General features: G+C 43.4%; 1 protein-coding gene across 1 annotated transcript; it reads right to left on the bottom strand.

Moving 5' to 3' along the window:
- Nucleotides 1-14,163: 14,163 nt before the first annotated feature.
- On the bottom strand, nucleotides 14,164-45,335 carry LOC129694762 (NXPE family member 3-like). Its single transcript, XM_055631515.1, has 5 exons — nucleotides 45,167-45,335; nucleotides 39,697-40,484; nucleotides 21,908-21,981; nucleotides 18,127-18,336; nucleotides 14,164-14,840 (listed from the first exon to the last, which is right to left on the bottom strand). Exons 1-5 carry the CDS (start codon nucleotides 45,314-45,316, stop codon nucleotides 14,287-14,289), a joined length of 1,776 nt encoding a protein of 591 aa, XP_055487490.1. The 5' UTR covers nucleotides 45,317-45,335; the 3' UTR covers nucleotides 14,164-14,286.
- Between the last annotated feature and the right edge of the window lie 22,412 nt (nucleotides 45,336-67,747).

Genomic DNA, 67,747 nt, shown 5'->3' with positions numbered 1-67,747 from the left:
TGAACTGGCCTCAACTACCTTCCATGGCACAGAATTCCAGGGATTCACCATTCTCTGTGTGAAAAATGTTTTCCTCATCTCGGTCCTAAAAGATTTTCCCCTTATCCTTAAACTGTGATCCCTTGTTATGGACTTCCCCAACATCGGGAACAATCTTCCTGCATCTAGCCTGTCCAACCCCTTAAGAATTTTCTATAAGATCCCCCCTCAATCTTCTAATTTCTAGTGTGTACAAGCCGAGTCTATCCAGATGAAAGATCTTCATATGAAAGTCCTGAAATCCCAGGAATCAGTCTGGAGAACCTTCTCTGTACTCCCGACATTTTTCTGGTTTTCTCTAATTTAATAAAAATGTGCAAGTCTTCTTCATATCGAGTTTCAGGGGTGATTTATATAAATATTTTTAAACAATATGTGACAATTTCATGTAGTTTGGTGACTCGGGTCACGAAACTGCTGAATAAAGCTCCTCGGCCCACAGCCTATTCTCTGTACTCCCAATATGGCAACAATGTATTTGAACATTGGGCATTGTGACATCACACGATGGAACGTTCACCGGGGCTGTGGCTCCTGCAAAGGCATATGTAAATGATCCATTCCGATTGGCTGCGGCTGGTGCTGCCACTGTGGGTGAGAAGCCGGTTTCTTTTTGAAATATTGAGGTGGTGGGGGGGGGGGGGGGGGTGAAGGATTTGATTAAAAAAGTGTACCTAAACACGACGAAATGTAATGAGGAGCGGATACTTAGAAAGAAAAGCGAAATCTCTACCGAAATGGAAAAGACGTCGGCGATTCTGCGTCCGGTTTCGGAGTTGCGGAGAATCAAAGGAAGAAACGCAGCCGGAAAGCCGTACGTGCAAATGGATCCATTCCGATTGGACGTCCGCGAGCATCGGGCATTGTGACATCGCACGGCGGGAACGAATCGAAAGGCAGGAAGGGATCCGTACTGCAAGCAGGCGGACGGATTTGACTTTTATATAATAGATAGATAGATAGATAGATAGATAGATAGATAGATAGATAGATAGATGGCAAATATCTGGCATATATATAGTCGATTTGGCAAATGTGATGTGTAAAATACGGTAATTATGGGAGACTTTAACCTTTACATGGACTGGACAGAACAAATTTGCTGCAACATGGCGGAAGATTAATTAATGGAATGTACACAAAGTGCATTTCTAGATCGAAATGGTGAGAATCAACTAAGGAAACTGGTGGAAAAGACAAAATGCAGTAGTAACTCAGTCGGTGACTAAGAAATGGGTGACGTTTCAGTTTGAGACCCTTCTTCAGACCATTCTTCGAGTCTGAAGAAGGGTCTCGACCTGAAACATTACCCATCCCTTCTATCTGGAGATGCTACCTGTCCAGTTGAGTTACTCCAGCATTTTGAGTCTATCCTCAATCTAAACCAGCATCTGCAGGTCCTTCTGACAGTATTTCACTGTCATTCCCTCTTTAACCATATAACCATATAACAATTACAGCATGGAAACAGGCCATCTCGGCCCTACAAGTCCGTGCCGAACAAATGTTTTTTCCCCTTAGTCCCACCTGCCTGCACTCATACCATAACCCTCCATTCCCTTCTCATCCATATGCCTATCCAATTTATTTTTAAATGATACCAATGAACCTGCCTCCACCACTTCCACTGGAAGCTCATTCCACACCGCTACCACTCTCTGAGTAAAGAAGTTCCCCCTCATATTACCCCTAAACTTCTGTCCCTTAATTCTGAAGTCAGTCCTCTTGTTTGAATCTTCCCTATTCTCAAGGGGAAAAGCTTGTCCACATCAACTCTGTCTATCCCTCTCATCATTTTAAAGACCTCTATCAGGTCCCCCCTTAACCTTCTGCGCTCCAGAGAATAAAGACCTAACTTATTCAACCTATCTCTGCAACTTAGTTGTTGAAACCCAGGCAACATTCTAGTAAATCTCCTCTGTACTCTCTCTATTTTGTTGACATCCTTCCTATAATTGGGCGACCAAAATTGTACACCATACTCCAGATTTGGTCTCACCAATGCCTTGTATAATTTTAACATTACATCCCAGCTTCTATACTCAATGCTCTGATTTATAAAGGCTAGCATACCAAAATCTTTCTTTACCACCCTATCTATATGAGATTCCACCTTCAAGGAACTATGCACGGTTATACCCAGATCCCTCTGTTCAACTGTATTCTTCAATTCCCTACCATTTACCATGTACGTCCTATTTTGATTAGTCCTGCCAAGGTGTAGCACCTCACATTTATCAGCATTAAACTCCATCTGCCATCTTTCAGCCCATTTTTCCAAATGGCCTAAATCACTCTGTAGACTTTGGAAATCCTCTTCATTATCCACAACACCCCCTATCTTGGTATCATCTGCATACTTACTAATCCAATTTACAACACCTTCATCCAGATCATTGATGTACATGACAAACAACAAAGGACCCAACACAGATCCCTGAGGCACCCCACTAGTCACCTGCCTCCAATCCGATAAACAGCCATCCACCATTACCCTCTGGCTTCTCCCATTCAGCCACTGTTGAATCCATCTTGCTATTCCTGCATTTATACCCCAACAGTTGAACCTTCTTAACCAACCTTCCATGAGGAACCTTGTCAAAGGCCTTACGGATATTGTCTATATGGCTGTTGTACATATAGACAACATCCACTGCTTTACCCTCGTCAATTTCCCTAGTAACCTCTTCAAAAAATTCAAGAAGATTAGTCAAACCTGACCTTCCAGGCACAAATCCATGTTGACTGTTCCTAATCAGACCCTGTTTATCTAGATGCTAAAAGATTATCTTTGTTTTCTCCATCAATTTGAAGTCAATCCAGGCACACCTGTGTTGATCATGACTTTATAGGTAGTTTGGGTAGACCATTAAGGATGACTGTGTTCCTCATTCACAACCTTCCAGCTATCTGGTACATTTTACATGAGAGGAGGACGAACAAGAATGGTACAAAAGTGATTCCCAGTTAGATGACTGCAAATCTGGAAAATACATCACAATGTATCCCTGTGAGCTGGAAACCCACCACCGCAACTGCAACCACAGACCATTATTAGTAACAGTTTTTGGATGACTGGAAGATTTCACTGAATAAAATGGTGTTTTCATAGCAACTGGGAGTGATTTCACCACAGAACTTTGTTAATGCCAGTTTAATAAAGATGGAAAATTTACACTGAAGAATCCTTTGGCAATTGAACAGTACATTGACTGGAACATTAGGAAATGTTTAGATATTTCCAAAAAAAAGCAGTGAAATCCCCAATAGCCAAATAGTTCCTCGAACAGTCTTGGATAGCATTCATTTTTATCACTATGAGAAGAAACAGCTCCATTCAGATTAGAAAGAGGGGAAAAAGTCGGGAGGGAGAGTGGAGGGGAAGGGGGAGAGAATTGGAAGAGTGGGGAGGGAGGTGGAGAGGGGTAGCGGGAGTGATGGAAGAGGGACAGAGGGATAGGGGAAGGGGGCGGGGGGGAGAGGGAAGGGGGGTGGGGTAGAGAGTGAAGGGGGTGGGGAGAGAGGGATGGGTGGGAGAGGGAGAGGGGTGAGGAGAGGGAAACATAGAAACATAAGATTCTATAAGATCACCCCTCAATCTTCTAAATTCTAGCTAGTACAAGCCGAGTTTATCCAGTCTTTCTTCATATGAAAGTCCTGCCATCCCAGGAGTCAGTCTGGTGAACCGTCTCTGTACTCCCTCTATGGCAATAATGTCTTTGGGCATTGTGACATCACACGATGACACGGTCACCAGGGGCTGGGGCTGGTGCAAAGGCATATGTAAATGCATCCATCCCGATTGGACATCTGCGAGCATTGGGCATTGTGACATCACACGACGGGAACGAATCAAAAGGCAGGAAGGGATCCGTACTGCAGGCGGACGGACGGCGGACTGATTTGAGTTTTATATATTACTAGACCAAGTGCAGACCCGTTGGGTCTGCTCCCCCAATGGTGTGATCCCCCAACCCAATATTCCACCATGCACCCGTCTCCTCCATTGGAACTGAGCCCGTTCCCAAATGTAAGATTGCAGCCCTCCCCTGCCTGCTGCAGCAGTGAAAAGTTCAGTGTTCCTCTCTTGCAACTTTGTTTCGAAGTATGTTGGAAGCTGACATGTAAATGGAGAAGCCTGTTTATTTTTGAAATACTTGGGGGTGGGTGGGGGGTGGGGGGGGAGAAGGATTTGATTAAAAACATGTACTTCAACACGACAAAATGAAATGAGGAGTGGATACTTAGAAAGAAAAGCGAAATCTCTACCGAAATGGAAAATATCTCGGAGATTGAGCGTCTGGATTGAGCGTGGCAATGAATCAAAGGAAGAAATGCAGCCGGACGGCAGCCGGACGGCAGGCGGACTGATTTGAGTTTTATATATATATAGACTAGACCAAGTGCAGACCCGTTGGGTCTGCTCCCCCAATGGTGTGATCCCCCAACCCAATATTCCACCATGCACCCGTCTCCTCCATTGGAACTGAGCCCGTTCCCAAATGTAAGATTGCAGACCTCCCCTGCCTGCTGCAGCAGTGAAAAGTTCAGTGTTCCTCTCTTGCAACTTTGTTTCGAAGTGTGTTGGAAGCTGACATGTAAATGGAGAAGCCTGTTTATTTTTGAAATACTTGGGGGGGGGGGGGGGGGGGGGGGGGGGGGAGAAGGATTTGATTAAAAACAAGTACTTCAACACGACAAAATGAAATGAGGAGCGGATACTTAGAAAGAAAAGCGAAATCTCTACCGAAATGGAAAATATCTCGGAGATTGAGCGTCTGGATTGAGCGTGGCAATGAATCAAAGGAGGGAAATGCAGCCGGACGGCAGCCGTACGGCAGGCGGACTGATTTGAGTTTTATATATATATATATAGATAGATAGATAGATAGATAGATAGATAGATAGATAGATAGATAGAAGATAGATATGATATATATATATATTTAACTTTAGTAATCTTTTTCTAATGATTTGTTTTAATTGAAAATGTAGTTTTCAACGTTTTAGGGGGACATTATATCACCACATACCATCACAAAAAAAACAGTGTAAAATAAATGTTTTTACACTAATCTGCTTCAATAATAACATATAAATAACATAATCCTCCATATAACATGACCCTCCAAAGCTAACACTCCACATAAATAAACACAAACAATAGTCCAGATACCTATATCCCATTCTAAATGTTTATTCAGGCATTGTCAAAGGTAATTCCAAACTGCTGGAATGGAGAAACAAGGAACTGCAGACGCTGGAATCATAAGCAAAACACAAATTGCTAGAATAACTTAGCGGGTCAGACAGCATCTCTGGAGGGAACGGATAGTCGACGTTTCAATTCGGGACAATTGTTCAGAACTGTTGGAATCGCTGAAACACTGACATTAATTTTGGATCAATTACTGGAAATATGAGCTAGGAGTTTCCTTCCACTTTGTTTCTGGGATTTTCAATTTGCTTTGCTGTTAGAACTATGAATGAATATAAAATGGTGCAAACCGATCCAATCCCAGTTTCCACACAGAAGAGCAACTGGATGAAATATTTGGCACTGCTCATTCTAACAAATTAAATAACTTCTGAGAAATTAATGCACTTTACAGCCCGTTCAATCAATGCAATTATCGCAGATTTATACAGCTCTTGCAGCATTGGAGACCCAGGTTCGATCCAGACTACGGGTGCTGTCTGTACAGCCTTTTGCACGTTCTCCCTGTGGGTTTTCTCCGGGATCTTCAGTTTCCTCCTGCACTCCAAAGACGTACAGATATACAGGTTAATTGGCTTGGTAAAATAATAAATTGTGCCGATTATGTGTAGGATAGTGTTTATTTTGGGGGGATCGGTCGGTGCGGTCTCAGTGGGCCAAAGGGCCTGTTTCCGTGCTATATCTCTAAACTAAACATTAATACTATAATGTTCCAGAATGGATGATTTGAGTCTGATAATAACTACAGGCAGTTTCTGAACAAAGTGAACACCTCGCATTTTTCTGTATTAAATTCCATCAACTATTCCTCAGCCCATCAGCTGAACTGATCAAGATCCTGTGGCAATTTTTGCCATTCTTCTTCATTATCCACAATACCACACACTTTTGTGTCATCCGGAAACTTGCTAACCATGTACGTTCTCATCCAAATCACTGCTATAGATGACAAACAGTAATGGGCCTAGCACCAAACCCTGAGGTACACCACTAGTCACAGGCCTCCTGTCCATGAAGCAACTTCCGTGAAGAGAGGCCCGGGACCGTTGGAGAGCAGTGGAGGAGGGTCAGGGCGGTGAGTATATAAATCGGGCGCGGGGCTTGTTTTCACAGAGGCCCGGGACCGTTGGAGAGCAGTGGAGGAGGGTCAGGGCGGTGAGTACTTAAATCGGGCGCGGGGCTTGTTTTCACAGAGGCCCAGGACCGTTGGAGACAGTGGAGGAGGGTCAGGGCTTTTTTTTACCAAAATCTGTAACGTTCCACACTCCATAGGGAGGGTTCTGGTGGAAGCCGCTGATTGGTGGAAGCAGACTAGAGGAAGCAGCTGATTGGGTGCAACCTCAGGTTAGCATTTGTGCTTTCTGGTTAAAGGTGCAGTGCTTTAGTAAAGGTACAGTGGGCCAAGGGTACAGTGGGCTAAAGGTACAGTGCTTTAGTAAAGGTACAGTGAGCCAAGGGTACAGTGGGCTAAAGGTACAGTGCTTTTTGTTTATATAATAAAGGTACAGTTTAAAGGTCACGAGGGAGCAGCTGTTGTGAGTCAGATACCTGCTGATTTCTCCCAGCAGTTTCTATTGTATTATACTGGTATCGGATCCAGGGTAAGGCGGGAGAATGACAGTCAGAGCAGTGTACTGTTCTGGATGTCAGATGTGGGAGGTCATGGTGTCGGATGGCCCTCCAGACTTCCACATCTGCACCAGGTGCAGCGAGATGGGGCTCCTAAGGGACCGTATTAGGATCCTGGAGCAGCAGCTCGATGACCTCTGTCTGATCAGGGAGAGTGAGGAGGTCATAGAGGGGAGTTATAGGGAGGTGGTCACTCCAAAACCACGGGAGAGAGACATGTGGGTCACGTTAAGGAAGGGCAAGGGGCAGAGGCAGGGACGAGTGAGTACTCCAATGTCGGTACACCTCGCAAATACGTACTCCTGTTTGAGTACGGATGGGGGTTACAGCCTACCCGGGGGTAGTGACAGCGGATGGGCCTCCAGCACAGAGACCAGCTCTGTTGCTCCAAAAGGTAGGGAAAAAAAGAGGGCAATAGTAATTGGGGACTCTATTGTTAGGGGGTCGGATAGGCGATTCTGTGGACGCAATCGGGAGACCAGGATGGTGGTCTGCCTCCCTGGTGCCAAGGTCTCGGACGTGTCTCAACGCATTCAAGATATCCTTAAATCAGAGGGAGAGGAGCCTGAGGTCGTGGTACATATAGGTACAAATGACATAGGTAAAAATAGGGAAGAGGTCCTGAAGGGAGGATTTAGGGAGTTGGGAGGGAGAGTTATGAAAAAGGACCAAAAAGGTAACAATCTCAGGATTACTGCCTGTGCCACGCGACAGTGAGAGTAGGAATGGAGCGAGGTGGAGGATAAATGCGTGGCTGAAAGATTGGTGCAGAGGGCAGGGATTCAAGTTCCTGGATCATTGTGACTTATTTTGGGGAAGGTGGGACCTGTACAGAAAGGACGGGTTGCACTTGAACCGGAGGGGGGACCAATATCCTAGCGGGGGAAATTTGCAAAGGCTGCTGGGGAGACTTTAGACTAGAATGGTTGGGGCGAGGGACTCAAATTGCGAAATAGTAGACAGAATGGGAGGCAGGAAGCAGAAAAGGGAAGCACTCGGACACAAGAGGAGAAAGAAAAAAAAGGAAATAAACAGAGAATAAGAGACGGGGGGTTTCTTAAATGTGCATATTTTAATGCTAGGAGCATTGTAAGAAAAGTGGATGAGCTTAGAGTCTGGATTGACACCTGGAAGTATGATGTTGTGGCGATCAGTGAAACGTGGTTGCAGGAGGGCTGTGATTGGAAACTAAATATTCCAGGATTTCGTTGCTTCAGGTGTGATAGAATTGGAGGGGCAAGAGGTGGAGGTGTTGCATTGCTAGTCAGGGAAGATACTACAGCAGTGCTTTGGCAGGATAGATTGGAGGGCTCATCTAGGGAGGCTATTTGGGTGGAATTGAGAAGTGGGAAAGGTGTAGCAACACTTATAGGGTTGTATTATAGACCGCCAAACGGGGAACGAGAATTGAAAGAGCAAATATTAGCAGGAGATAGCAGATATTAGTAGTAAGCACAAGGTAGTGATTGTGGGAGATTTCAACTTTCCACACATAGACTGGAAAAAACAATACCATTAGTTTCAATATAATTATGGAGAGGGTCAGAACTGGACCTAGGGTTGAGATTTTTCATTGGAGAAAGGCTAACTTTGATGAGATGCGAGATGATTTAAAAGGAGTGAACTGGGACATTTTGTTTTATGGGAAAGATGTAGAAGAGAAATGGAGGACATTTAAAGGGGACATTTTAAGAGTACAGAATCTTTATGTTCCTGTTCGGTTGAAAGGAAACAGTAAAAATTGGAAAGAGCCCTGGTTTTCAAGGGAAATTGGACATCTTGTTCGGAAAAAGAGGGAGATCTACAATAATTATAGGCAGCATGAAGTAAATGAGGTGCTTGAGGAGTATAAGGAATGTAAAAAGAATCTTAAGAAAGAAATTAGAAAAGCTAAAAGAAGATATGAGGTTGCTTTGGCAAGTAAGGTGAAAGTAAATCCAAAGGGTTTCTACAGCGATATTAATAGCAAAAGGATAACGAGGGATAAAATTGGTCCATTGGAGAGACAGAGTGGACAGTTATCTGCAGAGCCAAAAGAGATGGGGGAGATATTGAACAATTTTTTTTCTTCGGTATTCACCAAGGAGAAGGATATTGAATTATGTGAGGTAAGGGAAACTAGTAGAGTAGCTATGGATACTATGAGGTTCAAAGTAAGAGAAGTACTGACACTTTTGAAAAATATAAAAGTGGATAAGTCTCCAGGTCCTGACAGGATATTCCCTAGGACATTGAGGGAAGTTAGTGTAGAAATAGCCGGGGATATGACAGAAATATTTCAAATGTCATTAGAAACGGGAATAGTCCCCGAGGATTGGCGTACTGCGCATGCTGTTCCATTGTTTAAAAAGGGTTCTAAGAGTAAACCTAGCAATTATAGACCTGTCAGTTTGACTTCAGTGGTGGGCAAATTAATGGAAAAGATACTTAGAGATAATATATATAAGCATCTAGATAAACAGGGTCTGATTAGGAACAGTCAACATGGATTTGTGCCTGGAAGGTCATGTTTGACTAATCTTCTTGAATTTTTTGAAGAGGTTACTAGGGAAATTGACGAGGGTAAAGCAGTGGATGTTGTCTATATGGACTTTAGTAAGGCCTTTGACAAGGTTCCTCATGGAAGGTTGGTTAAGAAGGTTCAACTGTTGGGTATAAATGCAGGAATAGCAAGATGGATTCAACAGTGGCTGAATGGGAGAAGCCAGAGGGTAATGGTGGGTGGCTGTTTATCGGGTTGGAGGCAGGTGACTAGTGGGGTGCCTCAGGGATCTGTGTTGGGTCCTTTGTTGTTTGTCATGTACATTAATGATCTGGATGAAGGTGTGGTAAATTGGATTAGTAAGTATGCAGATGATACCAAGATAGGGGGTGTTGTGGATAATGAAGAGGATTTCCAAAGTCTACAGAGTGATTTAGGCCATTTGGAAAAATGGGCTGAAAGATGGCAGATGGAGTTTAATGCTGATAAATGTGAGGTGCTACACCTTGGCAGGATAAATCAAAATAGGACATACATGGTAACTGGTAGGGAATTGAAGAATACAGTTGAACAGAGGGATCTGGGTATAACCGTGCATAGTTCCTTGAAGGTGGAATCTCATATAGATAGGGTGGTAAAGAAAGATTTTGGTATGCTAGCCTTTATAAATCAGAGCATTGAGTATAGAAGCTGGGATGTAATGTTAAAATTGTACAAGGCATTGGTGAGACCAAATCTGGAGTATGGTGTACAATTTTGGTTGCCCAATTATAGGAAGGATGTCAACAAAATAGAGAGAGTACAGAGGAGATTTACTAGAATGGTGCCTGGGTTTCAACAACTAAGTTACACAGATAGGTTGAATAAGTTAGGTCTTTATTCTCTGGAGCGCAGATGGTTAAGGGGGGACTTGATAGAGGTCTTTAAAATGATGAGAGGGATAGACAGAGTTGATGTGGACAAGCTTTTCCCTTTGAGAATAGGGAAGATTCAGAGAAGAGGACATGACTTCAGAATTAAGGGACAGAAGTTTAGGGGTAATATGAGGGGGAACGTCTTTACTCAGAGAGTGGTAGCGGTGTGGAATGAGCTTCCAGTGGAAGTGGTGGAGGCAGGTTCATTGGTATCATTTAAAAATAAATTGGATAGGCATATGGATGAGAAGGGAATGGAGGGTTATGGTATGAGTGCAGGCAGGTGGGACTAAGGGGAAAAAAAGTTGTTCGGCACGGACTTGTAGGGCCGAGATGGCCTGTTTCCGTGCTGTAATTGTTATATGGTTATATGGTTATATGGAAGATTCAAACAAGGGGACATGGACTTGAGAATTAAGGGACTGAAGTTTAGGGGTAACATGAGGGGGAACTTCTTTACTCAGAGAGTGGTGGCTGTGTGGAATGAGCTTCCAGTGAAGGTGGTGGAGGCAGGTTTGTTTTTATCATTGAAAAATAAATTGGATAGTTATATGGACGGGAAAGGAATGAAGGGTTATGGTCTGAACGCAGGTATATGGGACTAGGGGAGAATATGTGTTCGGCACGGACTAGAAGGGTCGAGATGGCCTGTTTCCGTGCTGTAATTGTTATATTGTTATATGAAGCTGGGCAGAGGTGGACAGTAGGCTTGAGCCTGTTCTGAATCCCCCCCCCCCCCCCCCCCGCTTGCCTCGATGGTTGTTCCGACGTTTTCCCAGAGCCGTGCTCCCATTTTTGTTGCCGTGACGTGCTCTTGTGACCTCTGTTGGTCACACTGGATCGGTGAGTAAAGTGTCTAAAATGCTTGAGTTATGCTAAAGTTTAAGTTTAAGAGTGTTTTACGATCGTAGAGTGTTAGTGCTAATGCGTTAGTAGTAAGAAAGATATTTAAAATAAACATAATAGTTTAAAAAATGCACAATCTCCGCAGAGCTACCATGACGGCGACTGGAGCCGATCGAGTAATCAACATTCCGGTCAATGGAAGTCTCTTCCTGTCTGTTTCAATTTTAGTTTAGCATAGTTTAGAGATACAGCGCAGAATTCAATTCAATTGAACTTTATTGTCATTGCACAAATACGAGTACAGGTGCAACGAAATGCAGTTTAGCATCTGGTCATAGTGCAAGATAGTAGAAATAAAAATAAAAATACAAAATAACAATAACAGGATAGCCAGGGTTCAGGGGAAAGAGTGTGGGTAGTGTGGGGAGGGGGGAAATGGGGAAGGGGAAGGGGGCTTTGTGGGTCAGTTACCTCAAATTGGTGAATTTAATATTCATACCATTGGTTTTCGACCTGCCCAGGCAGAATATGAGGTGTTGTTTCTCCAGTTTGAATGTGGCCTCTCTCTAGCAGTGGAAGAGGTCTGGAAAGAAAGGTCAGTTTGGGAATGGGAAAGAGAGTTGAAATGTAGAGCAACCGGGAGATCCATTAAACCTTGGAGGCGTAAATATTCGGTAAAGAGGTTGTCAAGACCATGCTATGAATCTATGAATCTATTCTGTTAAGAATGATCTTCTGTTCTCAGCATAATTGCTTTTAAAACATTATTGTATTGGAGGTAGGCGCGGACTAAGTGGGCTGAAGGGCCTGTTTCCACACTGTATCTCTAAACTCTAAAAAACTAACTGATTCCTCAGTGCCCAATGAAAAGAAAACAACATGAAGTAGCTCCCTTTAACCAGAGTTTTCAGCATGACCTTCCAGTCACTAACCATTTCTTTAAGTTCTGCTAGTGAATGTCAGATGTGAAACTCATGAACATCTCTGAGGGTATTGAATTAAATCTCACTTCAAAGGTTTTGCAAGATTCTTATAAAAATGCCTTGCCCTTAGTCTGTGGTATTAATAGACTCACCAGCACGATACACATCTCCAGTCTTACTGATTGTGATAGTCTTGTTTTTCACTGATCACATTTGGCCATATAGCTCTAGCTTGCGTCTCCTCCCAGGATCCCAGTGACATTTTTGTTTCCAAGAACATCTGCACACGTTGCGCGTACAAACCAAAAGTTTGTGACCTCCCATGTATCTCCAGCTCACCAAGCTAGCCAGCTGGTGGAATAGCTGCCAACTACCAAGATAATGCAGTTGTCACTGTTCCAGGAATCCAGACCTCATCTCTGGTTAGAGTTTGAACATACTCTACACGACCATATGGATTTATTTCAAGTACTCTAAGACCACCTGCTTTAGTGTCATCTGCAAACGTACTAACCATGCCATCTCCCCTGCACATTTTTCCCTCTAATTCCTGTTGACTATTCGGGTGTCAAACGTACAACTCCCAGCAAGGTGATCATTCTCTTCTAATTTCTCATATCCACCCAGAAAGCCTCACGGTAATATCGCTTTGGACAACTGCCTTGATGTTCTTCTCAATCAATAAAACAACTTCCCCTCCTCTTTTACTCCCACTTGAATCCTGCCTGCCAGGGATGCAGCTGCCACTTATAACCACCCTGTTAAATGTTTATTGGTTGGCATCGTGCCGTCCCGCTCCTTATGAGCTACAATTTAATTCTACATCTGAAATAAATGGGATGAAAGAGTCATCAGGGTTACGTCTGGGTATGACTGGAGATTACACATTAAAAGGTGATTTCAATGAGACGTGTGTCATTTTGAGGAAATACAGAAGAAATACTCAGAGGCCTGGAGAAACTCTTTATGGCCCTGGGATAGAGTGCAGTCATTAAGCAGTACACCATAGTAGGAACAACATTCAACACTACCCAGTGACCAAGAACTTGACCGTTACTAAATGGCCATCATCCATGTGACTTCACATACTGTACCATTACAGACTTGCAAAGTATGCCATCAGGTCAGGTGAGGTTCATTATTGTCACATGTACTAAGGTACAGTGCAAAGATTTATTTTGCATGCTGTCCAATTAAATCAGATAATATTACATATCAATACCATCAAACCAAACTCATGTACAATAGGTAAAGTGAAGGGAGAAATCCAGAGTGTAGAATATATAGTTTTCAGCATTGTAGTGCACCCGTTCCAGAGACAAGGGGCAATGTTTGCAATGGGGTAGAGGGGAAGTAGACAGTTCCCCAGCCTATGGAAGGGTTTTCCTGATACCGAAGGAGCTGTTCCTGAGAGTGGCGGTGGGCGCGTTCAAGCTTCTGTGTCATCTGCCCGAGCGAGGACAAGAATGAATGGCTTGGGTGGGAAAGGTCTTAGATCATGTTGACTGCTTCCCCCCTCCTACCCCACCCCCCCTTCCCCCACACACCCCACACATACACCCATAAACCCCCCTCTCCCCCACACACACTACCTACCCCCATACCGCCCCTCCTCCCACACCCTCTCCCCCGCACACACCCCCTACCCCACATGCCCCTAACCCACATCCCCCCTCCCCCACAGCACCTCCAATAGCCCCCTCCCCCACACCCCGTCTGCACAGCCCGCCTTCCCCACACTACTCTCACCCACATGCCCCACCCCCACACCCCTCTCCCCACACGCCCCTTCCCCCACACACACCCCTCCCCCACAACCTCATTTTCTCCCCCATATCCCCTCTCCCACACACATCCCTTCCCCCACTCCTCTCCTCCCCTGCACCCCCACACACCCCCGCCCCCCATTGGGGAACGGTTTGCATTGGGGGACCAGGCCCCCGTGTGACTGGGACCCAACGGGTCCCACTTAGTCTGCTTTTCCTTTAATTTCCCTCCAAATTAATTTATTCCACACAAACAAAGATTTTATATCAAAGCTAACATTATTAATGTCAGGTAATAGTTAAGCATTATAACTAATTAAAATAATATAATTAAATCAAACAATATAGTGACAAAGATGAATTCAAAAATTAGAAATCAAAATTTTGAAAATATTTAAAATTACATTCAGTTTTAGATAGATCTATGATTTGCAATGTAATTGTGGTGATGCATGGTAAGCAGATGTTGTTACCTCTTTTTGGAAGGGCACACGTGTGAAAGAAATACATCTATTTGATTCTTTACTATGATTTGTTGAGGGTGTAGGTTATGGGGCAGGTAGTGGGCTATGGTCATTTCCCATGCATCCACAAATGCTACGTTGATGCCGGCAAACATCTTTCTCATCAGTGAATTAAGTTGAAAAGTGAACCAGTCACTGTAGTTAAGAATTACAGCTTGTGTCAGGGCCCGTACATTCATAGACCTTATAACAACCACCGTATCTGGATTCCTGCTGAGCAGCTGTAGAACCGATCTTCGAATATGCTGCAGCCTTCTGATGTACCATTCTGCTGGGAAAGGGCCGAAATGGGCACATATAGCAATGCTAATAACTGTGTCTTTCCCTCCTACAATTTCATTCAGTTTATTTGAAATATAGTACAGATGCTGGCTTGAAATGGTGGCGAATTGAATTGGCGGGCCATGAATAAAATATTTCAGCATGATGTTGTTTTGCACGTCGAAGGCACACTGAGGGCCAATTATTTCTGTATTTCCAAGGTCAAATCTTCTAATACCTAAACAGAAAAATACCTGAACACTTAAATTGATGTCACAATATTGGCAATGTTAATATTGAGGAAACTGGGATAGGCACTTCAATCCAAACAATATCACAACAAAGGGAGCTGTCAATTTACCTGCCACCCAAGGTAAAGGTTGAACAAAGGGAGATAATTTTCAAAGTGAGGATGGTGGGGAGGACAGTATCTGTAATGTCCACCACTTACTGCACCCTCCTTCGTTCTTGAGCGTTTGAAGTACCAAACTCAAAGTGATGAGACCATCTTTATGTTCCCCATCTAACACTGCCATTACACCAGAGGCATCTATATTCCACCTAGGCTCCATAGAGGACGTACTTGGTCAGGCTATTGGGAATTATCCACCTTCGAGGACTTTAAAACCATCAGTACCTTCTCTTTGATAAATCATATATGGTCCAAGACATCAACATCTATGTCCCAATTCCTTAGCTTCCACGACCATTTCCTCAGTAAAAAAGCTGATTAGACATTTTCATTTAATACCTACCTCAACTCTCGTGGCACTACACAAAAATGGCTGTGCTAATACCTATTGTAATATTTTCTCTATAGCCTCCCTTTTCCTCTTAATAGACCTGTAGAATTTATTGGATTTGCCTTTATCTTGACGGCCAGATCATGTCCTCTTTATGCCTTTCGGATTGATTTCAGTAAACTCCTGCGCTTCTTATACTCAGTGAGGGATTTGCTTGATCCCGACTGCCTATAGCCGATATAGATCTCCTCAAATGTCCATGCATCTCCAAACTTGGCTTTGTCCAGGGACCCCGACAGTCCTTTCATCTGAGACGGAGGTTCACATGTACTTCTTCTAACCCCACCTACTACATCTGGTGTTCCCAATGTGGGCTCCAATGTACATCAGTGAAAACAAATGTAGACTTGGCGACTTAACATATTTGTACTTGACGAAACGTAGACTTATTTTGCTGAATACTTACACTCGATGCACAGAGACGACAGGATATCCTGATTGCCAACTATTTCAACACCCCTCCCATTCCCACACTAACCTTTCTGTCCTGGGCCTCCTCCATTGCCAGAGTGAGGCCACTCGCAAATTGGATGTCCGGCACCTCATATTTCACTTGGGTAGCTTACATCCCAGCGGTATGAATGATGATTCGATAATTTTAAGTAACATACTTATACTTCACTCCACTCTCACCTGCTTCCTCAACCTAGTCATTTAACCAGTTCCCCAGTCTCCACATTGCTTCCCTCTTGAGATCACACCTTCCCTAGCCAACAATGGGCCTACCAGGGTACCGCCCTGTCTGAGGGCATTTGTGACATCCTTCCTATAATTGGGCGACCAAAATTGTACACCATACTCCAGATTTGGTCTCACCAATGCCTTGTACAATTTTAACATTACATCCCAGCTTCTATACTCAATGCTCTGATTTATAAAGGCTAGCATACCAAAAGCTTTCTTTACCACCCTATCTATATGAGATTCCACCTTCAAGGAACTATGCACGGTTATTCCCAGATCCCTCTGTTCAACTGTATTCTTCAATTCCCTACCATTTACCATGTACGTCCTATTTTGATTTGTCCTGCCAAGGTGTAGCACCTCACATTTATCAGCATTAAACTCCATCTGCCATCTTTCAGCCCATTCTTCCAAATGGTCTAAATCACTCTGTAGACTTTGGAAATCCTCTTCATTATCCACAACACCCCCTATCTTGGTATCATCTACATACTTACTAATCCAATTTACCACACCTTCATCCAGATCATTGATGTACATGACAAACAACAAAGGACCCAACACAGATCCCTGAGGCACCCCACTAGTCATCTGACTCCAACCCGACAAACAGCCATCCACCATTACCCTCTGGCTTCTTCCATTCAGCCACTGTTGAATCCATCTTGCTACTCCTGCATTTATACCCAACAGTTGAACCTTCTTAACCAGGCTTCCATGAGGAACCTTGTCAAAGGCCTTACTAAAGTCCATATAGCCAACATCCACTGCTTTACACTCGTCAATTTCCCTAGTAACCTCTTCAAAAAATTCAAGAAGATTAGTCAAGCATGACCTTCCAGGCACAAATCCATGCTGAATGTCCCTAATCAGACCCTGTTTATCCAGATGCTTATATATATTATCTCTAAGTATCTTTTCCATTAATTTGCCCACCACTGAAGTCAAACTAACAGGTCTACAATTGCTAGCGTTACACAAAAAAGCTGGAGAAACTCAGCGGGTGCAGCAGCATCTATGGAGCGAAGGAAATAGGCAACGTTTCGGGCCGAAACCCTTCTTCAGACTGATCGGGGGCCTATAATTGCTAGGTTTACTCTTAGACTAAAAAATAATTTCTACCCATGTGCGATAAAAGAGCTTAATTCCAACAGAGAACACTGGGGAAACAAAATGTAATTCCAAGAAATGCCGCCAAATTCTTTTAAATTCTTTTCAAATACTTATTTATTATTTTACGAATAAGTGTACATATGTGTCAATGGTTGTCGTGTTTGTATTTTTTTAACCGGAGGAGATGTAATGGAATTTCGTTGTACAGTATTGTGCAATGACAATAAACGCATTCAGTCATTCATTCATTCATTAAGGGTTTGGACACGCGAGAGGCAGGAAACATGTTCCAGATGTTGGGGGAGTCCTCAACCAAGGGCCACAGTTTAAGAATAAGGGGTAAAGCATTTAGAACAGAGATGAGGAAACACTTGTGAGTCTGTGGGATTCTCTGCCTCAGAGGGCAGTGGAGGCCGGTTCTCTGAATACTTTCAAGAGAGAGCTTGATAGGGCTCTTAAAGATAGTGGAGTCTGGGGATATGGGGAGAAGGTAGGAATGGGAACGGATTGTGGATGATCAGCCATGATCACATTGAATGGCGGTACTGACTCGAAGGGACGAATGGCCTACTCTTGCACCTATTGTCTATCTGACCTTGACTATGCTCCTGAGGTCATATAACTTTCTACACCATAGCGTCAGGGTCCTTGGCATTTCACTTCTCTAAATCACTTCTACATCCATCTCCGCCCTGTTCCACACTATTTCAGTAAGATGATTGTCTACAATTACCTTGGTTCATTTCACTGATCCACTTGCACTCTGTTAGTACCACATTTAAGACTGGCTACTCAGACAATTGCTGTAATTTCTCATTTCCTTTCTCATTTAACTCTTTTCCTTATTTCAGTTTTGTATTTGGATATAAAACGGATAGACAAATAAGCCAGACAAATCTGTATAGAGTGATAAATCACACTAACCTGGAACAAATGCAGTCAAGTATTCAAACCACTGACGCATAGTGGAATCTCCAAACAGATGAACTTTTTTTCTTCGGAGGCACTCGGTAACTTTTGCAGGAGTGTTGAAGCGACGAATATTGCAGGTCAGTGGCATCCACTGGTCCTTATAATAAAAGCCAGACGGTGTAGTCATTGGTTTTCCCCGAACACATTCGTCAAGAACTGTGGCTGAATATAAGGGGAAACATAGAAACATAGAAAATAGGTGCAGGAGAAGGCCATTCGGCCCTTCGAGCCAGCACCGCCATTCATTGCGATCATGGCTGTTCGTCCCCTATCAATAACCCATGCCTGCCTTCGCCCCATATTCCTTGACTCCACTAGCCCCTAGAGCTCTAACTAACTCTCTCTTAAATCCATCCAGTGATTTGGCCTCCACTGCCCTCTGTGGCAGGGAATTCCATAAATTCACAACTCTCTGGAAGAAAAAGTTTTTTCTCACCTCAGTCTTAAATGACCTCCCCTTTATTATAAGACTGTGGCCCCTGGTTCTGGACTCGCCCAATATTGGGGAATTTTTCCTGCATCTAGTTTGTCCAGTCCTTTTATAATTTTAAATGCTTCTATAAGACCCCCTTCATCCTTCTAAACTCCAGTGAATACAAGCCTAGTCTTTTCAATATTTCCTCATATGACAATCCCGCTATCCCATGGATCAATCTTGTGAACCTACGCTGCACTGCCTTCCTCAAATTAGGAGACCAAAACTGTACACAATACTCCAGATGTGGTCTCACCAGAACCCTATACAACTGCAGAAGAAGCTTTTTAATCCTATACTGAAATCCTCTTGTTATGAAGGTCAACATTCCATTAGCTTTCTTCACTGCCTGCTGTACCTGTAAGCCAACTTTCAGTGACCGGTGTACAAGGACACCCAGGTCTCGCTGCACCTTCCCCTTACTAACCCCATTGCGATAATAATCTGCCCTCTTGTTTTTGCCGCCAAAGTGAATAACCTCACATTTATCTATATTATACTGCATCTGCCACGCATCTGCCCACTCACTCCACCTGTCCAGGTCACACTGCAACCTCCTAATGTCCTCTTCACAGTTCACACTGCCACCCAGCTTTGTGTCATCCGTAAACTTGCTAGTGTTGCTCCTAATTCCCTCTTCCAAATCATTAATATATATGGTAAACAGTTGCGGCCCCAACACTGAGCCTTGCGGCACTCTACTCACCACTGCCTGCATTCTGAAAAGGACCAGTTCACTCCTACTCTTTGCTTCCGGTCTACCAATCAATGTTCTATCCATGTTAACATCCTACCCCCAATACCATGCGCTCTAATTTTAGTCACCAGTCTCCCGTGCGGGACCTTATTATTAAAGGCTTTCTGGAAGTCTAGATACACTATATCCACTGGCACCCCTTCATTCATTTCACTTGTCACATCCTCAAAAAATTCCAGAAGATCAGTCAAGCATGATTTTCCTTTCATAAATCCATGTTGACTTGGATCCTTTTTCTGCTATCCAAATGTCCCACTATTACCTCTTTAATAATTGACTCCAGCATCTTTCCCACCACCAAAGTCAGGATAACTGGTCTGTAAATCCCTGTTTTCTCTCTCGCTCCTTTCTTGAAAAGTGGGATAACATTAGCTATCCTCCAATCTACAGGAACTGATCCTGAATATATTGAACATTGGAAAATGATCACTAATGCATCCACTATTTCTAGAGCCACCTCCCTGAGGACCCTGGGATGCGGACCATCAGGCCCAGGGGATTTATCCACCTTCAGTCCCATTGGCCTACCCAATACTGTTTCTCGCCTAATGAAAATGTATTTCAGTTCCTCTGCCCCCTTAGATCCTCTGTCCTCCAGTACATCTGGGAAATTGTTTGTGTCTCCCTTAGTGGACAGATCCGAAGTACCTATTCAACTATTTTGCCATTTCCTTGTTGCCCTTAATAATTTCACACGTGTCTGCCTTCAAGGGACCCACATTTGACTTTGCTACTCTTTTTCCCTTAACATATCTAAAGAGAAACATTTTGCCTTTGGCTATCAATACATTTTTGAGTGGTTAGGTATAATTTCCATGTACAGAATGTACAAAGTAAACTAATCTGAGCAGTACGTGAACAATGTTGTGTCAATTAGGTTGGCAGCAGGCCAGCTGGGTGGATGGTTCCTTTGTTAAGATCAATTAGCCAGAAATGAATTTCTGAAAACTGGGAGGGTGGCTAATGTTGCACCATTATTTGGGAAAGGCTCCAGGACAAATCAGGGAACTACAGGTCAGCGAGCCAGCTACCAGTGGTGGGAGAGTTGTTGGAAGGGATTCTAGGGGACAGAATTGGTGAGAATAGTCACTAAGGCTTTGGTTGCGGAAAATTGTGTCTCGTGAATCTGTCAGGTTTTTTTCGATGTCAACAAACGACTGATGAGGTCAGGGCAGTGAATATTCTCTTTATGGACTTTAGCAAAGCCTTTAACAAGATCACACATTGGTAAGCTTGTTTGCAAGATCAGATCATATGGATTCCAAGGTAGGCTGGAAATTGGATTCAAAATTGGTTTGGAGGACAAAGGGTAGTTGTGGAGGTTGTTTTTCTGATTGAAGGCCTGTGACCAGTTGTGCATGGCCGGGGTCAGTGTGGGTCCACTGCTGTTTGTTAACATTGTTAGTAAATTTATACCTAAATTGCTGAAATGGTGGACAGTGAGTAATACTTACACAACAGGGCTCATTTTCTCCATATTCTACTGAATCACAGAGCTATAGAGCATGGCAACTTCGGACTGCTTTGTCCGTGTTGAGCATTCTAGGATTCTGAGCTTGTCCCATTTGCCCACATTTAGCCTCTAACTGTCAAAACCTTTCCTATCAATTTCTATCTTATTAAGTAGCATTCCAGAGTGAGAATGATGCCCGAGATCCTTCTTACCCTATGCTCTCTCAAACCTCACAGTAATATTGAAGTACATAACAGAATAGATCAGTTGGGGAGGTGAGCTAAGGACTGGCCAATGGAATGTAACTGTGATCAGTGTGATACGTTGCATGTTGGTCTGTCAACCAGGGCAGGACTTGCACAGTAAATAGTACAACCTTGTAAAATGGTGCAGATGGAGTTACTACAGATAAAGTATATCAAATTATGAGAGGCAGCAATAAAGTGAACACCCAGTATTTATCCCAATTTAGAGGATTCTAAAGTTAAAGAGCATAGGGTAAGAAAGATCTCAGATGCATATTTTTCACATCTGGAATGAACTGCCAGAGGAGGTCACAGAATTGCTACTTTAAAATTTCATATCACCAAAGTGATTAGTAGTATCTGGCTCAGTGAACTCAATGGAAGAACTGCACTGAGTAGATGTATGTTGGGTGATGATCTGCCTCTACTACTGATGGTCCACACCAGGAAAGAGATTTAAATCCCAGAAAATGCAGTTTTATCTTAGATTATATTTTCAACCATGTATTAAAATTATAAAAATACAATTGGCAACCATATCTCCTATACGAATAAATGGATTGTATTGGTTGAGAGGTGCATAATATTGAATCAATACTAGTCCTGGAAAATAATACATTTTGCTGATTAAATTATAACTTAAATGTTCTTCAAATTCAAGAAAGAACTACATGTGCTGTAAAGTTATATTTTGTTTGTAAGGTCTGCATATTTATAGCGAGGAACTGCTTCACTATTCTATTATTATTTCCTCCAATACACTAGACTATAATTTTTTTAGACATGATTGAAAATGATCTTACCTGGTTGAGGTGACGGCTCTACGATTATATAACCCATGGCACAGGGTAATATGGGTATGTTGAGGTTGACTTTACTGCAAATGTTAATACCATTCATTAAGTCACTGTGTCAATATAACATGCATACAAAGGACAGTCCAAGAAAGTCATCAAATAATCTACTTATCAAACCTAGCACATCGTAATTAACGTAGCTTCCACAATTTTAGCTTCAAATGTCATCTTCTGAATAGTATGGAACCTGTAATTTAAGAAATCCATCTAAATCCAAATTGATCTACGTTAAATTACATTATTCTACAGGTAACAATTGATTTTCTTAAAATATCAGACTTTGTAACTAACAACTAAAACATCAGGTTAGAGGATAATAGTAAGATTAAACGAGAAATTACCAGTTTGATGTTTGATCTTTATTTTATGAAGAGTTACGATGAGGGATTACGTGAAGAAGCCCGCCAGTGGGCATGCGCGTCAATCTTCAAAACAGCGGTGTGAAATCACAGACAACAGTAGTTGAAGTGACACAGTAAGATTAGAGAAACCTAGAATTACCAGATGACCTTTATGATACGAGTGTTGGGAGCAGAGGGCACGTAATCGCTCATCGTAACTCCTCATAAAATGAAGATCAAACTTCAAACTAGTAAGTTCTCGTTTAATCTTACTATTTTACTTCGGTGTCACGTGAGTGATTCCGTGAAGATTTCAAAGCTCTGTAATTTCATGCCGTGGAAAAGTCCACACAAACACAACAGCATCAGTTGACCACAGACAATGGAAACATTGATAACGCATACAGACGTGACATGGATTTAAAACATGCTGATGCTATTTAATGAACAAATAATAATAATAATAGTAACCCCTCTCATCTGGGAGGAACTATAAAATAGATCCTAAAATAGAGTTGGCAAATACCCCCGGTCTGGCTATGGGTTATTATAAAATGTTTGGAAAGCTCGTTCATTAGACCATCCTGCAGTCACTAGGATGTGGTCCAGCCATAACCCTTGCTGCTGATGTTGTAGCAGCCCTGGTGGAGTGAGATTAGAAAATATTAATATATACTCCTGCATAAGGCAAAAACCCGTTTTAGCCACCTGGAGATGGTCTGAACTGATACCTTCTAATGAGGTTTTTCGTAACTAACAAACATTGCTAGTATCAGAGCCTCTAAGGCTCTAGGTGACCTTGACGTATTGTTGTAAATGTGTGACCACACATAACCGAAGGTGCATGGGGTATGCCGTGAGAACTAGTTTGAGACCTGATGCCCCTGGGTTGCTCTACTTAACTAAATCATAAACGTAAAATATTATATTATTTTGTAGGTGTAACCATCCTGTCCAGTCGCAATTTATGTAGTCACTGGACCCGTTGCACTGAGACCAGAGCCCTGAGGATAACTAACTCATGACAGCCGGGCCAAAGATAAGGATGTAGCTGGAGCAACCCTGGTGAAGTAGTGTTAACACAATTACAATATCCCATACGTCTGTGTGCTTGGGCCTGGGAGAACTCGTGTTAAAGATATCCTTTATAAACTGGATATCAAAGGGAGAGACACGACAGAGTGGGTCCCGCTCGCTGCAGCAAATATGATGAGAAGGCACGTTGGGCTAAGTTAATGGCTTTATAACAATTTATTGTCAAAGACCGATTTGAAATTAACTCCAAGACGTCAGTAATCCATGCCATATTATATGTAACATAGTATTTAAACAAAACACTTCCCATCTCCTGAAGAGGAAATGTACTGATGTTTTGGTGCTAGCCCTGCACTCTGCAGTGAGCACACACATGGATCGGTCTGACAATCCGAGCCGCAGGAGCAGTCTTCTCAGAGTCTGCAAGTCAATGAATTGATTTTATCATGCAGGGGCTGGTTTCCTGAGTCACAGGCTGAACCAGCAAAGTTTTATGTTTAGAATAACCATATAAGGTTATATTATATTCCCAATATAAGCGGGAACCATGCCTGCATAGGCCAGTCAGACAGTACGAAAAACTCTGAAGCGGGATCTTGCTGAATTTATTGCAATACCCAACTGACGAGGCAAAATAGAGAAAAGGCATAAAAGAACATTCCTCCCCCATGTAGCAAGAATGTATCTCTCGCCACTGTGAACCACATATTTATGCAACCGGTGAATGAGCCTGGATACAAACATATCGATATTCGGTGTTTCATTGAGCCATAACGTCATAAAATACATCCATTCTGTGTTGTCATTGATTTTACGTGATGATACACCAGCACCAAATGAGGTTAGGTAAATATGACTGGATTGAACCCATGTGACTAACATATGCTACCATCACAATGTATCAGCTTGGAATTGAGCATGCCAATTATGCATATTCGCACAATAACCATATAACCATATAACAATTACAGCACGGAAACAGGCCATCTCGACCCTTCTAGTCCGTGCCGAACACATAATCTCCCCTAGTCCCATATACCTGCGCTCATACCATAACCCTTCATTCCCTTCCCATCCATATAACTATCCAATTTATTTTTAACCCTTTAACCCATAGAATGCACAGAGTGTCTTTAGGTAGTTGATACCAATAACTGGGGAATGGTAACGCATGCAAATCCCATCTGCCTCCGTGACTAGAGATGGCATTGGTAATTTTCCATCTTTGAGCACTAGCATCACTTTGTAATATAACTGAAGATTTAGTGACCAAAAGCTACTGGAGCAATGCTGAATACTGTTCATCCACAATTGTGACTTTGGTAGCTTCAGCTGGTAAGGCATAGGTCTGTTAACAATGACCTACATGGCACCTGAGAGGTTACTACTTTGCACGTTGTAAGTTCTGATAATGCAAGGCTCAATTTGCACAGCTGAAACACAGCTGCTATATTGCCAATTACACTTGATGAATAGAAGGCTGCTTCATAACAACAAGGTTGTTACAGGCTTCTATTGTTTCCACTCTCTTCCCCAGGGCGGAGTCACAGACAAATTAATAATTAAAGGTAAATCCCATAATCAATAACGCTAGTTGGTAGCAACTTAAATTTAACTGGATGGATGAGGAACCTCAAATTCTCAATTATAGTTTGAGGCTGAAACTGTTGATTTTAGCAAAATACAGCGTTTAGAATATCATCCAGATAAGCCAGAACAAGTGTTTTTGAGCTTTTGGCAGTCCAAGCACCGGTTTAGTAATTTGGTAAATAACCTGGGAGCTGAATTTAGCACATTTTGCAACCCTTTAACTGTTATAATTGTCCCATCCAGATAAATTTCAAATGTCTCTGGTGATCCCTGAGAATGGAAATCAGTTGTTTAACAGTAAGGAAGTTCTATATTCTGAAAAGTCTATGTTGCACATGCGAGTTAAATAAAGGATGAATCGACATCCTCCATCGTTCACAATAAACAGGCCACGACTGCCATAATTCCCAGCCTGCCTCGAACGAAAACTCTGACCAGATTCCCGAGCTTGTCTCGAAAGGCAATCCTGGACTTAATAACGAGCCTGCCTCGAAAGACAACTCTGGCCCCAATTCCAAGCCATGCTTGGAACCATTGTATACTGTGTAAAATAAACCAATCACATAGAAACATAGAAATTAGGTGCAGGAGTAGGCCATTCGGCCCTTCGAGCCTGCACCGCCATTCAATATGATCATTTAGTTTATAAACGGATCTGAATCTCATGTTATCATTGTCATTTGTACAAAAAACAAGTGTAAATATTACCAACTTGTAAATGGTCCACATACCCCATGTTTCTGAAGAACCAGACCCACCTACCTCCATGGTTACCAGTGGTCTTATGGTAAGCACAAAGGCCCCTGATGTGGGTTCTATTCCCGTCCTTGATTGGAGAGTAGGACTGGTAGGGTGTGTGGATTCCATATTTCCTGAGACCGGCTTGGACCTTGGCCTGAAAGACCTCTGCCCAGCTTTCAAGCTGCCACCAGCTTCAGTGATCTGCTTACTGCCGATGAAGCATGGAGTGTGTTGTCGCCGAAACGATGAAGCTTTGTTCGTCGTTGGTACCTTGATCAGCCCGACAACTTTTGCTTCCTCATCCAGGTATACCTGTTGGATAAATCTTACCCGAAGAGAAGATTCGGTGGCTGGTTTCATGCCTCAAATTTCACCCCTGATAGCGCTGTTCACAGCCAGCACTTATAGGGTGATTTCACCAAATGTCAAATGACCGTAGATCCCCCCTCACGTGACCGAAAATTTTAACTGGAGGACATATGTCACTTCGGTACATGTTAGTGAATGGGGAAACACGCACTTTCCCATCCGTTAAAAACATGGAAAACGGCCGATTTTTGAGCTGAAATTTTCTGTGCTAGTCGGGGTGACCGTGAAGCACAGCGACCTAAATTTTCAGGCAAAAAAAAAGATAGAAAGTAAGGTAATTACAAGAGGGAACTGAAGGTGGAAAACAGCGGAAGTGAACAGCCGACATTTGCCGTGGAGATTTAAAGATCCAAAATATTGGGAATTATCGCGTTTGCTCGCTGAATTTCATCAAGTTAATAATGCCTTACTTTTGATGAAATGCAGCGAGCAAATGCAATAATTCCCGATATTTAGGTCGCTGTGCTTCACGGTCACCCCGACTAACACAGAAAATTTCAGCTCAAAAATCGGCCGTTTTCCATGTTTTTAACGGGTGGGAAAGTGCGTGTTTCCCCATTCACTAACATGTACCGAAGTGACATATGTCCTCCAGTTAAAATTTTCGGTCACGTGAGGGGGGATCTACGCTCATTTGACATTTGGTGAAATCACCCTATAGCGTGAGGGGAACTCTGGCCTCTTCCGGGTTTTCTGCCAACGGCTGGAACCAACTCTTCCGTCATTAACCCCTTCGTTTGCGAGTATTTCCTTAGAGCCATATGCATGTGCTCCAGTATCTTCCACGGACATACTTTTGAATTTGAAGTCAGTTACACACTGTCCACTCGCACTCCCCTCCACAGACCATATAACAATTACAGCATGGAAACAGGCCATCTCGACCCTTCTAGTCCGTGCCGAACACATAATCTCCTCTAGTCCCATATACCTGCGCTCAGACCATAACCCTCCATTCCCTTCCCATCCATATAACTATCCAATTTATTTTTAAATGATAAAAACGAACCTGCCTCCACCACCTTCACTGGAAGCTCATTCCACACAGCCACCACTCTCTGAGTAAAGTTCCCCCTCATGTTACCCCTAAACTTCAATCCCTTAATTCTCAAGTCATGTCCCCTTGTTTGAATCTTCCCTACTCTCAGTGGGAAAAGCTTTTCCACGTCAACTCTGTCTATCCCTCTCATCATTTTAAAAACCTCTATCAAGTCCCCTCTTAACCTTCTGCGCTCCAAAGAATAAAGCCCTAACTTGTTCAACCTTTCTCTGTAACTTAGTTGCTGAAACCCAGGCAACATTCTAGTAAATCTCCTCTGTACTCTCTCTATTTTGTTGACATCCTTCCTATAATTAGGCGACCAAAATTGTACCCCATACTCCAGAATTGGCCTCACCAATGCCAGCGGCCGTCGGGAGACAGGGAGATTTGTAGGCAGCACTGAAAACAGGTGCTGCCGCAGACCCCTGAGGATACCTGCACTGATAACTCCCTCCTTTGGAGAATCGTTATGGCGCAACCTCTCCATCAGGTGCTCCATGTGGGTTTAGACGTCCGTAGCCACTACCCATTGAAGGAGGGAAACCCTCCTGGCCCGACTCGTCCGAATCCAAAGGCCTGACCGACTTACTCCTGGTTTTACCCCTTTTCTGGGGCACCATAGCGGTCTGGGAGCCGCTGACCCCTTTGTCAGCGACTTCGGTAGCGAACCCGACGGCCGCCGGCTACCCGCGCTTCAGCGGTCCGGACCGGGATATCCCCACGGTCCATAACCGTTTTCCCCGCGGCCCGTCTGGACTTCGCCCCGAAATCTAATCCAGCAGGAAAACTCTGTAACAGAGCCTCCAGCAAGACAAAACACAGAACCTGGAAATAAGTTTTAAAACTTGCCTGCAGGTTTAAACTTGCCGCTAGAACGAGCAGTGCACCTGCCAGTCAGTCGCTGCACCATGCGCTAGATGTAATGACGCGCAAGCGCACTGGCGGGCTTCTTCACGGAATCACTCACGTGACTCTGAAGTAAAATCAGAGATTATTCCCAATTCAAGCAAAACTCATTTTCTAGAACAAGGTCTGAAGCCTGGCAGGTCACAACTTTTCATGCACCAGGTGACAAAATTTCGCATATCCAGTCATTGTTCCAGTAACTCATTTACATGTTTATGGTCTGCTAGGAAAATAGTCTCTTTCTATTCCCTCCTCCAGTGCCTTCATAATTTAATCCACCTCAAATAAATCACCCCTCAGTCTCCTGTTCCATGGAAAGAACTGAATTTGATTCGTTTTTTGAAGAAGCAACTATGAAGGTTAATGAGGGCAGGGTTGTAGATGTACACTATATAGACTTTATCAAGGCCTTTGTAGCAGGTTAACCAATGGTCGTCTGCTCTGGAAGAGTAGACCGCTCGGGGTCTAGGGAGAGATAGCTAACTGGAAACAAAATTGGCTTCATGGTAGGAAGTAGATGGTGGTAGAAGGTTGCTTTTTGGACTGGTGGTCTGTGAATAGTGGTGTGCCTCAGGGATCAGTATGGGGTCCATCGCTGTTTGTCATCTGCTTGAGATTTGGATGAGAATGTACAAGGCATTTGATTTGATTCAATTTATTGTCATTGCACTTTTCAGTGCAATGAAATGGTTTAGCCTGCAGTCATAACATAGAATAAATAACAAACACTCAACACAGTTTAAAGTCCCAAAGTCATTGTCTCTTCCCTCCTTGCTCTCCCTCTCCCTCTGCGCTGAGGCAATCCAAGCCTCCGATGTTGTGACCCGCCGGGTGATGGTAAATTAGTCCCGCGGCTTAATCCGTGCTCCGCAAGTGGGCCGGTTCAAACTCCGCGGCCCAGGGCGGTCGAAGCTATCGAAGCTGCCGTCCTCCAGTCCAGCGGATGCAGCTGTAGTTGCGGGAGCTCCGGAAAACAGAACTCGAGCTCCCGATGATGTTGTCCACTGGCCCGCGGCTGAGCCTCTGAGGCTCCAAAGTCGGGTCGGAAGTTGGGTCGCCCCGCAACCACAGCCCCGAAGTCGACCAACCTCGCGTTGGTAAGTCCTGGCTCTGCCTCCGCAGCCTCGAGGTCAGTCGCAGTTGGAGGCCGCCAGCTCCGCGATAGGCCTCAGCGCAGATGGACACGGAGACGGGGGATCCGGTAGGAAAGGTCGCATCCCCCCCGAAGGAAGAGTCATAAAACATGTTACCCCCCCCCCCCCACACATACACACACATACACAACTAAATAAACCAAAATAAACGAAAAACGGGACAAGAGAAAACAAAAAACAGAAAAGACAAACGGACTGCAGGCGAGCCGCAGCTGCAAGGCAGCGCCGCCACTTCCGGAAGCATGATAAGTGAGTTTGCAAATGATATTAAAATGGGTAGTTTCATAAACAATGAAGATGATTATCAAGAACTATGGCAGGGTGTTGATCAGCTGAGCAAATGTGCCCAGGGCTTGCTAATGGAGTTTAATGTAGATGAGTATGAACACTGCATGTCTCTATTGTAGCCACATTGCTAGCAACTAAACTTCTACAAAGCAAGTTATTGTGAGACAATTGTTGTAAATAATCATTTCAGAACAGAGGGTAGTCACAAGCGATGGTAGATGCCGGAATTTGGAACAAAAAAATAAACTGCTGGAAGAATTCTGCAGGTCAAGCAGCATCTGTGGAGCCAAAGTGATAGTCGTCTCAGATTGAAACTAATGCAGGGTCTCAAACGTGAAACATAGACTGGACATTATTTTCCATTTGATTATTTCACACATGCTCAGCTCATGGTCTATAAAGTTTATCGAGAAGACCAAAATAATTAACAACAATTTAACTGGAAGAATATTGATACAGAATAGAGAATCAGGAACTGTTGCAAAATGCCATCGATGGTGATTTTACTTCGGAGTCACGTGAGTGATTCCGTGAAGACCCCAGCTCCAGTGCGCATGCGGCATTATCGCACAGCGTGCAGAACGCGGCAGCCAGCGGGAGTCGGGCTAGCTCCCGCATCCAAGGACGAGAGGTAAGTACTTACCTTAATCGGGCCTTGTGGTTTTTGCTCCAGCGGGAGCAAAGTGAGGCATGGTGAGCGGGCCCCGTTTCGACTCCAGCGTGGGGCCGACAGTGACGGGGAAAAGGTGCCACCCGGACCGCTAACGCTGCGGACCAAAGGTGCCACCCGGACCGCTAACGCTGCGGACCGCTGCGGGGAGCTGCGCTATGCCGGTCCACTGAACAGCTGTTCCGTACAGCCGCGGACCGGCGGGAAATTTAAAAAAACCCGACCGGCAGCCCTGCAGACTCCTGACTAGGAGAATCACCGCCCGGGAACCGCCACAACGCCGCCTGGAAAACGGCAGGCAGCCTCTACATACAGGTAAGGGGAAATCTTACCAATTTACAGGTTCTACAGGAGCCATCTTCCTCCAAGCTGGAACAGGTTGGAGACAGCAAAAATGAGTATGTCTGTCTCCCCAAGCCAGAGGAGGTCATGAAGTTCACCTCCAGGAGAAGGACTGCCTGCCCAACTCCACACGAGGGTCCTTATCTGGGAGGCAGCCACCGGTAGCGGTGGAGCTATTTCAATGCTCCCGCTCACTCGACACCGAGCCGCTCCCTGTGCCGCCGGTGTAAAGGGGCACTGGCTGAATGCCAAGGGAGCTGACTCCTACCCCAGTGCTATTGCACTAGCCATCTCCCTTGTCGAGGGATTGATGCAACAGCGGAGTGGAGTGCCTTGCCTCCTCCCATTTAGCGCATCCTTTATGCTCCTTTTTAAGGGCTAAGGCTAAAGGAGGCCAGGGCTGGGCTGGCTTAAGCGCTGGGCAGGCGGACGAGAACAGCAGTATGCCAGGGGAGCAGGATCAGGAAGAGCCACTGGGTGTCGTGGGCCACTACATGGCTCCTCCACGCGACCATCTTCCCAACAAAAGCCCTGCAGGAGGGCCTTTCCAGAGGCAAATCCGCAGGCAGCTGGGTCTCGTAGACTCACAGACAAGCAGCGAATTCTACAGAAGGTCAAGATGTTACCACCTTTGCTCGCCTTTGGTGCTGACGCCTAAGATGTTCCCATATTTGGGATACTCGACTGAACGATGGTGCATATAGACCTGCCCGCAACCCCGAATATATGGGGCTATGCAAGCCGCTGCTGTGGGGAAGAGGGAGCAGGCTATGGGACGAGCAGGACATCACATCCAACACCCAGCTGGCAGCACCCCTCGGCATCCACCAGCAATATCAAACAAGGACTGGTGAAAGCCTGGTGACCGCTGCAGATCCCCCATAGTTCTTTTTAGACGGGGCCCAGAGCGGAGCCGTGGGAAGATGCGCCGCCCCACCGACAGCACCAGCATACCAGCAAACTACGCCTTCATGAAAAACAACAAGCATGGAGGTAGGTAGTCTGGTTCCTCCCAGTTTACACTAAAACAAGGGTGTTCTACTAAACTGCATGGGGAGTGGGCTAAGCATGGGATGCTGTCACAAATAACCAAAATATACTCAACAGCATTAGAGGATAAAAACGAATTCAAATTGGGCATTTTACTGCCAGTTCAGCAATGCGCCCAAAGGGCTGTTTCTCCCTCTAAGAAAAGAGAAGTGAGAAGGCAAGCTGAACTAAACAGGCACATTACTAAACGGATTGGAATTTGTATCGAATATATTCACCAAAACTATAAAAGATGATGAATGTAGCATCATCATTGATCTAATATCACTAAATAAATCTGTTGAGTATATCCACTTTAAGATGGAGGTGGAGTTTTGTCACTGCCAGACATCTGATCTCCCTAGGATACCTATGGGGAGCATTGATATGGGAGATGCTAACTATCTTATACCATACACTAGGATCATTATAGATACCTAAATATATTTACCTGGATCATGGATATCCCGGTTAGGGCAACCATGGGAGCATATAGCATTTCATATGGTCTAAACCTCCGCCCTAAACTATTAAAAATGGCCATGAAAATATTAAGAAAACAAGCATAATCATGGCACATATTGGATGATATCCTCATATTAGGGGAAACAAAGGAATTAGCTGTGGAGCAGTTCTAGCTACGAAACAGCTCCCTAAAGCTGAGGTTCATCCCACGCCCAGATAAACCAGAATTGAAGCGTTACTACCAAGGATTATCTGGGCTTCAATAACAATTCCGTCCATATGACTGTTACTTTGCCAAGACACTTGGGTCACTATAATCAAATCATGAATGTACCCACTGAAGCTATATCACAATTAAGGTGGTGGGCAGACATATATTTGGCATAGTTTTCAGCCCTATTATCATCACCAATCCCAACTTGGTTATTTTAAAAACCAATGCCAGTACTTTAGGCTGGGGAGCAACTAAACTCCATATCCAGCACAGGTAACAGATGGACCAAGTCACAAACATCGTTACTACACATACCGGGCATCAACTTCTTGGGATTGGTGATCGCCTATTGGGCTAAAAAGCATATGCATTTCAAATGCAGCACGTACATATGTGGTTACGGATTGATAATACTATGGTGGTGGCTTATATCAACCATATGGGGAGCATAATAATCATTATTGTGCAACAAATTGGTCAAACAAATCTGGCAATGGTGTGTCAAAAGACATTTTAACTATCAGCTGCCTATGTCCTAGGAAGCTAGAACACAGTGGGAGACACCATGTCACGGGGTACAATTTATGATTACATTGAATAGATGTCATAACCCAAAATATCTGCTAAATTTATTAAGCAGTTTGAAAGCCAGATATCAATTTGGTTGCACAAGACGGAATCACCAGTAACCCATGTATGTGACTTAGGAACCAGATTAGAGGCAGCAGCGATAGATGCCTATACGCTGGAAGGGGGAATTTCTGCTTTGCCTTCCTCCCTTCTGCCTCATCAGTCGGGCACTTCGCATACAGATGGGATCTGTCTCCGAGATATTGAACGTGCCCGACCGGCCTACAGCCATGGTTCCCAGTTCATCACGACACGGTGGGCGAGTCACCTATGGATTTCCCTAGTGGACCATGGTTGCTGACTCAACCCAGTATCAGGCATAAGCCACCCATGCCAGGGAAACATCAAACTCCTGGGTGCAGGTTTTGAATAGACCTTACCAGGGACTGGGATTATCCAAAGGAACCATTACCACCATGTCGGCATCCCTGCGAACAGTCACTAAAAGCTAACATGGGTAAAATACTGCCACGACGCAGGGACAACGAACTATTCAACCACTGACGTATTGGAGTTCCTGGAACATCTACACCATGACTAAAAGGTGAGTTACAGTGCCGTAAATACAGCATGGAGCGCCTTATCTGCTTATCTAAAACCGCATGTCAGCAGAGCATGGGATCCCATCCACTGAAGGTAAACTTATGAAGGGCAACTATAATATAAGCCCCAAACACCCAGGTATATACCCATGTATGGGATATTGGTGTGATATTGACATACCTCAGAGAATGGCACCAGCCAGATCCCTCAGCTTGCTTAATCTATGTTTTAAAAAAGGCTCATGCTTATGGCTCTCGTACACGCTCAAAGAGTCCGGTCACTCCATAAACTAGACTGGATACATGGTGATTACCCCAGACGCATCAAGTTCATATTTAGGTCTGGTAAAATCTAACTCGCAGGTATATGGATTCGGCACGAACTAGCAGGGTCGAGATCGCCTGTGTTTTCCGTGCTGTAGTCGTTATATGGCTATATGGACCAGGAACGCCCGATTCACTGGTGGGATTCCGGGCCTACCCACCAGAGTCCAGGTTGAGTGTGGTGACCCATCTACTACTATATATAGACACAACCCACTATCTTAGAGGGAGAGGAAAGCCTATGGGTCAACCACAGTAACCCAAAACGGGGTACGAGCCAAACCACTCCAAGGTGGCTCAAACAGGTACTGAAAGCTGCCGGAATAGATAATAATACATTTAATCCCATTCCACTAGGGCAGCATTGGTATCAGCGGCTGAACGAATGGACATCCCGGTTGACCACATTTTCAATACAGCAGAATGGTCAAGGGAACCGCGTTCAGAACATTTTTTATTATAAACCGTTGATAAACCTGATTTAATTGCAGGAGAATATTACAAACTGCAATATTAATTTAAGCTCAGAGGAGCTCTGTTATGTTGTTATTGTTAACAAATACCTTTCTGTTTCTTTTGAAAGCAGATCCACTGGTTGATTACGATAACACTTCCTCCCTCATAAACTTCGGCAGTGAGTGAAATAAAAACTGTTACACGGTTTGAAATCACAGACCTTTGAAGTCTTCACGGAATCACTCACGTGACTCCGAAGTAAAATAGTAAGATTAAACGAGTACTTACCAGTACGAAGTTTGATCTGTATTTTATGAGGAGTTACGGTGAGGGATTAAGTGCCCGCCGCTCCCACCCTCATTATACAGATCAAGCTAATAAACTGATGTCTCGTGATCTTTACTATCTGTGATTTCACACCGCTGCTTCGAAGTATGCCGCATGCGCACTGGAGCTGGGGTCTTCACTTAATCCCTCACCGTAACTCCTCATAAAATACAGATCAAACTTCGTACTGGTAAGTACTCGTTTAATCTTACTATTAAACTATGTGGGACAGACTGTAATCAGATCTTCATGATAAAAGGAAAAGCAGAAGCAAGTAACAGTCTATCTTCTCATCATTCTCACAGGGTTTCCAGACTCAGAGGCAAAATGAAGTGAAAACACAACAGTGACCATTTAGTTATATTAAGGCAAGAAAATCCGATAGTAACGAAGGCATCAAACTTAGGAAAAGGGGCTTTATCACTATGGCAATAAGGAATAACCAGATGTACAGGTTAAAACGATGAAATAGCAATGTAGGAAGACTTAGTTATGATACTCATGTGAGAATATTGTTAGGAGCAATCAAATCCAAGCTCCAATTTCCAATTGTCTCATTTGGGATTTGAGGACCCCCAGCCTTCTTGAGGTTTGATGTGAAAACATCAAAGAAACATTGTACACCAGGAGTGATATTACTCGAGGACAACTGACACAGAAGACGAACCCTGACATCTTAACTCAGAGAAGATTACAACCCATTGAAGTAATCCCAACCAGTTCATCTTACATCTGGAATCCAAGTCCAAGTGTTGTTTCAATTATTGGGCAGCAAAATAGGAAAAGCCATATCAGTAAATTAGGTGATTAAGAGTTACAAAGCTCTTGTTGAATGGTTTAGTTAAATGCTTGCAAATTTAGAAACATAAAACATAGAAAACATAGAAAATAGGTGCAGGAGTAGGCCATTCGGTCCTTCGAGCCAGCACCACCATTCAATACGATCATGGCTGAACATCTAAAATCAGTAGGTACACAAAAATGCGGGAGAAACTCAGCGGGTGCAGCAGCATCTATGGAGCGAAGGAAATAGGTAACGTTTCGGGCCAAATCCCTTCTTCAGAAGAAGGAGGGTTTCGGCCCGAAACGTTACATATTTCCTTCGCTCCATAGATGCTGCTGCACCCACTGAGTTTCTCCAGCATTTTTGTGTACCTTCGATTTTCCAGCATCTGCAGTTCCTTCTCAACACATCTAAAATCAGTACCCCTGTGCTGCTTTTCCCCCATATCCCTTGATTCCTTCAGCCCTAAGAGCTAGATCTAACTGTCTTTATAACAGTTTAACTCATTTAAAACTGATATGAATATTAATAAAGATTGAGTTGTGTCAGTGCCTTCTTTGTCACCACATCAATTGAGCCCCCACCTTGCAGAGATTTCAGTCAGTCAGCATCCTTGGATGGACATGTCAAGTGATCATCTCATCATTACAACGCAGATGTCTTAACAACAAAAAGGAGTTGCCGAGAACTTGTTAGTTAGGGTAAGCTGGATGAGTTAGCGTAAACTCTGCAAGTCAGCCTCAAGCAGTGCTCAGTATACTGCTTTGATAGAGGGATCAGACAACAAAGTTAATAAAGTAAGGCTGTGATTAACAACCAAAAGGGTTTGCTAGTATAAACTTATCCCTCCAAAGACTAGATTTGCTGCGTTCCAACCGGATGTCTGTTGGTGATAAGGTGCTACATTGTGGTGAGAAAGACTATAAAAAGTTTTGGAGCAACAATGTGGCCTCGTTCAGACATCGCTCTTCATGGAAATTGCTTCTGTTTGTGAACACATCGGATAGACCCAAGGCTTGTGTGCCACTGTGGGGCAAATGCAGGCTGCCTATTTTACTTTGGAGCTATGTGAGTGACTATGTGAAGACCCCGCCAGCACGCATGCGCAATATATCATCTCACGTATTACACCAGCGACGGGCGGGCGGGGTAAGAGTTCTCCCGCGGCAAAATTGAAAAAAACGGACCTACAGGTAAGACATTTTATTCTAAGGTCGTATCTCTTCCCCGTGTTGTGCTTTGTGTTGTAGCACTATGGACAAGGGGAAGAAAAACGGGTCGCGTCTCGTATGGCTGCGGGTACTGTGAAAGTTCCGACAGCTGGGGGCGACCAACGGCACCTGGACCGCAGTCTCTGCGGTCCACAGTCAGACGTCAACTCTGCACAGCTGAGCCCAGCTGAGCTGTACAGCCTGAATCAGCGCAGTGGGCTGGAGGTAAAGCCTAACAAGAGTCGGTCCGGCCGATATACTCAGATGAGTCCGGTCGGGAGGACGCGCTGCCTGAGTGCAGCAGAGGTGCCGCCTCTCCCGCACAAGCGGTTGATGGAGCAAATGCCCCAACGTGACTTGCTCCGGGAGATGGGGCAAGCTCACTATGGGAGTCTTCGCACTCCCATAACAGCACCTTATCCAGGACTGTCCAATGCATCTCCCTCGACAGAGGGGAGCATTGCGGGCCAGGGCTGGGCTGGTCCTGAAGAAGGGGACGTGGCTGAAGATAACGGCAGTGTGCTGGGGGTGCAGGATCCTAAGGAGCTACTGGGAGTGGTCACCAAATTTGCAGACCACCGCAATCAGGAGCACCATTGCAGACCAAGCTGACAGCCAGCATCGACTACCTGTCCTTCCATCCTCTGCAGGAACAGATAGTTAACAAAACTACGGAGATGTATATGCCTCCTGTGAACCTTACTTTGTTAAAAGTGCCTGCAGTAAACAATGTGATCTGGGGGTACAGTGGGACTGGCATAAGAACCCAGGAGGTCAAACTACAGAAGATTCTAAAACTCTATTCTAAAGACAGTCGATGGTACAGAGATGACGGACATTCAACAGGACACACTGGCATTGCTCCGCAATACCCAGTATGAAATCAATTGCTTGTGAAAGAGCGCAAAAAACCTCCACTAAATGCCAAATTTGCAGGGAAGTGCCTATGGACCATATCCTGGCAACAGCAGGATGGTCTAGAGAGAAGACCTTCCAACTCTTTTATAATAAGCCAATAACCAAACCTGCAGAATCAATTTTGAATTATGTAATATATTTAACCCAAGGGAGCATTAATTTTCTTAATATTAATTGTTATTGTTTGAATTTGATTAATGTCTGAATATGATAACATACTTCCTCCCTTGGATCCCTTGGATGACTTCTGCAGTGAGTGAAGCATGGATTTTTTCCACGGCATGCAATCACAGAACTTTAAAATCTTCACGTAGTCACTCACGTGACTCCGAAGTAAAATAGTAAGATTAAACGAGAACTTACCAGTTTGAAGTTTGATCTTTATTTTATGAGTTACGTCGAGGGAATATGTGCCCTCCACACCCACCCTCTATCATAAAGGTCAACCGGCTTCCTAGTTCTTCTTATCTTACTATGTTTATTTTCACTTACTATTACTGTGATTTCACACCGCTGCTTTGAAGCATGCCGCGCATGCGTGCTGGCGGGGTCTTCACGTATTCCCTCGACGTAACTCCTCATAAAATAAAGATCAAACTTCAAACTGGTAAGTTCTCAGTTAATCTTACTATTAATTTCTGTAAACACCAAGGAAGAAGGAACCAGTTCCATATGGATAGTCTTACTTATCTTTGTGCTGGAAAATAAAATACCTCCCTATAATACTTCAAGGAGTGGACCAAGGTAGTGGGGGTTCAACTGAGGAACCATTTGGAAAATTAAAGATCAATTACAAGATGGTTGTGCAAGGTAACACATGTGTAATAAGACCAATGCTGTCAGGATGGATCAGAACCTCTGCATGTAAAAAGTACCCTCCAAACAGAGAGTAGAGAAAAACGATAAGCAGACAAAATAAAAATCCATTTTACCTGAACCCATGAAGCATTCATTATAATATCATCACATTGGTAGCATAAATAAAAACAGTATCATTTAAATATAAAGACAATTGGTTATAAGAAGAGGTTGGACAGACTTGGATTGTTTTCTCTGGAATGTCAGAAGCTGACGGGCTACCTGAGAGAATTATGTCGGGGCGGGAGATTGCAACCTTCACGTGGTCCACCCTGTTTCAACGAATGCAATCAACCCGGCGAGCACAAACAGATCAAACAGAACAAGTTGTCTTACAACTTTAGGCTGTGCACGTCATATGCAAGAAAAAGATAGAATTATGTTGATTTATGAGAGATAATGATAGGCCAGATTATCAGAATCTTTTTTCCAGGGTGAGATACATCGCACTTGTCCGACTTAAATTCCATCTGTCAGTCCCCAGCTCAAGCTAATACAGATCCTGTTGTAATCTTAGATAACCTTCTTCACTTCACTATACCAAAAATGTTGGTCTCATCCATAATCTTAGTAACCGTGCCACCTACGCGTTCAGTCAAATCATATAGTTGAGAAACAACAGGTCCCTGTCAAATCATATAGTTGAGAAACAACAGATCCCTGTGGCATACCGCTGGTCACAGGCCACTAGTTTGATCAACAACACTCCACTATCACTCTCTGACTTCTACCACCAAGCCAATTTTGTATTCTATTTTGCCAGCTCACCCTGGATCCTATGTGATCTAACCTTCAAGACCAGCCTACCATGTGGGAGCTCATCAAATACCTCGCTAGATACCTTGCAGTCAATGTCTACTAAACTGCCCTTGTCAATCCTCTGCCACCTCTTGAAAAAAACTCAATCAAATTTAGGAGATGCGATTTCCCATGCATAAAGCCATGCTGGCTATCCATAAACCAGTCCTTGGCTTTCAGAATGCTGGTGGATCTAATCTCTCAGAATTCCCTTCAGCAACTTTCCCACCACTGATGTTGGGCTCTCCAGCCTATAGTTCCCTAGCCTATCCTCTCCTTAAATAAAGGCACAGTTTTAGCCACCCTCCTGTCTTCCGATACCTTACCTATGGTTAACGATTAATTAAATATCTCTGCCCGAACCCCTGCAATTTATTTCCTCCCATCCCACAATGTTCTAGGATACACTCGGTCAGGCTCCAGGGATTTATCCACCTTTATGTGTTTTAAGGCAGCCTTAATAATAAGCAACTGACCGACCTACCAACCAACGTGTACTTGGTATACGAGACGAAACTGGACTACCTACATGTTTTAAAATAAGTTAATAAATACTATAAATCAATAAGAACAATAAATAAAGAACCAAAATGAATTGTAACTTTAAAGCAAAAAGCTGCAGATGCTAGATATCTGAAATAAAAACAGAAAACACTAAATGGAAATATCAAAATATAAAAGATAAAATGTAGGTGGAATACCTTTGGATAAACAGCCTCTCGTGTCCAATTAAAACATCTCTCAAATATCCACGTCCAGCGTGATTGATTCGAGTAGAACATGGAAGATTTTCTGGTTTGTAACAGAACCAAGGCTCACCTGTCCTGAGATCAGTAAAGTTACATAGTGGTTTAGTTGGGGTTAAAAACAGATGGCAAACAGTAGTCTTTGAAATTGCTCCAGCCTTGAAAGTGCTTTTCATATAAAGTCGATATGGTCGTTCTTCACGCAGCCGTTTTAGTACTTTGACCCCTTCACTGGGATGAATTAGGGAAACTGACACTTGGACTTTTCCCGGCCAGGATAAAGTAAAATTAATGTAATAAAATCCATTTTGGTTATCTATAACTGTCCCTGCTGAACCAGCCTTTACGTCTGGGGTGTGAATCCGCGCTTGCAGATAGTCACCTCCATATTGTTTTGGATTTCCGTCAAAGTCAAACATTCGCAGCATCACCTGCAATTTATCTCCAACGTGGAAAGTCGTCTCAGGATTTAAAATGCTAAAGCAAGTATGCAATGGGTCGCTGCTTTTCCTAAAGGGCACACTGGTATCGGGAGGCATTGGCCATTCAATCATTTTCATCAGTACTGTCCCCTCTGTTCTTTCTTCAAGGGTTAAACTATGAGTCTGATAGCCATACTTCATCAGCTTGTGGATCCATTCAGTCTTCGGCATTTTTACTTCCTGCAGTAATGTGGAATGATTCTTAGGAGCTGGGTATCTGATCCACACTGACTTTGCTCCGGAAATTGAAAATTGCGCAAACTATGGAAAACATCAAAGTCAATGATTTTTTTTTCAAATTGTTTTACAGCATTTATAATCATCAAGACTAAAAAAATTCAGATTTTAGTTTCAATCACAGAATTTTTACAACGTGATTAGAATATTATTATTCAAGATTCAAGAGTGTTTTCTTATCATATGTATTAGAACGGAACAATTACATTCTTACTAGCAGAAGCAGCATAACAGGTTTGCAAAACAGTACTTAATAGATTAAATCATAAACAGACAAACAAAGATAGACAATTGAGAATAGGCGCAGGAGTAGGCCATTCGGCCCCTCCAGCCAGCACCGCCATTCAGTGTGACCATGGCTAATCATCCACAATCAGTACCCCGTTCCTGCCTTCTCTCCATATTCCTTAATTTCGCTATCCCTAAGAGCTCTATCTAACTCTCTCTTGAAAACATCCAGAGAACCAGCCTCCACCGCCTCTGAGGCAGAGAATTCCACACACTAACAACTCTCTGTGTGAAAAAGTTTTTTCTCATCTCCATTCTGAATGGCTTACTCCTTATTCTTAAACTATGGCCCGTGGTTCTGGACTCCCTCAACATTGGGAACAGGTCTCCTGCCTCTAATGTGTCCAAACCCACATTATCTTATGTTTCAATAAGATATCCTCTCATCCTTCTAAATTCCAGAGTATACATGCCCAGCCGCACCAATCTATCAACATATATGTCCTGCCATCCCGGGAATTAATCTTGTGAACATATGCTGCACTCGCTCAATAGCAAGAATGTCCTTCCTCAAGTTTGGAGACCAAAACGGCACACAGTACTCCAGGTCTGGTCTCACTTGGGCCCTGTACAACTGCAGAATGACCTCTTTGCTCCTATACTCAAATCCTCTTGTTATGAAGGCCAACATGCCATTCGTTTTCTTCTCTGCCTGCTGTACCTGCATGCTTACTTCCAGTAAGTAATGAAGAAGGACCCTCAGATCCCGTTATACTTCCCCTTTTCCCAACTTGACACCATTTAGATAATAATCTGCCTCCCAGTTTTTGCCACCAAAGTGGATAACCTCACATTTATCCACATTGAACTGCATCTGCCATGCATCTGCCCACTCACCCAACCTGTCCAAGTCACCCTGCATCCTTATAGCATTCTCCCCACAGTTCACACTGCCACCCAGCTTTTTGTCATCTGCAAATTTGCTAATGTTACTTTTAATCCCTTCATCCAAATCATTAATATATATTGTAAATAGCTGTGGTCCCAGCACCGAGCCTTGCGGTACCCCACTAGTCACTGCCTGCCATTCTGAAAGGTACCCGTAAACGATGACACCTGCCTGTGGCGACATTTTGCCAGCAGCTCAACAGAAGATAATTATTTATAGCTTCACTCAACTCACCTGGATCAGAGAAATGGCAGAAATCAGTGCCTTAACGGATAAGCTGCTTGTGCACTTGAAGGCACTAGCGATATCAAGATCTCCCGCAGCTGCGACAGCCCCTGACTGTAAACGATCCCTCAATCACCCGTCCCAACTAAGGATCACAAGCACCGTACGTGGAAACAGCGGGAAGACCTCCGGATCCGACGGGCAGGATCTCCCAGGAGCAACCGAGCTGGAACAGCCAACTGTGAGAAAATCCCTGATCGTAACGGAGCTGGAGCTGCTGTCTGGAAGGGAATCCCCGTTCCAGCGCAGTTTCACAGAAACAGCAGGTACAGTAAGCACAGTACCTGGACACAACAGATAGGCTTCCATTGTGTAGTGATGTTACAAAACTTACCTTCAGCGGCGCTGCAGTTCTGCCACTGGCCGTGTGCGCGACATTGGCGCCTTTGAGGGGGGGGGGCCCGGGGGGCGATTAAAATGCCGCTTTCTCCTGCCTGTCGGAGGCGGACTTCCTCGGGCTGCTAGCTGATGAAGAAAATTCGATCGGACTTGCGTTCCCGGTTTTTTTTTTGTTAATTGCAAGACAATTTAATGATTTGATTAAAATAAAAAGCGACTTCTAACGCCCTCAGCACCTACAGCGTGACGGATCACATGAACGGGACAAAACTCCAGGTAAGTCGTGTAATTTACATATAATCTTGCTTCTTGGGATGGTATTAATCAAATTTTAAGTTGCAAAAATGTGATTTGGGCCCCATACGAACTGGCAGTGTTTTTCTTGCCGATATGGGGTTCAAATTCACTGCAAATGCAACGTTCCAATCGATTGCGTTCCAGAAAAACCCACTCGCAATATGATTTAAATTGTTTTTTTTGACAATCATGTCACGAGCATCTAAATCGTTGATATTTTGTGTTATTATCTACCCATAGTCAATATTTTTATACTAAATATCAGTTTTAGTCACGTATTGTGCAAAATAATAAAAATGTTGATTATATTGAGTGGATGTTTCTAGATTTATGGGAATTAAACATCAAATTCCTTCCATCTGGCATATGACTTCATGACAGTGAGATTTAAAAATCATGTTATATTGTGAATTCTTGTGTGAATGGGATTAGTTTGTTATTTGGATACTTAGGCTATTTAACAAAAAATCAGTTTCTTAAGAAATTCATCCGGTAGGCGGCGCGACTCTGGTCAGCAGCGGCCTCTGCAGCCTGTCCGCGTTTTTATTATTTTTTGTCTATGTTTATATGTAGCTTTTGTTATTTTATGTGGGGGGGGTGTGTGTGTGTGGGCGGGTGGGGGTGGGGTGGGAGGGGGGGGGGGGGAAACTTTTGAATCTCTCCCTGCACTGGAGACCCGACCTTTTCTCGTCGGGTCTCAGTTGTCGTTGGGGCCGCAACGAGGAGCGGCCTCCAACAGAAGAAGCCGGGGACTCTGGTGCCGACTCACCTCACCGTCGCGGAGCTGGCCGAGACCGGAGCGGGTGGAGCGGTGGAGGAGCGCTGCCGCTGCCGCTGCTGCTGCTGCTGCTGCTGCTGCTGATGCGGAGGCTGCTACTGCGGGTCTGCGGACGGCGGCACCGGGAGCCCGCGGATCCCTGGAGGGAGACCGCTTTTCGGGGCTCCTGCAACGGCGACTTCTCCCGCCCGAGTTGCGGGGTCGAAGAGCTCCTGGAGCGGGGCCTAACACCACTGCCCCGCGCGGCTTGGAATGGCCGCGGGACTCTGCGAGCGCACGCCGGGGTCTCTAACATCAAGACCCGGTGTGCGACCTCGCACCACCCGGCGTGGCTTTAATGGCCGCGGGACAATCGCCATCGCCAGCCGGGGCTTTGACTTTGACTCTAACATCGGGGGGGGGGGGGGGGGGAAGAGTGCAGTGGAGAGATAAGTTTTTTTGGCCTTCCATCACAGCTATGTGATGGATGTTTATGTAAAATGTAAATTATGTTGTGTCTGGGGTCTATTTGTATGGCTGCAGAAACGGCATTTCATTTGGACCTCCAGGGGTCCAAATGACAAATAAATAGACTATTGACTATTGACTATAGGACATTCCTAATGGGAAAGTAGTGGGCAGAACGGCATGTCATGCGTCGTTTGAAGAGCAAAAACTTGTAGTTTACAATGCCACCATTGAAAAGTTACGGAAAGACAAGGTGTACAGAGTTACAGCCTGGGAGTATGATGATGCTACTGATTATGATATGCCAATGTACCAGCTAGCAACTGATCTTCTCCATAAAGACTTGGTTTATTGCTAGAAATATAATTTATTTACCTATCTGTTACCGACTTACAGCATATAATACAATAATATGAAAGTTCTGATCTTGAGAATATCACATTTTTGAAATTCCAAGGCAGTCTGGGTGTTTATTACTATTTCCGTCACAACGGGCAATTTTATAATTAACTACAATTAGGTAATTAACTAATTATATGCTTTAATTTCAGGTCATCCAAGTAAGATGTTTTATATTTGTTTCAGAATGCTTCATTCTATAACAACTGAAAATTTCATTCAGTTCTCTTAATTTTTAAGAAAGTTATGGGCTTTTGACTGTCCTCGATCACAACTTTTGTGTTGTCAATGCAAAATCAAAAGGGAACAAGATGCTAATTTCAGAGTATGAAAATGGCCATAACTTTTTTAATACAGAAGATATGAAAGTGAATTAGGTGTCAAATTAAACTTTCTTTTAATGCTTTATCTGATGGGATACATTGCAGACTTGATTTTTAAAATCTCAACATTTTGTAACATTGCTAAATTGTGCTCTGGAAACGTGGACGGTGGGCAGGATTTCAGATCAGACTGATGCGCAGGGGACTTCGATCCCCTCTTCCTACTATCCTACTGGCCAATGTACAGTCCCTTGAAAATAAAGTGGAAGCATTAAGGGCAAGGCTGCTTTACCAAAGGGAGCTGAGGGAATGCTCTGTTCTCTTTCACAGAGACATGGCTCACCCCCAGCTCCCCAGACTCAGCGGTCCAGCCTGAAGGGTTCTCCATCCACTGTATGGACCATACACTGGCATCTGGGAAAGGGAGAGGAGGGGGTATCTGCCTCATGGTCAACTCTGCGTGGCAGTCCTATCCAACTACTGCTCTCCACACCTCAAACATCTGGCGGTGAAGTGCCGTCCCTTCTCCCTACTGAGGGAATTCACCTCCATCATCCTGACCGAGGTTTACATCCCACCCCAAGCTGATGCCCATCTGGCACTTCAAAATCAAACTTCAAATGGTAATTTCTCGTTTAATCTTTCTATTTTACACAGTTACCAATTTAATGCGCGGTGGCATGAGCGTTAGTTTTATTTTTCTACGCACCTTTATATGCCGCAAGTTTTGAAACACCGATGCCAGTGCCAGCAACGCCACAATCAGGAATCGTCCGACACGAGTGGGTTTTATTGTAGCTTGTTTGTCCATGTTGGAGGCCCCCCGCAATCCCTACAACTAAGAAAACAATTAAGAGCTCGAGAGATTCCGCCCGTGACTTCACACGTTAACTTTACACTGAAACTTTCGGTCTGAACGAAATATCGTTGCCTGCAGTCACACAAATAATAATAAACAACAAAACACACAATATACACAAATTAACATCCACCACAGTGAGTTCACTGGACACCTCCTCACTGGAACTTTACAAAACGACAGTGGGAGTAAAACTGTGGCAAAGGACTGGAGGAATATCTTTGGTATGAAGTTAGTTACGTTTGGTATACAATTGTCTCTTCACTACGTTAAGTACAGTGTTCTGTTAGAAAATTGTCACCCGCCGTCGCGTTACATGACTTCTGCTGAAGCTGTCAACTTTAGCACTTGGTTGCAATGTCAATATAATATTATGGTCCTTGAACCCATGAAGACCCCGGGTAAACATCCGCACGCATCATCCGCAATTTTCTGCCCGACATCGGATTTATTGATCAACCTGTGATATTGATTTAGCGTTACACCATTCATCGTGAAAGTCAATCTATGATCTGCCCCGTGCTTTAAATATTGTCAAAAACACATGAAATAATAGGTCTATGAATCAGCACTCCATCAACCAGTTTATTTCCGAGAATGTTATATGTTATATATATGTTAATTCAAAGCTGCAGCTTTTATCTGGCAGCATCTCTGGAGAACATCGATAAGGTGGAGTTTGTCGTCGAGTCCCTTCTTCAGACTGATTGTGGTGGTTAGAGAGGTTGTGGTGGTGGTTGGTCGGATATACTGTTTCTAGGGGCAACAATATCTACCCTCAAAAAAAGCCCTCCACTCCACAATCAGTCACAAGAAGGGTCCCGACCAGAATCATCGCCTATCCAAGTTCTCCAGAGATGCTGCCTGGCCCGCTGAGTTACTCCAGCACTTCGTGTATTTTTCTTTGTCAACCAGCATCTGCGGTACCTTGTATCTGCTTTTATCGCGAGGGTGTTTTCTCAGGCATGAACAGTTTATTTGATTCTAAAACATAATAACATAAACGAGTTCGCGACTTCGTTGAATTACCTGCGATTTGCAATTTTTTTCTTTTCATTGATGTCGAGAAGGTTTCAAATTATCTGCAGGAGACAGATTGATGTTGGTATTACCTGGTCACGTTTAGCACGAATTAATGCTTCAAACATTGATTGGGAAGTCGTCTCCTCCCAGTTCTATTGTCCTTCTGTAATGGCACACCTGTTCCGTGTGCAAAAGGTAATCAGACGCTTCTTCAGACGAAATAAACTTGACTCTAATTTTTATAAAAATTAAAGTATTCAGTAAAAGTTATTTAGTTTGGCCATTGACATCATGAACAGCACGGAGTAAAACTGCGTCTTGAAATTCCGTGAGAATATTTCTGACTTTCTCCTCAAGAGATGAAAGGCAAGAACAATAATAAAACAAATATGAAAAGCAGGACATCCGTGTTCACAAGGAGCAAAACAAATTCATGGTATTGCAAGCAGTGGGTCGAAATGTTCCGGTGCCAAGTCAGGATTAGGGTTCTGCAGGTTACACAAAAAAGCTGGAGAAACTCAGCGGGTGCAGCAGCATCTATGGAGCGAAGGAAATAGGCAACGTTTCGGGCCGAAACCCTTCCTCAGTCTGAAGAAGGGGTTCGGCCCGAAACGTTGCCTATTTCCTTCGCTCCATAGATGCTGCTGCACCCGCTGAGTTTCTCCAGCTTTTTTGTGTAACCTTCGATTCTCCAGCATCTGCAGTTCCCTCTTAAACACTTAGGGTTCTGCAGGTTGTTCAAGCACCTGAAAGTTGTAGGAAAGTAGCTGGTCTGAAGCTGATTGTGTGAGGCTTGAGCATGGGGGAAGCAGTAAGAAGTGGGCATGGACTTGATGATAGATGACACATACTTGAGGACATATAGGTGCTATCTATGGTGAGATGAGTTGTTCCGCTGATAGATTGGAGCGAGGCCAACCCTCTGCAACCTCTGGTGTTGGAATTACCACACAATACAATTACACCATCAGCCAATGTGCTTTCTCAGTATATTCTGCTGAATCTCTTTAAACCAAAGAAAGTTTAAGGTGATCAGGGAGTGAAACAAAATTGACTTTTCAGGTCAAGGACTCTTCATTGGAATGAAAAAAAAACAAGAAACCAATTTAAAAAGTTTATTTCCCAAAGAACATCTTGAAAGGGGCTGCACAATGGATTGATCACCCTTAAAGATGGCCACAAACTCTTTCAAGTGATTTGGGATCAGTGCCAGACTGAATGATAGTTAAAAGTTAAAATATATGTAGTTGTGTAAGAGAGTACAGAGATACCATTTTATGTCAAAAAAATAAATTTGTCACATTCAGATTAGTTTATGGTTATATATATAGGTTGCAATTAATGTCCTTGTTCAGATGAAGTTTACACAGCAAACAGTATACGGCAATGATAGATACACCTATAAATAGAACAGCAAATGCAAAGCAGCAGATTGGGGAAAAGATTGTTGTACTCTTTGAAGTAGAGCAAAGACAATCAAAGTGCAATCGTGGAATAACTATCAGATAGTGTTAAGGGTAAAAATGTCAGCACCTCTGGAAGGGAGTGTGAAATAGGTGGTTGGTTCAGGGGATTAAGCTGTTTCTAAGTCTGCACGATAGGCTTTCAAGCTCCTGTCTCTTGTCCCAGAAAATAGAAAAGAAACTAAAATATTTCAGGTTTGTTTTACTTTGGAGTCACGTGAGTGACTACGTGAAGAAGCCCCATTCAGCCGCACGTGCGTCCTTACGTCAGACACATTGGTGCAAGTGGCCGGTTGAAGCAGCAGCGCTTCTCCAAGCGGGTAAGTTAAAACTCGAGGTAAGTGCCTCGACTTATTCTTTTGAGGCTGCTTTCTGTGTTGGAGGTTGTGCTCTGGAGAAGAATGCTGAAAACTAGCAAGGTGAAGGCAAGGCGACCCGTTGCAAAGGAGATGGAAGACCGAGAGAATGCGGTCAGTGGGCGCCTGCCTAGCTCACCGACTTAGCTCACCAGGGGGGCTTGTGAGAGCAAACTCGTTGCCTGAGAGTAGCAGAGCTGCGCCGGCGGGGCGTAAGGCTACATCTAAGTCTGTCAGGCCCATAGACCCAGAGTCGGGCCAGGAGGTTGTACCTCCAGGAAAGACCGTTGCTTCACGGCTCTCCCTGATCGAGCGCCTGTTGGAGAGGCTGCTTGCAAAGGACACGCTCCGAGAGGAGGAGAGCAGTCCTCGCCAGGCTGATGGAGAGCCTGTGTCAGCAGTGCCTGTTGCAGGCCTGCAGAATCGCCCACTTATGGATGAGGAGGGTGAGCCGGGTCAGGAAGATGCTGATACCGGGGTGATGGCTATGTATAGCCCTAAGGGTGATGGACAAGAGGTCATGGTGCCTAATCTGGCAGCTAAATTTGCAGTCCCCAATGAAGCAGGGGGGCTATTGGGTGAAGAGCAGGCAACTACCATTAATTATATGCTCTCCCACCAGCTCGAGGAGTTAACTATGTACGATACTGCAAAAATGTATGTAGCCCCAGTCAACTGTGAGTTGCTTAAGGTGCCGATGGTCAACCATGTTATATGGGGCCAAATGGGGGTTGGAGTGAGAGCACAGGAACTGAAGGTGCAGAGAGTGCTCAAATTGTTAGCAGCAGGAATTACTGCATTTGCCAGAATATTGGTTGAGGGGCACTTGAGGGAAGTACACCAGGATGCTCTGGGACTGTTCTGTAGTGCACAATCTGAGATTAACGGCCTCAGGAAAAGTGCCATATGTGCTGTTATTCACCCGAAATTTGCGGCATTATGCAAGCCGAATAATGTCCAGTTGCCCAATTTGTTGTTCGGGGAGAACCTTGCAAAGAGAGTTAAGGAACTGGACGAGGAGGCGAAAACAGTCGGTCTCATAAAAATGCCATCAAGTGGCCGAATGGGGGAAAAGTTTTTCTGATATCGACCGGGAGCATTCACAGGGACTGGTGAGGGAACGAGTCGTTCATTTACCAACTCACGACCCTGGTATCCAGCTACAGGCACTAAGGCTAAGATGACTTTCTCTACGAGGAGCTGGGGGCAGAAAGTCCAGCCAGCTAATGTGCAGGTAAGAGATGAAGCTCTTCAAGGAAGTAAGTTAAGTGGGGAAGATGTTCATGTTGGGGGCAGGTTACACTTGTTTCTCAAAGAATGGCAAGAGATAACATCAGACCCTTTTGTGCTGGGTAGTATAGAAGGGTTTCGGATTGAATTCTGCCCTACTGTGTGTCTACCCACTCAGCATGTCCCATATTGGACACTCGTGTTTTCACACAAAGAGATTATACAATTACAGGCTGAGCTTGAGACATTGTGTAAAAAATGGGTAATTGAGAAAGCGGGTCAGCAAGCCCATCAGTTTGTGTCAAGTATCTTTCCAAGATCTAAAAAAGATGTAGAATCATTCTAGACCTAACGAGCCTCAACCCTTTTGTGCAATATAGACACTTTAAGATGGAAAACTTTTCTACTGCTAAGCAGCTGGTGTCCAAAGGGTGTTATATGACAAGCATAGATCTCAAGGCTGTTTATTACTCAGTGTCTGTTCATTGAGATGATAGGAGATTTTTGAAGTTTAGCTAGATGGATCAATTGTGGCAATTCAAAGCTTTGCCAAATGATATAAACCTCAGCTCCGAGATTGTTTACCAAATTGTTAAAGCCAATTCTTGGCTTACTCCGAACTCAGGGTCAAGTGGTAATGGCCTATTTGGATGATATTTTTTATTGTAACATAACACTCGGGAGGCAGCTGAATCATCAGTGTCAGCTGTTAAAATCACTTTGGAACAATTGGGGTTTGTTATCCACCCAGAGAAGTCCAAATGATTGATTACTTGGGGTTCACCATTAACTCAGATCAGATGCTAGTGACTCTGCCAAATGATAAAAGGCAGCAGTTAATTGAAGAGTGTGTCAAGCTTCTGAAGAAACAACTACCGTCAATTAGACAAGTAGCCAAGTTGATTGGCAAGTTTGTGGCTGCTTTTCCAGCTGTGCAGTATGGGCCTCTGCATTATCAAGAATTGCAACAAGCTAAACAACAAGCATTGAAAGTGCATGCAGGCCATTTTGATAGGCCTATGAAATTGCCCACTGAAGCTATTTCTGAGATATTATGGTGGATGATGAATGTGGCAAGCAGCACACGGAAGGTATTGGTTGATCCACCTTCTATAATTTTACAGACTGATGTCAGTGGCCAAGGTTGGGGAGCTACTGATATGTTTTCCAGCTGTGGAGGCAGATGGAATACTGATGAGGCATCCCTTCTGCAATTGAGAGGGATCAATTATTTAGAGCTTCTGGGAACATTCTGTGGGCTTAAAGCTTACTGTCTTGCTAAAAGGCATGTACATGTTCAGTTGCAAGTTGACAATACTACAGCAGTAGCATATTTAATCATATGGGTGGGGTAAAATCAAAAGCTTGTAGTAGCTTGGCTAAACCGATCTGGAGCTGGTTATTGACAAGAATATTTGGATTTCAGCCATTTATTTGCCGGGGAGGTTCAACACAGTTGCAGACACAAGGTCACGACAATTTACTGACAACATAGAATGGATGTTGAACCGTGAGATATTTGAAAATGTTGTTGCTAGGTTTGGAATGCCAGATATCGATTTGTTTGCATCCAGATTCAACCACCAGTTGCCTAAATATTTTGCATGGAAACATGATCCAGAAGCAGCAGGTGTGGATGTGTTCTCGTTGCACTGGGGAGGAATGTTTATATATGTATTTCCTCCATTCTGTCTCGTCAGTTGATGCCTGCAAAAAATTAAGCAGGACTCCGCTTCATGAGTATTGGTGGTACCTGACTGGTCTACTCGGCCATGGTATGCTCATGTATTGGAGATGGCTACTGAGCCCTACGTGATTGTTCCCAACACAAAAATCTACTGGTGAATCCAGTAACTGGGGATCAGCATCCATTACATGATCGTATTGATCTGTGGATTTGCAGATTCTAAGGAGACCATACCTGGGGAGAGGATTATCCGAGCGCTCCGTGGATGTTATCACTGCGGCATGGAGGGATAGTACACAAAAGCAATACATCTCTTCAATAAGAAAGTGGGAGGTGTTCTGTTTAGGGCAAAATGTTACATATGAAAATGCAGGGATCACAGATGTTTTTGTCAACTCTCTTTTTTGATGAAAAGTTAAGCTATAGTGCGATTAACACAGCCAGAAGTGCTCTGTCCTCGTACTTACCTATGGTGTCAGAATTCCATTCAGTAGGGACTCGCCCATCAATCTCTAAATTCATGAAGGGAGTGTTTAATTTCAATCCTCCCAAACCCAGGTACTCGGTTATCTGGAATGCGAGCGAAGTTTTAATGCTGCTTTGCGAGTGGGAGCCTGTCACAGTATTATCACTAACTAAACTCACCATGCAGGTGGTCATGCTTGTGGCGTTGGTTTCAGCCCAGCGAGTGCAGACATTACAAATGCTGCGGCTAGACAGGATGATGTGTCAGCAGATGCCATCACTTTTTATGTTTATGATTTGCTCAAGCAGAGTAGAATTGGTGTGACAGGATGTAAGATTGTCTTTTCTGCACACCCCAAGGATTCCCGCCTGTGTGTAGTGTCATATTTGTCCCGATATATTGAGGCTACCAGAACCTTGAAGGGATCAGAGTCAGCATTGTTCATAAGGCACAAAAAAATGCACAGTAAGGTGTCGGCGCAAACTATTTCAAGGTGGCTAAAGCAGGTTCTGGTAAACGCTGGGAATGACACTGATAATTTTAAATCTCATTCCACCAGGGCGGCAGCAACTTCAGCGGCCAGGGCAATGGACGTGCCTATAGATCATATTCTCGAGGCCGCAGGATGGTCAAGTGAACTGATGTTCCAGAGGTTTTACCATAAGCCGAATACAAGGCTGGGGGGTTTTGCCGATTCTGTTTTAAGTTCAGTTACATAGTTTTCCCCTGGGATAGAGGGGTTACTATTATTGTTGTTCAAATAAACCGTTGATTCGTTAAGCAATGTTTGAGTGATGTTTTATTGATAATTTTAATTATGATTGAGTCAATCATTGCAGTGAGAGGCCGGATTTGAATCTGCGGCATGACATCACAGAGCTTTGAAATCTTCATGTAGTCACTCACGTGACTCCGAAGTAAAATAGTAAGATTAAACGAGAACTTACCAGTTTGAAGTTTGATCTTTATTTTATAAGGAGTTACGATGAGGGATTACGTGCCCTCCGCTCCCAGCCTTCATTAAGATCATCTGGTAGATCTAGTCTTCTTTCATCTTACAATCATACTTCAGTCACTATTATTATCTGTGATTTCACACCGCTGCTTTGAAGATTGACGCACGTGCGGCTGAACGGGGCGTCTTCACGTAATCCCTCATCGTAACTCCTCATAAAATAAAGATCAAACTTCAAACTGGTAAGTTCTCATTTAATCTTACTATTATTGTCACTTGGACAAAGGTACAGTGAAAAGCTTTATTTAGATGTTATTCAATCAAATTAGAAAGTACACACATCAGTACAATCGAGTACAATAAGTAGGGCAAAGAGAAATTGGCTTCTCCAATCTCTTCTAACACATAACCATATAACCATATAACAATTACAGCACGGAAACAGGCTATCTCGGCCCTACAAGTCCGTGCCGAACAATTATTTCCCCCTAGTCCCATCTACCTGCACTCAGACCATAACCCTCCATTCCTTTCCCATCCATGTACCTATCCAATTTATTTTTAAATGATAAAATCGAACCTTCCTCCACCACTTCCATTGGAAGCTCATTCCACACAGCTACCACTCTCTGAGTAACCATATAACCATATAACCATATAACAATTACAGCACGGAAACAGGCCATCTCGACCCTTCTAGTCCGTGCCGAACACATAATCTCCCTTAGTCCCATATACCTGCGCTCAGACCATAACCCTCCATACCCTTCCCATCCATATAACTATCCAATTCATTTTTAAATGATAAAAACGAACCTGACTCCACCACCTTCACTGGAAGCTCATTCCACACAGCTACCACTCTCTGAGTAAAGAAGTTCCCCCTCATGTTACCCCTAAACTTCAGTCCCTTAATTCTCACGTCATGTCCCCTTGTTTGAATCTTCCCTACTCTCAGTGGGAAAAGCTTTTCCACGTCAACTCTGTCTATCCCTCTCATCATTTTAAAAACCTCTATCAAGTCCCCCCCTTAACCTTCTGCGCTCCAAAGAATAAAGCCCTAACTTGTTCAACCTTTCTCTGTAACTTAGTTGCTGAAACCCAGGCAACATTCTAGTAAATCTCCTCTGTACTCTCTCTATTTTGTTGACATCCTTCCTATAATTAGGCGACCAAAATTGTACACAATACTCCAGAATTGGCCTCACCAATGCCTTGTACAATTTTAACATTACATCCCAACTCCTATACTCAATGCTCTGATTTATAAAGGCCAGCACACCAAAAGCTTTCTTTACCACCCTATCTACATGAGATTCCACTTTTAGGGAACTGTGCACAGTTATTCCCAGATCCCTCTGTTCACCTACATTCTTCAATTCCCTACCATTTACCATGTACGTCCTATTTTGATTTGTCCTGCCAAGAAGTAGCACCTCACACTTATCAGCATTAAACTCCATCTGCCATCTTTCAGCCCACTCTTCCAACTGGCATAAATCTCTCTGTAGACTTTGAAACTCTACTTCATTACCCGCAACCCCACCTATCTTCGTATCATCTGCATACTTACTAATCCAATTTACCACACCATCATCCAGATCATTGATGTACATGACAAACGACAGTGGACCCAACACAGATCCCTGTGGCACCCCACTAGTCACTGGCCTCCAACCTGACAAACAGCCATCCACCATTACTCTCTGGCGTCTCCCATTCAGCCACTCTATTTTCCTGCCTAAACGGAGAGCGGGGCCTGTGTCCTTGATTATGTTGACTACTTTCCTGAGGTATAGTGAAATGTCGAGTCAATGGTGGGGAGACTGGTCTGTGTGATAGTCTGAGCTTCTTCCACAACACTTTGCAATTTTTTGTGGTCTTGGGCAGAGCTGTTCCAAACCAAGCTGTGATGCAACCCTCCGACAGTTTCATTGGTGCATCTGTGGAAGTTTGTAAGAGCCATTGGAGAATGCTGAATTGTCTCAGTCTATTGAGGAAGCAGAGGTGTTAATGTGGCTACTTGGTTGTCGCTTCAATGAGGTTGGTCCACGACAGCTTATTGATAATATTTACTTTAGGGATTTGAAGCTCTCAACCATTTCCACTTTGACATCATTGATGCTGGCTGGGGCATTTACTTCACCGCGCCTTCTGTGGTTGATAAATATTTTCTTTGTCTCACTGACATTGAGGGGATGGATATTGTCCTCCATCCTCTAACTAAGCTCTCTATCTCCTTTCCGTCTTCTGTCTCTTCATTGTGCATGATACAACCCACCACAGTGGTGTCATCTGCAAACTTGTAGTTGGAATTAGAGTAGAGTTTCCCCACGGTAGTCGTGAGTGTATGGAGATTATAGTAAGGGACTGAGACGACATCCTTGAGGGGCACCAGTGTTGATGATTATTGTGGAGTACGTGTTGTTTACTATCCTCACTTATTGTGGTCTATGGATCAGAAGGTCGAGGATCCAGGAGCAGGAAAGTTTGCTGAGTCTTTGCTTTGGTCCAGATTTTGGAGATGAGGACACGGGCCAGTGGCATTCTGCCGAATCACTCTCAGGAAGGCCGATCTTACAACTGCCACACTAGCCAGTTTAGGTGGGATTATGGTGGTGAAGGCAGATCTATAGGTGATAAATGGGAGTTTGGCATTGGTGTGTATGTTGTCCAGGTGTTCTGGAGATGAGTTGTGAGACAGGGAGATGGTGTCTACTGTGCTGCTGTGTAAACAAACTGCGGTGAATCAAGGCTGGTGGCTGGTCTTAATGTGTGTTACCACCAACATCTCTGAGCACTTCATGATGGTGTATGTCAAAGCCACTGGATGATAGTTATTGAGGCACACTACCTTGCTTTGCTTTGGCCCCACGATGATAGTGGTCTTCTAAAAGCTTTGATCGCTCCGACGTGGGAGATTCTATCGACCCGACTGCGGATGGTTCGACTCCCCCGACCGCGGGAAAAAAGGAGGGAAGAAGATAATATGTTATTGCCTTCCATCACAGTGAATTTTATGTAGTTGTGTGTCTTGCTGCTTTTTTGGTATGACTGACTGATAAATCAAATTCCTTGTATGTTCTTACATACTTGGTTAATAATTAGTAAGATTAAACGAGAACTTACCAGTTCGAAGTTTGATCATTATTTTATGAGGAGTACGTTGAGGGAATACGTGAAGAACCCCGCCAGGACACATGCGTGTCATTCTTCAAAGCAGCGGTGTGAAATCTCAGATAACTGTAATGACTGAACATAGTAAGATTAGAGGAGAAATACCAGTTGAGTATATGATCATGGGTGGGAGTGGAGGGCACGTATTCCCTCAACGTACTCCTCATAAAATAATGATCAAACTTTGAACTGGTAAGTTCTCGTTTAATCTTACTATTTTACTTCGGAGTCACGTGAGTGACTACGTGAAGATTTCAAAGCTCTGTGATTTCATGCCGTGGAAACGAGTCCATGCATCACATCTGCCTTAATGACTGTGGGAGGAATTGTGTCAACATAATTTAGACATGAATCCGACATTGAAATCCATGAAAATTTATTAACACAAAATTATAGCCCCTATTTATGGGGTAAATTAAATTACAGAACTTAAAATTGTTTCTGCAAACGTTCCAGGTTTAATGACTGGTTTATGATAAAATAGTTGGAATGTTTTTTCCCCTGACCATCCTGCTGTCTTGAGGATTTGGTCCATTGGTACATCCAACTGCATAGCTGCCGATGTAGCTGCAGCCCTGGTGGAATGAGATTTAAAAATATTAGTATCCACCCCAGCCTGTATTAGAACCTGTTTCAGCCATCTTGAGATGGTCTGGACCGTCACTCTTTTGTGTGGTTGCTTATGGCTGACTAAAAGTGCCTTCTCATTGCCTCTGATGATTTTCGTGTTCTCCATGCATAACAACAAATGTCTTGCTATACAGAGACGATCATCTGTTGGGTAAGACCTAAATTCTATATTGAGGCATGCTGATCCCCGTCTGTTCTGCTTAACTAATTCATAAATATGAAACGTAATATTTCCAGATGAAGAAGTCATGTTGTCCAGTCTTAATTTATGTAACGACTGTACCCTTTGTGCCTTGACCAAAACCATTAGCATGACTGTTTTTAATGTCAGTCTATGTAGGGACAGAGCTGTTGCTGGAGACCAATTATTGAGCATCGTCAGGTCAATACTCACATCCCAAATTTGGGAGTACCTGGTTCTTGGGGGATTGGTATTAAAGATTCCCCTCACAGGTTTTGTTACCAGTGGGTGAGTCCCAACAGTGTAACGCTCTGTCCCCTGCCATAGATAAGTTGATAAGGCACTTCTGGCGCAGTTGATGGCACTGTAACTGAGCCCCTCATCATAATGGAGGCCTGCCAGGAATTCCAGAACAGGCGGGATGTTCATAGATCTGTGGGTGATGGTGTTTTTGTGACAATACATCTCCCATTTCCTGATATAGACCAGATACTGTTTTTTGGTTGACTGTCTGTGGGCCGCCGAGATCATGTTCACTGTTCGGTCCGTCAGTCCCAGCTGTAGTAGAAGTATTTTTAGACTCTACAAATTAATAAATTCATATAGTTATGGCATGGGTGGCTATCCCTTGTTACGGGATGAACCAATAAATCTGGTCTATTCGGGATGGTGATACATGGTTCTAATACCATGTTGAGTATCACAGGGAACCATGGTTGAGTAGGCCAATCGGGTACTACCAAAATACCAGACGCAGAGTCTTGCTGTATTTTCCTTAATACCCGACTGATGAGGCAGAAAGGAGGGAATGCATAAATAAACAATGTCCCCCCAATGCAGCGAAAATGCATCTGTCACCGCTGCCCCAGGGTCTGGTTCCCACGAAACATAGTTTGATAACTGGTGATTAAGCCTGGATGTGAATAGATCGATATCTGGTATTCCATATTGTGCTGTAATATCAGCAAATACATTTTTATTCAACATCCATTCAGTGTTTTCATTAAATTTGTGTGACCTGGTGTCTGCCACTAAATTTAGTTTACCTGGTAAGTAAGTAGCTGATATCCAAATATGTCTCTAGATACACCATTGCCATAATTGTATTAGCCAGATTGTGACATGATGCCGATTTGTTTCTACCCATGTGGTTGATATATGCTACCACAGTGGTATTGTCAATTTGTAGTCTAACATGCTGGTGATATGACCCAGTACAATATGACTTTAGGCCATAGAATCCACCCAACATTTCCAGGTAGTTTATGCCCAGTGTTAGTAATAATGATGCCTCCTGTGCAGTCCATCTTCCTCCACAGCTGGAGATGGAATTGGTGGCACCCCAACCAAGTGCACTGGCATCAGTTTGTAGTACCATAGACGGGTTGCTGATAATGATTGGATTGAAACAAAGCTGAATGTTATCTATCCACCATTTTAGTTCCATTATAGCTTTGATTGGTAGCTTCATTGGTCTGTCAAAATGACCAGCATTAATTTTGAGTGCTCGTATTTTTGCTCTCTGTAAATGTTGGTAATGTAATGGTCCGAATTGTGTGGCTGGAAAAGCAGCCACCATTTTGCCAATTACTTTTGCTACCAATCTGATGGACGGTTTACTGATGTCAATGAGGTTATTGCAAGCCTCTATTAAGTCTATAGCCTTTCCCTTTGGCAAAGTCACCGACATGTGAACTGAGTCAATGGTGAACCCCAAACAGTCCATAGTAATGGAAGGCGTTCATTTAGATTTAACTGGATGGATAATAAACCCCAGTTTTTCAAATAACTGTTTTGTGGCTGTTACAGTATGTTTGGCCAATTCCAAAGTTTTGCCCACAATAAGTATGTCATCTAGATATGCCATGACCATGTGTTTTCGTTTCCGTAGAAACGCTAGGGCTGGTTTCAAAATTTTTGTGAACAGCCTGGGGGCTGATGTTAACCCATTTGGCAGCGCTCTATACTGCCAGTGCTGTCCCATCCAGTTGAATTTTTTTTTTTTTTTTTTTATATTTTATTTTATTAGAAGTAAGCACAGTCATATGGCACCAAAGTGCCTAATATATATTTTCATAATACATTTTATGTACAACTTCTTTTTTTTTTTTGTTACATTGAAAAAAGATGAGAATAAGAAAAAGAGGTTAGATAGTAAAGGATAGAAAAATGTGAAATATATAGTGTGTGAAGAAAGAAAACGAGTAAATGAAGAAAGTTGAGAGAGAAAATAGTGAAAAGAAAAGGAGATCATTATTTATAGTCTTGACCAACCCTCGTCCAGTCCTGAAACAGTTTTTTTTACAATTGTGTTACACCATATGATTCCAAAAAAACGACGAATGGAGACCAACTCGTTATGAATTGGTCTGATTTATCCATTAGGAGGAATCGCATTTCCTCAAGATGAGCAGTGTCCAACATACTTGCAATCCACATTTTAAGCGTTGGTATTGATGTACCCTTCCAAAATTTAAGTATTAATTTTTTTGCTATTATTAAACCATAATTAAGGAATAGATTTTGAGATGTGTTCAATTTATTCCCATCTTCCATTACACCAAATATAATCATTTCAGTATTAGGTTCCATTCTTGTCTTGAATAATTTTGTAAGTATTTCAAAAATATCATTCCAAAATCTATAAAGTTTTATGCAGGAAACTAAGGAGTGTGTTATAGTTGCCTTTTGGGCTAGACATTTATCACAAGTGGCGGATATATTTGGATAAAATTTGTTCAATCTTGTTTTTGAATAATATAATCTATGTACAATTTTAAATTGTATTAGATTATGTCTTACATTAATTGAACATTTGTGAATATATATCAGGTATTTTTCCCATTTAACCTTCGTAATTTTTATCATTAATTCCCGTTCCCACTCTTCTCTAAGTACCTCTGTCGATGGTAGGTCTATATTTAGAATACTATTATATAAATAGGATATTAATTTTTGTGAGTCAGCTTCAATATTCATTGCTTCTTCCAATAAGTCAGGAGTTACTTTTTGATATCCTTGTATATATTTTTTCACAAAGTCGCAAATCTGAAGATATTTAAAATATTGATTGTTTTTCAATTTAAATTTTAATTGTAGTTGTTGGAATGATAGTAGGTTTCCTGTTTCGTACATATCCCTGATCCTTCTAATTCCGAGACTTTCCCATTGGTTATCCATCCAGTTGAATTTTAAGTAACATCTGTGGTCATCTCGTATAGGCACTGAATAGTAAGCATCTTTTAAATCGATGCTAGCCATGAAGTAACCTTTGGAAATCAATTGTTTGCAGTAACAAAGGTTTCCATTTTAAAATGGATATATTGTACAAATGTATTCAATTTGGTCAAATCTATGATGATGCGACAACCACCATCTTTTTTGTTTTTGGTAAAGATATTGGACACGAATTCTAGCGGTTCGTGTTGGGATTTTTCAATTACCCCTTTTGCTTAAAGCCGCTCTAGTTCAGCATGCGCTTCTGATTTTTCTTTACCGGAAAGTACGAACATTCGGTTTGGTACATGCTGAACTGGAGGGCTGTATTTGTGCATAAATTCTATGGTATATCCCTGGATACTGCTTAAAATATAAGTGTCGGTAGTTAACATACTCCATGCATCCAGAAAGGAGTGTAATCTCCCCCCAACCAGTAGGGCAACCCACCTACCTCCATAGTTACCAGTGGCAAGTTTACTTCTTTTTGTAAATTCTTCGTTGATGTTGAGGCGCTGGTGTCTGGGTTTGTGGTTTGGTTGGTGTTGGAGGTTTGTGTATTTTCCAAAAAGGCCAGCCTGGGCCATGGCCTAAAAAAGACTAATGTTCGGTGTACTGGACCTTCGAGCTTTCACCAGTTAGTCTTGTTCTACTGGTGGGTGCGTAAGGGTGCTGTCTCTGGCTGTAGTGGGTTTTTGATGAAGTCCCTTTTATGAGCCCCAGGGTTTTTGCCTCCTCATCGAGCTCCTTGACTTGCTTTGATAGGTTACCTCCAAATAGTAGAATTGGTGGTTTTACGTTTCCAGGTTTGCACACACCCGCGAATTTCGGGTTTAAAGCAGGTCGGATGGCACTCTTCCTGATGCTGTTTATTTCATATTGTGTGTTGCAAAGCAGTGCCAGTGCATCCTGGTGATCCTACGACATGTCCTTCTCATCTACTGTGTGGGTGAAAGCTGTTATCCCCGCTGTTAGGAGCTTTAATTATTTACAACAGGAACATTCATGGATATACAGTTACCCGGTGCCAAGTGTCTTGACATGGTGTCCAATACAGCCTGTTCCTGTAGCTGGTTAAAGGACATATAATCTATACTGGCAGCTAGTTTTTGTTCCAGATTTTGGCCAGTCTGGTCTGGCTGTATGAAGTTGGACACAATGTCCAGTAGATTTCCACCTTCCTGCACACCCTGCACACTTGATTTCTGTTCTGCAAACCCCTCTTCAGGATCAGCCCAGAATTGACCCCCAGTACTCCCCTCTGACGAGGGAGAAGCACTGTGCAGCCCTACAAGAGGTGCTGCTGTGGGTTTAACATAGTGCCCACAGTGACTAGACTCCATCTCCCGGAGCCTGTCACATTGGAGCAAGTGCTCCACACACCGCTCCATCCGGCTCCAGCGCTCACGATCGCTGGCCGCTCGCGGCTGTTCAAAGTCGGACTCATCTGATCACTGCCGCTGCGGGGGAACGTCGTTCCACCCCTCCTGACTGTTTCGCAATGCGTGTAGCGATATGACACGCATGCGTCCTGGCGGGGTTCTTCACGTAGTCACTCATGTGACTCCGAAGTAAAATTCTTTGTATCTCTTGTAAAAGCAGGTGGGGATTTCAGTATGGAGTAGTGAAAGCTGGTCCATGGAGACTCCATCCAGGCCAGTGGCTTTCAGCTGAATCACTCTCAGGCCCATCTTACGTCGGCCACAGTAACTATTGGTTCGGCCACACCCGAGACTGATGGGGTGGATGATGTTCTTCTACCGACCTTCTGATCAAAGCGGGCCTAGAATTGAGCTCATTGGGGAGGGGCCCATATTTACCAGCGATACAAAGACTTCACTTTGTAGCCTTTTATAACATGTAAGCCTCGCCACAATCCACGTGTGTTATTGCCCAGGGACTCCAGCGTGGTCTGGAATTCCCTCTTGGCATCCTTAATGTCTTTGCAAAACTGCTGGATAGATTTCTTGTACCTTTTGGGATAGTTTGACCCGTTTGACTACAGAATTGGATTTCAACGTTTTCCTCGTGGTCCATCCATGGTTTCCGGTTGGGGCACAGACAAAAGTCTGTGACAGGTGTGGCACACACACTCATTTTGGTTAGCGACAAACTCCTTGAATAAGGATTAGTCCATCAACTCAAAGCAATCGCCTAGGATCTCACTTGTTTGCCATAGAGGGAGTACAGAGAAGGTTCACCAGACTGATTCCTGGGATGTCAGGACTTTCATATGAAGAAAGACTGGATAGACTCGGCTTGTACTCGCTAAAACTTAGAAGATCGAGGGGGGATCTTATAGAAACTTACAAAATTCTTAAGGGGTTGGACAGGCTAGATGCAGGAAGATTGTTCCCGATGTTGGGGAAGTCCAGGACAAGGGGTCACAGTTTAAAGATAAGGGGTAAATCCTTTAGGACGGAGATGAGAAAAACATTTTTCACACAGAGAGTGGTAAATCTGTGGAACTCCCTGCCACAGAAGGTAGTTGAGGCCAGTTCATTGGCTATATTTAAGAGGGAGTTAGATGTGGTCCTTGTAGCTAAAGGGATCAGGGGGTATGGAGAGAAGGCAGGTACAGGATACTGAGTTGGATGATCAGCCATGATCATATTGAATGGCAAATGGTGCAGGCTCGAAGGGCCGAATGGCCTCTACTCCTGAACCAATTGTCTATGTTTCCTCAGACCGGCATTGCATGACTTCCTGTACTTGGTCCTTCAACTTCAAAGTCAGATTTGTGGTGGGGGGGTGGAGTCTTTGCTGGTTCTGCAGCAGTGGTTGAAGGTGTTTAGATCTCTGCTTGGACAGGAGATGTGCTGATATCATTCTGAAGTCAAGCTCTTGAGTTTGGCCAGATTGAATTCCTCAGCTATTATGAACAAGGCCTCGGGGCACTTTGCTTCAAGACTAATGGTGATGGTGTGCAGTTCCTCAAGTGCAAGCTTAGCATCAGCATGGGGTGGAATGTAGACTGCGAACAGGATGGTCAACATACATTTCTATGGCAGGTAGTAGGAATGGCATTTCAGTGTGAGGTATTCGTGGTCTGGGGAGTGGCAGTTCGCTAGGATGGTAGGCATCCTTGAGGATATTCCCAGCCTTCCTGGTGCAACACACTGTATATGAACTGGATGGAAGGAATGATGAGCCTGTGGTGGACTGGGCTGCGTTCACCACTCTCTGCAGTTTCAGGCAGTCAACAGTAGAGCAGTTGCCATACCAGGAAGAGGTTTATCCCATCAATATACTTTCTATAGCGCATCTGTAGAAATTCGAGAGTAAATCTTTGGGTAAACCTTCTCTTGCACCTACTGTAAGAAATTAAACATGCTGATCCAGTCTGAAGAAGGGTTTCGGCCCAAAACATTGCCTATTTCCTTCGCTCCATAGATGCTGCTACACCCGCTGAGTTTCTCCAGCTTTTTTGTGTACCATGCTGATTCATTTTCTTGATCACTAGATCAGTGTAAAGGGACCTGGTGAAGTTGCTCGTGACAGGGATACCAAGAAACCTGAAGCCGTTAACCATCTCTGCTGATGATCTGTACCCATTCCATAGATGAGTACAGATTATGTTCACCCTCGCACTCCTTGAGTCAACAAACACCTTTTTGGTCTTTCTGATGTTGAGGGCTAGATGAAAAAGTATTAGGCAAGATTTCAGTATAAAACACGATTAGGAAAAACAAATCCATAGTAGTGCATGGAGTGGTCCTTGTATTCCATGCTGATTTAGTCTTAGGGGTGTGCAGATCAGTTTAAGAAGCTAGAGTAGACGCTGCTTGTCCTGTCGAGCAAATCAACCATTTTTTCTTTTGCTTCAGATCTTCAGCATCTGCAATGTGTTGCTTCAATGAACCAGTAATATCTTCCGACTAATATTTTTGTGTAAGTTTATTTTCTTTCACGTTTGTGAAAACTAAATATTCCAGGATTTCGTTGCTTCAGGTGTGATAGAATTGGAGGGGCAAGAGGTGGAGGTGTTGCATTGCTTATCAGGGAAGATATTACAACAGTGCTTTGGCAGGATAGATTAGAGGCCTCGTCTAGGGAGGCTATTTGGGTGGAACTGAGAAATGGGAAAGGGGTAGCAACACTTATAGGGGTGTATAGACCGCCAAATGGGGAGCGAGAATTGGAAGAGCAAATATGTAAGGAGATTGCCGATATTAGTAGTAAGCACAAGGTAGTGATTGTGGGAGATTTCAATTTTCCACACATAGACTGGAAAACACATTCTGTAAATGGGCTGGATGGGTTGGAGTTTGTAAAATGTGTGCAGGATAGTTTTTTGCAGCAATACATAGAAGTACCTACTAGAGAAGGGGCGGTACTGGACCTCCTGTTAGGAAATGAGATGGGTCAGGTGGCAGAGGTATGCGTTGGGGAACAGTTCGGGTCCAGTGATCACAATACCATTAGTTTCAATATAATTATGGAGAGGGACAGAACTGGACCTAGGGTTGAGATTTTTGATTGGAGAAAGGCTAACTTTGAGGAGATGTGAAAGGATTTAAAAGGAGTAAATTGGGACAGTTTGTTTTATGGGAAAGATGTGGAAGAGAAATGGAGTGCATTTAAAGGTGAAATTTTAAGAGTACAGAATCTTTATGTCCCTGTTCGGTTGAAAGGAAATCGTAAAAATTATAAAGAGCCATGGTTTTCAAGGGAAATTGGACATCTTGTTCGGAAAAAGAGGGAGATCTACAATAATTATAGGCAGCATGGAGTAAAAGAGTTGCTTGAGGAGTATAAAGAATGTAAAAAGAATCTTAAGAAAGAAATTAGAAAAGCTAAAAGAAGATATGAGGTTGCTTTGGCAAGTAAAGTAAAAGTAAATCCGAAGGGTTTCTACCGCTATATTAATAGCAAAAGGATAACGAGGGATAAAATTGGTCCATTAGAGAGTCAGAGTGGACAACTATCTGCAGAGCCAAAAGAGATGGGGGAGATATTGAACAGTTTCTTTTCTTCGGTATTCACCAAGGAGAAGGATATTGAATTATGTGAGGTAAGGGAAACAAGTAGAGTAGCTATGGAAACTATGAGGATCAAAGAACCATATAACCATATAACCATATAACAATTACAGCACGGAAACAGGCCATCTCGGCCCTACAAGTCCGTGCCGAAAAGAAGAGGAAGTACTGACACTTTTGAGAAATATTAAAGTGGATAAGTCTCCAGGTCCGGACAGGATATTCCCTAGGACATTGAGGGAAGTTAGTGTAGAAATAGCAGGGGCTATGGCAGAAATATTTCAAATGTCATTAGAAACGGGAATAGTGCCGGGGGATTGGCGTACTGCGCATGTTGTTCCATTGTTTAAAAAGGGGTCTAAGAGTAAACCTACCAATTATAGACCTGTTAGTTTGACGCCAGTGGTGGGCAAATTAATGGAAAGAATACTTAGAGATAATATATATAAGCATCTGAATAAACAGGGTCTGATTAGGAACAGTCAACATGGATTTGTGCCTGGAAGGTCATGTTTAACTAATCTTCTTGAATTTTTTGAAGATGTTACTCGGGAAATTGATGAGGGTAAAGCAGTGGATGTTGTGTATATGGACTTCAGTAAGGCCTTTGACAAGGTTCCACATGGAAAATTGGTTAAGAAGGTTCAATTGTTGGGTATTAATGGTGGAGTAGCAAGATGGATTCAACAGTGGCTGAATGGGAGATGCCAGAGAGTAATGGTGGATAACTGTTTGTCAGGTTGGAGGCCGGTGACTAGTGGGGTGCCTCAGGGATCTGGGTTGAGTCCACTGTTGATTGTCATATACACAAATGATCTGGATGATGGTGTGGTAAATTGGATTAGTAAGTATGCAGATGATACTAAGATAGGTTACACAAAAAAGCTGGAGAAACTCAGCGGGTGCAGCAGCATCCATGGAGCGAAGGAAATAGGCAACGTTTCGGGCCGAAACCCTTCTTCAGACGGCCCGAAACGTTGCCTATTTCCTTCGCTCCATAGATGCTGCTGCACCCGCTGAGTTTCTCCAGCTTTTTTGTGTAACCTTCGATTCTCCAGCATCTGCAGTTCCCTCTTAAATACTAAGATAGGTGCTGTTGTGGATAATTAAGTAGATTTTCAAAGTCTACACAGAGATTTAGGCCATTTGGAAGAGTGGGCTGAAAGATGGCAGATGGAGTTTAATGCTGATAAGTGTGAGGTGCTACATCTTGGCAGGACAAATCAAAATAGGACGTACATGGTAAATGGTAGCGAATTGTGGAATGCAGTTGAACAGAGGGATCTAGGAATAACTGTGCATAGTTCCCTGATGGTGGAATCTCATGTAGATAGTGTGGTAAAGAAAGTGTTTGGTGTGCTGGCCTTTATAAATCAGAGCATTATAACATAAATATAGGCTCATTGTAGCTTGAAATGAATATTCATCGAGTAAACATCAGAGCATTCGATTCTTGGTCAGGATGTGACATTTACATCAGAAATAAGACAGGTCTCTTACAGGTCTGGCACTGCCCCAGTCCCACTATGGCTGTTACCCCCACTCTGCCCTGGCAGTCAGCGGGGTTCAGTAAATGGGGAAACCTAGAGGATCTATCCTGACCCTTTAATTAGGCAGGTTCATGATCCCTTAAAACCTGGGACATCTGCTGCAGTCTCATTTAATTTCCTATTAAAGTGACTGGAACATGCCTGCCTGGCACTGCCCCAGTCCCACTATGGCCGTCACCCCCACTCTGCACACTGGCAATCAGTGGGGTTCAGTAAAGGGAGGAACCCACAAGAACTGCCCTCACCCATTAATTAGGCTAATTAAGGAGCAGGACCTCTGCGACAGTGTCATTAAAGAAAACACACTCACAATTATATTCATCATATTATTTTTATATAATATAATTACACTTAATTATATATGATAACATTCATATTAACAGGTTATATATTGGTATAATATATATAGTTTAAATGGACACAACATGGAAACAGGCTGCCCACACACACACACACACACACACACACACACACACACATAACCACACACCACACACACATTACAGCACGGAAACAGGCCATCTATATATAGTATATATATATATATATAGTATATATATTGGTATAATAATATAAGTTTCCATGCACTTCTCATCCATATGCATGGAAATAGGCTGCCCATGGTGTAATACGGACATTGGCCACTATAACACACCACTATATAACCATATAACCATATAACAATTACAGCACGGAAACAGGCCATCTCGGCCCTACTACCACTACCACTCTCTGAGTAAAGAAGTTCCCCCTCGTGTTATCCCTAAACTTCTGTCCCTTAATTCTGAAGTCATGTCCTCTTGTTTGAATCTTCCCTATTCTCAAAGGGAAAAGCTTGTCCACATCAACTCTGTCTATCCCTCTCATCATTTTAAAGACCTCTATCAAGTCCCCCCTAAACCTTCAGCGCTCCAGAGAATAAAGACCTAACTTATTCAACCTTTCTCTGTAACTTAGTTGTTGAAACCCAGGCAACATTCTATTAAATCTCCTCTGTACTCTCTCTATTTTGTTGACACCCTTCCTATAATTGGGCGACCAAAATTGTACACCATACTCCAGATTTGGTCTCACCAATGCCTTGTACAATTTCAACATTACATCCCAGCGTCTATACTCAATGCTCTGATTTATAAAGGCTAGCATACCAAAAGCTTTCTTTACCACCCTATCTATATGAGATTCCACCTTCAAGGAACTATGCACGGTTATTCCCAGATCCCTGTTCAACTGCATTCTTCAATTCCCTACCATTTATCATGTACGTCCTATTTTGATTTGTCCTGCCAAGGTGTAGCACCTCACATTTATCAGCATTAAACTCCATCTGCCATCTTTCAGCCCATTCTTCCAAATGGCCTAAATCACTCAATCAGTAACACACACACACACACACACACACACACACACACACACACACACACACACACACACACACACACACACACACACACACACACACACACA

This window comes from Leucoraja erinacea, unplaced genomic scaffold (assembly GCF_028641065.1).
Source record: "Leucoraja erinacea ecotype New England unplaced genomic scaffold, Leri_hhj_1 Leri_785S, whole genome shotgun sequence".
Taxonomy (NCBI): Eukaryota; Metazoa; Chordata; class Chondrichthyes; order Rajiformes; family Rajidae; genus Leucoraja; species Leucoraja erinaceus.
The sequence above is the reverse complement of the archived record's forward strand: the minus strand, read 5'-3'. Positions and strand labels throughout refer to the sequence as shown.

Bases quoted from the DNA above. Each gene is read 5' to 3' on its own strand.
- LOC129694762 (XM_055631515.1), bottom strand. From the start codon at position 45,316: ATGGACAAACAAGCTACAATAAAACCCACTCGTGTCGGACGATTCCTG. The intron at 40,485-45,166 runs GTAACTGTGTAA...TGTTTTCCATAG, and splicing joins TGCCACCGCGCATTAAATTG to TTTGCGCAATTTTCAATTTC. The intron at 21,982-39,696 runs GTATTCCACCTA...TAACATTTGCAG, and splicing joins GAGAGGCTGTTTATCCAAAG to TAAAGTCAACCTCAACATAC.